The sequence below is a fragment of the Dendrobates tinctorius genome, unplaced genomic scaffold (genome assembly GCF_039654945.1).
Source record: "Dendrobates tinctorius isolate UK_male_01 unplaced genomic scaffold, ASM3965494v1 ptg000134l, whole genome shotgun sequence".
Classification (NCBI taxonomy): Eukaryota; Metazoa; Chordata; class Amphibia; order Anura; family Dendrobatidae; genus Dendrobates; species Dendrobates tinctorius.
In genome coordinates this window covers 16,444,325-16,516,413 of record NW_027361802.1, presented here as the reverse complement: position 1 = coordinate 16,516,413, position 72,089 = coordinate 16,444,325, and the positions used below count along the sequence as shown (strand labels likewise).

Genomic DNA, 72,089 nt, shown 5'->3' with positions numbered 1-72,089 from the left:
TGTGTGTGGTAAAATTGATAAGGCTGTTTTATTCTTTGGGTCATTACGATTACAGAGATACCTCATTTATATTGTTTTGCTAGGTTTTGGTGCTTTTATATAATAAAAACTATTTTATAGAAAAAATAATTATTTTTGCATCACTTTACTCTGAGAGCTATAACTTTTTTCCTTTTCTGCTGATGGAGCTTTGTCATGGCTCGTTTTTTGCTGGACAAGAAGACGTTTGTTTTTTTTATTTTTTTAATGGTATTCACTAAAGGGGTTAACTAGTGGGACAGTTTTATAGGTCGGGTTGTTGCGGATGTGGCGATTAGTGTTGAGCATTCCCATACTGCAAATATCGGGTATCGGCCGATATTCGCTGTATCGGAATTCCGATACCGAGTACCGATATTTTTTCAATATCGGATACCGGAATCAGAAGTCCCCATAATGCAATGAGCCACTGTTGTGGCTGTGATTAGCTGCTGAAATGATGTCATCATGATGCGCGGTCTGTGCGCATCATGATGCGCGGTCTGTGCCGACTGCGGATGGTCTGTACGGGCCTGCCTGGGGCCTGTGCCGGCTGCCGGGGGGTCTGTACGGGCCTGCCGGGGGCCAGTGCCGGCTGTCGTGGGTCTGTACGGGCCTGCCGGGGGCCTGTGCCGGCTGCCAGGGGTCTGTGCGGGCCTGCCGGGGGTCGTGTGTGTGCAGGCATCGTCCGATGGGACTACGAGTCCCATCGGGCGATGCCTGCTACAATGACAGTGATTGACACATTAGCCAATAATGGGACAGTATTAGTCCCATCTTTCGGCTAATGTGTTTAATTGTAAAAAAAAAACATACATACTACATACATACTACATATATACAACATTCATACAACATACATACATACTACATACATACTTCATACAGTTGTGGCCAAAAGTATTGACACCCCTGCAATTCTGTCAAATAATACTCGGTTTCTTCCTGAAAATGATTGCAATCACAAATTCTTTGGTATTATTATCATCATTTAATTAATACTTGGTTGCACAACCTTTAGCCAAAATAACTGCGACCAACCGCTTCCGGTAACCATCAATGAGTTTCTTACAATGCTCTGCTGGAATTTTAGACCATTCTTCTTTGGCAAACTGCTCCAGGTCCCTGATATTTGAAGGGTGCCTTCTCCAAACTGCCATTTTTAGATCTCTCCACAGATGTTCTACGGGATTCAGGTCTGGACTCATTGCTGGCCACCTTAGAAGTCTCTAGTGCTTTCTCTCAAACCATTTTCTAGTGCTTTTTGAAGTGTGTTTTGGGTCATTGTCCTGCTGGAAGACCCATGATCTCAGAGGGAGATCCAGCTTTCTTACCCTGGGCCCTACATTATGCTGCAAAATTTGTTGGTAGTCTTCAGACTTCATAATGCCATGCACACGGTCAAGCAGTCCAGTGCCAGAGGCAGAAAAGCAACCCCAAAACGTCAGGGAACCTCCGCCATGTTTGACTGTAGGGACCGTGTTTTTTTCTTTGAATGCCTCTTTTTTTCTCCTGTAAACTCTATGTTGATGCCTTTGCCCAAAAAGCTCTACTTTTGTCTCATCTGACCAGAGAACATTCTTCCAAAACGTTTTAGGCTTTTTCAGGTAAGTTTTGGCAAACTCCAGCCTGGCTTTTTTATGTCTCGGGGTAAGAAGTGGGGTCTTCCTGGGTCTCCTACCATACAGTCCCTTTTCATTCAGATGCCGACGGATAGTACAGGTTAAGACTGTTGTACTGTCATGTCGGACACTGTTCGCAGCAGGGTGTCCGGCAGACAGCGGTAATACCCCATCCTACCACTTGGTTCTCAGCTGATACCCGATTTGTTCAGCCAGGTGTCTGGTGCCAAATGGTTTTCCAAGCTTGACCTCAGGGGGGCGTACAATCTCATAAGAGTCCGTCAAGGGGATGAAAGGAAGACGGCATTTAATACCCCTGAGGGTCATTTTGAGAATTTGGTGATGCCATTTGGGTTGACGAGCGCGCCAGCAGTATTTCAACATTTCATAAATGATGTATTTTCTTATCTCTTGGGGAAATTTGTTATTATATACCTTGATGACATTCTTATTTACTCACGCGACTGTGATGCACACATAGAGCATGTTAGGCAGGTATTGCAGTTGCTCAGGGAGAACAAGCTCTATGCCAAGCTTGAGAAATGTGTATTTGTCATCCAAGAATTACCTTTTTTGGGTTATGCAATTTCCAACTCAGGGTTTAAAAGGGACACCGCTAAGGTGCAAGTGGTGCTGCAGTGGGATCGGCCTGATAATATCAAGGCGCTTCAGCGATTCCTGGGCTTTTCCAATTATTATAGGAAATTTATTAAGAATTTTTCTATGATTGCTAAACCGCTCACCGACATGACTAAAAAAGGTACCAATTTTTCTGACTGGTCTGAGGCTGCTGTGCGCGCGTTTGAATTCCTAAAAAACTTTTTCTTCAGCTCCCATCCTGGTTCAGCCTGATGTCTCCCTACCATTTACCGTGAAGGTGGATGCATCTGAGGTTGGAGTGGGGGCGGTACTGTCTCAGGGTCCATCCTTGGGCAAATTGCATCCGTGTGCCTACTTCTCCAAGAAGCTGTTGCCTGCTGAGCGTAATTACGATATTGGTAACAGGGAATTGTTGGCCATCAAGTTGACATTTGAGGAATGGCGACATTTCTTGGAGGGGGCTGTCCATCAGATTACTGTTATAACAGACCATAAGAATCTGCTTTATTTAGAGTCTGCTAAATGCCTGTCCCCCAGACAGGCTCGCTGGGCGTTATTCTTCACCCGGTTCAATTTTTTTGTAACATACCGACCAGGTTCTAAGAATACTAAGGCGGAACGCCTTGTCCAGATGTTTTCTGGGTGGAGAGCGACGGGAGGATCAGGTGCCTACCCTCCAAAAGGGAGTTGTGGTCTCGGCTCTCACAACAGAAGTTGAGGCAGAGATTGCTGAGGCTCAGGAGGAAGTACCGCTGGATCTGCCTCCTAATAAATCGTTTGTGCCACTACACCTACGCTTAAAGGTGTTAGGGGAACATCATGATACTGTCCTGGCGGGCCACCCAGGGGCTAAGGGAACTCTGGAACTTGTATCACGTTGTTTTTGGTGGCCCAAAATCCGGCAGGACGTGGCCTCATATGTGTCAGCCTGTACCACATGCGCACGGGCCAAGACACCACACTCCCGTCCTGCTGGCACGTTGCATCCTCTCTGTGTGCCCAGTAAGCCATGGACTGAGATTTCCATGGATTTCATTACTGATTTGCCCTCCTCGGCTGGGAACACGGTCATTCTGGTAATAGTTGATCGGTTCTCTAAAATGTCGCATTTCGTTGCTTTGCCGTCTTTGCCCAATGTGAAGACCCTTGCTCAGGTATTTATTCGCGAGGTGGTCAGACTTCATGGTGTCCCGTCTGACATTGTATCTGATAGAAGTACACAATTTGTGGCAAAATTTTGGAGAGCTTTTTGTTCACGCCTAGGGATTAAATTGTCTCATTCATCGGCTTTCCATCCGCAGTCGAATGGGCAGACTGAGCGTATGAACCAAAACCTGGAACAATACTTATGCTGTTTTGTGTCTGACAATCAGGAAGAGTGGTCGGCGTTTCTTTCTCTGGCTGAATTCACGATAAACAATCATTGTCAGGAATCGTCTGGGGAATCTCCTTTCTTTTGTGTTTATGGTCAACATCCCCAATTCTGTACCTTGCGCCAAGGGTGCTCTGTGGGCGTCCCTGAGGAGGACCAGTTGGGAGCACAATTGTTATCCGTTTGGAGGAGAGTAAAGCAGTGCTTGCTGAATGTAGGTTCTAGGTACAAGCGTGTGGCAGACGGTAGACGTGTGCCAGGTCCGGACCTGTGTGTGGGTGATTGGGTGTGGTTGTCTACAAGGAACATCAAACTCAAAATACCATTGCTTCAGTTGGGTCCCAGGTTTATTGGTCCATTTAGGATCTCCGCAATTATCAACCCTGTGGCATTTCGTTTGGAGTTACCTGCCACATACAAGATACATAATGTGTTGCACAAGGCGTTACATAAGAAAGTCGTGGGTGCTGTTGATGTCTCTCCCGTGCCACCACCTCCCATCTTGGTGGATGGCACGTTGGAGTTTGAGGTGTCCAAGGTGGTTGATTCTCGGGTAGTGCGTCGCACTCTACAGTACCTGGTCCACTGGCGTGGCTATGGTCCTGAGGAGAGGACTTGGGTGCCGGCTTCGGACATACATGCGGACCGACTGATTACAGGGTTTCATCGCCACCATCTGGACAAGCCGGGTCCTCGACATTGTGAGGTTTCTGGGGTCCCTCGTAGAAGGCGGGGTACTGTTATGTCGGACACTGTTCGCACCAGGGTGTCCGGCAGACAGCGGTAATACCCCATCCTACCACTTGGTTCTCAGCGGCGCTGGTTGGTCTTCTGAATCGGCTTGGATTGGGTTAACCAGGTTGTCATTCTGGCTGAGGGCTTAGCCACACCCTCTGTCTTTAAATTGTCCTGCGTGACTATGGGCGTCGCCGACTATAGCTCTTGCCTTGTGCTAGCGATACTGGTCTGGAGTGGTGGTCTATGGAGCATATGGTTTCTGTTGTAGTATATTCCGTTGTTGCCATTTTGCCTCCCTGTGTTGTATATTTTGGTTGCCCTTGCACATTATTGTATTCTCCTGTGTGTACACGGTGTGGTGCGTTTCCTTGATCCCTGTCCATACTTATTTGTGGGGTCTGGTGTTTGGTCTCCTCACTGGGTGGAGGGTGGTGGGTTCAGCTTAGGGCTGGACAGGAGACAAGGACAGGGTGGAGGCCCAGGCAGGCACACCTTCAGTGTAAACCCTGGGTTGAGGGACGGACAGGGTTTCCCCTAGTATGAGGGACACCGCAGGGACCCCAGGGTTTCAGCCTAAAGTTACCTAGGCTTCCCATGACATGTACCCTCGGACTGCAGGGCAGCTTGAACTTGATTGGATGTTAGTCAAGGTTCTTTATCCAACATTCGCACAATTTTGCGTTGAAATCTCTTGTCAATTTTTCTTTTCCGTCCACATGTAGGGAGGTTAGCCACAGTGCCATGGGCTTTAAACTTCTTGATGACACTGCGCACTGTAGACACAGGAACATTCAGGTCTTTGGAGATGGACTTGTAGCCTTGAGATTGCTCATGCTTCCTCACAATTTGGTTTCTCAAGTCCTCAGACAGTTCTTTGGTCTTCTTTCTTTTCTCCATGCTCAATGTAGTACACACAAGGACACAGGACAGAGGTTGAGTCAACTTTAATCCATGTCAACTGGCTGGAAGTGTGATTTAGTTATTGCCAACATCTGTTAGGTGCCACAGGTAAGTTACATGTGCTCTTAATTACACAAATAAGAGAAGCATCACATGACTTTTCGAACAGTGCCAATACTTTTGTCCACCCTCTTTTTTATGTTTGGTGTGGAATTATATCCAATTTGGCTTTAGGACAATTCTTTTTGTGTTTTTTCATTTAAGACAAATTAAATGAAGATAATAATAACAAAGAATTTGTGTTTGCAATCATTTTCAAGAAGAAACTGAGTATTATCTGACAGAATGGCAGGGGTGTCAATACTTTTGGCCACAACTGTATAAATTACATTCATACAACATACATACATACTACATACATACTACATATATATTACATTCATATAACATACATACATACTACATACAGTGGGGCAAAAAAGTATTTAGTCAGTCAGCAATAGTGCAAGTTCCACCACTTAAAAAGATGAGAGGCGTCTGTAATTTACATCATAGGTAGACCTCAACTATGGGAGACAAACTGAGAAGAAAAAATCCAGAAAATCACATTGTCTGGTTTTTTTTCATTTTATTTGCATATTATGGTGGAAAATAAGTATTTGGTCAGAAACAAAATTTCATCTCAATACTTTGTGATATATCCTTTGTTGGCAAAGACAGAGGTCAAACGTTTTCTGTAAGTCTTCACAAGGTTGCCACACACTGTTGTTGGTATGTTGGCCCATTCCTCCATGCAGATCTCCTCTAGAGCAGTGATGTTTTTGGCTTTTCGCTTGGCAACACGGACTTTCAACTCCCTCCAAAGGTTTTCTATAGGGTTGAGATCTGGAGACTGGCTAGGCCACTCCAGGACCTTGAAATGCTTCTTACGAAGCCACTCCTTCGTTGCCTTGGCGGTGTGCTTTGGATCATTGTCATGTTGAAAGACCCAGCCACGTTTCATCATCAATGCCCTTGCTGATGGAAGGAGGTTTGCACTCAAAATCTCACAATACATGGCCCCATTCATTCTTTCATGTACCCGGATCAGTCGTCCTGGCCCCTTTGCAGAGAAACAGCCCCAAAGCATGATGTTTCCACCACCATGCTTTACAGTAGGTATGGTGTTTGATGGATGCAACTCAGTATTCTTTTTCCTCCAAACACGACAAGTTGTGTTTCTACCAAACAGTTCCAGTTTGGTTTCATCAGACCATAGGACATTCTCCCAAAACTCCTCTGGATCATCCAAATGCTCAATAGCAAACTTCAGACGGGCCCGGACATGTACAGGCTTAAGCAGTGGGACACGTCTGGCACTGCAGGATCTGAGTCCATGGTGGCGTAGTGTGTTACTTATGGTAGGCCTTGTTACATTGGTCCCAGCTCTCTGCAGTTCATTCACTAGGTCCCCCCGCGTGGTTCTGGGCTTTTTGCTCACCGTTCTTGTGATCATTCTGACCCCACGGGGTGGGATTTTGCGTGGAGCACCAGATCGAGGGAGATTATCAGTGGTCTTGTATGTCTTCCATTTTCTAATTATTGCTCCCACAGTTGATTTCTTCACTCCAAGCTGGTTGGCTATTGCAGATTCAGTCTTCCCAGCCTGGTGCAGGGCTACAATTTTGTTTCTGGTGTCCTTTGACAGCTCTTTGGTCTTCACCATAGTGGAGTTTGGAGTCAGACTGTTTGAGGGTGTGCACAGGTGTCTTTTTATACTGATAACAAGTTTAAACAGGTGCCATTACTACAGGTAATGAGTGGAGGAAAGAGGAGACTCTTAAAGAAGAAGTTACAGGTCTGTGAGAGCCAGAAATCTTGATTGCTTGTTTCTGACCAAATACTTATTTTCCACCATAATATGCAAATAAAATGAAAAAAAAACAGACAATGTGATTTTCTGGATTTTTTTTTCTCAGTTTGTCTCCCATAGTTGAGGTCTACCTATGATGTAAATTACAGACGCCTCTCATCTTTTTAAGTGGTGGAACTTGCACTATTGCTGACTGACTAAATGATTTTTTGCCCCACTGTATATACTACATTCATACAACATACATACATACAACATACATACTACATATATACTACATTCATACAACATACATACATACTACATACATATTACATATATACTACATTCATACAACATGCATACATACTACATACAGTACATACTACATATATACTGCATTCATACAACATACATACATACTACATACATACTACATATATACTACATTCATACAACATACATACATACTATATACATACTACATACAGTATATACTACATTCATACAACATACATACATACATACTACATATATACTACATTCATACAACATACATACATACATACTACATACATACTACATATATACTACATTCATAAAACATACATACATACATACTACATACTCACTACATACATACAACATGCTACAGACATACAACATACATACTACATACAACATACATACTACATACAATACATTCATACATTCATACAATACATACATACTACATATATACCACATTCATACAACATACATACATACTACATACAAACAACATGCTACAGACATACAACATACATACTACAGACATACTACATACTATGTGCAATACATTCATACATTCATACAATACATACATACTACATATATACTACATTCATACAACATACTGTACATACATAGTACATACTACATACATACTACATACATACAACATGCTACAGACATACAACATACATACAACATACATACTACATACACACTACATACAATACATTCATACATTCATATAATACATACATATAGACATCCAGCACATACAACATAGAATACATACTCACCATTACTTGTCACTTTGTTCCCCGAAGCCAGTGTCTTCTGTGAAAAAATATGAAAATAACAAACAACCTATATACTTCCTGATCCGCAGAAATCCACTAGTGTCCCACAAGCCACGACGATCTCCTGCACTGCATCACTGAGAGGTTACTATCGTTCACTGGTCTCACTTTATGGCAAAAGCTGCGTGTGAACTTTCTCACACAGCAATGCCAAAAGTGAGACTAGGGACTATTTTTTTACAGTGGCGGAGGAATACAGTGCAGAAGGATACCTACCTCCCATCATTGTATTCCTGGAGCCCCCTAGAGAGCAGTCGCATCAGCTGATGCTGCTGTTCTCCACGGAAGATCAGCGTGGGACACTCGTGGATTTCTGCAGATCAAGGAGTATATCGGTTGTTTGCTATTTTCATATTTTTTCACAGATGACACTGGCTTCGGGGAGCAAAGTGACAAGTAATGGTGAGTATGTACTCTATGTTATATGTACTGTATGTCTATATGTATGTATTGTATGAATGTATTGTATGTAGTATGTATGTTGTATGTATGTAGTACGTATGTTGTATGTATGTTGTATGTCTGTAGCATGTTGTATGTATGTTGTATGTATGTAGTATGTACTATGTATGTATGTATGTTGTATGAATGTAGTATATATGAAGTTTGTATGTAGTATGTATGTATGTTGTATGAATGTAGTATGTATGTATATATGTTGTATGAATGCAGTATATATGAAGTAAGCATGTAGTATGTATGTATGTTGTATGAATGTAGTATGTATGTAGTATATAGTATGTATGTATGTATGCTGTATGAATGTAGTATATATGTAGTATGTATGTATGTATGTATGTATGATGTATGAATGTAGTATATATGAAGTATGTATGTTGTATGTATGTTGTATTAATGTTGTATATATGTTGTATGTATGCATGTTGTATGAATGTTGTATATATGTAGTATGTATGTATGTTGTATGAATGTATTATATATGAAGTATGTAGTATGTATGTATGTTGTATGAATGTTGTATATATGTAGTATGTATGCTTTTTTGTTTTTTTACATTCAACACATTAGCCGGATGATGGGACTACTACTGTCCCATCATTGGCTAATGTGTCAATCACTGTCATTGTAGCAGGCATAGCCCGATGGCACTTGTAGTCCCATCGGACGATGCCTGCACACACACAAGACCCCCAGTAGGCCCGCACAGACCCCCGGCAGCCGGCACAGGCCCCCGGCAGGCCCGTAAAGACCCCCGACAGCCGGCACAGGCCCCCGGCTGGCCCGTACAGACCCTCGACAGCCAGCACAGGCCCCCGGCAGGCCCATACAGACCCCCGCCAGCCGGCACAGGCCCTCGGCAGGCCTGTACAGACCCCCGACAGCAAGCAGAGGCCCCCGGGAGGCCCGTACAGACTCCCAGTAGCCGGCACAGGCCCCCGGCAGGCCCACACAGACCCCGCCCACACACATAGACACGCACACTGTCCGCCCATGCACCGCCCACACTCTTCCCCCCTCCCGAACTGGATGTGCAAGGAAAGAAAGGGTTTTTTTCATTCCGATATTTCTGTCCCATTGACTAGAATGGGACTTCCGTTATCGGAATTGGCGATACACGATACTTTTTGGGTATCGGGCCGATCCAATCCGATCCAATATTTCTCTATATCAGCAAGTATCGCTCAACACTAGTGGCGATACCAAATTTGTGTTCTTTTATTGTTTAGATTTTTTTTCATTCAAATATTTAGTGATAGAATATACACAGCACAAAAAATAAAGAGAACAACAGAATATAATTTCAAGTAAATCAAATGTCTGTGAAATCAAACTGTCCACTTAGGAAGCAACACTGATTGACAATCAATTTCACATGCTGTTGCGCAAATGGAATAGACAACAGATGGAAATTATTGGCAATTGTCAAGACACCCTTAAAAAAGGAGTGGTTCTGCAGGTGGGGTCCACAGACCACATCTCAGTACCAATGCTTTCTGGCTGATGTTTTGGTCATTTTTGAAAGTTGGTTGTGCTTTCACACTTGTGGTAGTATGAGATGGACTCTACAACCCACACAAGTGGCACAGGTAGTGCAGCTCATCCAAGATGGCACATCAATGTGAGCTGTGGCAAGAAGGTTTGCTGTGTCTGTCAGCGTAGTGCCCCCAAATATACAAAAAAATGGAAGACTTGGAACAACAAATTCCATATCAAATACACCTATTAAGAGGTATTACATTTTGAGGCAATGAGAAAAAACTTTGTCCAGCTCCACGATGTAGTGAAAAATATTCTTTATTCACTCAGTAGAAATGAGGTTTAAAAGCCAGCATGAGTTACAAGGCATGCGATCGATCCTCATTTCTACTGAGTGAATAAAGAATATTTTTCACTACATCGTGGAGCTGGACAAAGTTTTTTCTCATTGCCTTGGATTGTGCGCTTTGACACAGCGGTCTCGTGCTCCGATGTTGGAATGCTATGTCTGGTGAGCTGGATTTGTATCCTGATTATATTTTGAGGCCTAAACATGGCCGTTGTAGTACCGGGATGTCGTATCTCCTTCCAAGAATGTTACCCCATAATAAGGATTGTCGATTTTCTTTTCCTTTATTGTTGTTATTTGCTATATGCTATTTAATGCCTATTTGTGGGTTCTCTAGTTTTAAATTTTTTCAGTACCTGTACAAGGTTCTTTACTTCCCATTCCCTTTCCTCCCTTCCTTCCTACCTTCCTTCCCTTACCCGGTTTAATGACTGAAAACCAATAAAATTATTTGAAAACAAAACACACACACACATGTTCCTGCTTGGTGAGACACAGCCATTACACAGTAAACAACAGAGGGACATTTATAAGATTATCTCAGCACAAGAACATTTTTTAAATGCATCCAATTGTGGAAATTATAATATTATTATTCCAAGATACATTAACCCCTTAATGATCGCCGATACGCCTTTTAACAGCGGTAGTTAAGGGTACTTAAACCACAGCGTCGTTAATTAACGGCGCTGTGGAAAAAGTGTATAGCACCCACAGAGTCGGATTTGGGTCGGTTTTTACTGACCCCGCTTTTGCGATCACTGTTATTAACCGTATAACGGCAACTGCACAAAAAAAGCTGTGATTTTGCATTTACTTTTTCTCTCCTCTGATGTGATCGCACATCAGAGGAGAGAGAAATAGGTTCCTCGATCCCCCCCGGGACCTCCTGGTGGTTATTGGGCCCTACTGCATCCTCCAGTGGGTGCCGCCATCTTCTTCTGGGAAGAAAATGGCGGGCGCATGCGCAGTGTGCCTGCCAAATCTGCTGGCCGATTCCATTCATTCAACGTACATTTTGATCACTGTGATAAACCCTATCACAGTGATCAAAATTAAAAAATAGTAAATAGCCACCCCTTTATCATCTCCTTAGTTAGGGAAATATAATGGAATAAAGAAAATATATTTATTTACATTTTTCCATTAGGGTTAGAATTAGAGTTAGGGTTGGAATTAGGGTTAGGATTGGATTTAGGGCTAGGGTTAGAATTAGGGTTAGGGTTGGAATTAAGGTTAGGGTTAAGGTTAGGGTTGAGATTCGGGTTAGAATTGGGGTTAGGGATTAGGATTAGGGTTAGGGTTGGGATTAGGGTTAGGATTAGGGATTAGGGTTAGGGGTGTGTTGGAGTTAGGGTTGGAGCTAGAATTGAAAAGTTTCCACTATTTAGGCACTTCAGGGGGTCTCCAAATGTGACATGGCGTCACCATTGATTTCAGCCAATTTTGCGTTCAAAAAGTCAAATGGTGCTCCCTCACTTCCAAGCCCAGATGTGTGTCCAAACAGTGGTTTAACCCAACATATGGGGCATCAGCGTACTCAGGAAAAATTGCACACCAACTTTGGGGGTCTAATTTCTCCTGTTACCCTTGGTAAAATCAAAAAAATTGAGGGCTAAAAAATCATTTTTGAGGACAAATGATTTTTTTATTTTCAAAGCTCTGCATTATAAACTTATGTGAAGCACTTGGGGGTTCAAAGTGCTCATCACACATCTAGATAAGCTCCTTGGGGGGTCTGTTTTCCAAAATAGGGTCACTTGTGGGGGGTTCTACTGCTTAGGCGCATCAGGGGCTCTGCAAATGCAACATGATGTGCGCAAAACATTCCATCAAAGTCTGCATTCCAAAATGGTGCTCCTTCCCTTCCGAGCTCTCCCATGCGCCCAAACAGTGGTTCCTCCCGCATATAGAGTATCGGCGTATTCGGGACAAATTGCACAACAACTTTTGTGATCCAATTTCTCCTGTTACCCTTGTGAAAAAAAAATTGTGTGTTAGGGGATGGTGGAATGCACCAAATAATAAAGATGGTAAATGGTATATGGTGCGTTCGCAGCCCGGGGTCCACCGTGCAGAGATGTAAACTGCTGCTAGACAATGACGAATGGGATATAACAGGAGGTAGCCGGACACCGGTGGGTAACCCCTGACTCAGTGCATGCAAGGGCAGACTCTATTACTTCACAGAATCAGTACTAGCCTGAATTATAAGAATGACCTGTTAAGCGTCACAGGTCACAACTCAGTGTAAATTACCACTCAGAGTGGATACTATGTCTACCCTGGCGGTCGCCACTAACCAGCATAAGAACGGTGCTGGAAAGCGCACGTAACTGCGCACAGTGCTGCACTGGCAGACACTGCAGTATCGGCAGTATGTGATGCCTGTACTGACCGTGGCCCACAGGCAGCACCGGAAGGAGAGCTGACTACACTGTGGCACTAAGCAGTGCTAGGTACTAACTCTAACTCTAAGACCCTAACTCATGCATATCAAAGGGAGGGAGTCTTAATGAGTCAGTCACCAGTCTCTCATACATCCATCATCACACACACCACTAAACAATATAGTATCAATGTCTATCAGTGCATGGTGGGGCAGCCATATGAACCTTTTATAGCAGAGTCCTTCCGGGACCTTCCTGACGGTCCAATCCGAGCAGGAGAAGGACCTGAGCATGTGACCTCCGATCTCCAATGAAAGAACATCCCATGGGCATGCTCAGTGGACCGAAAGGAGGACTTAGTCCCTGGAGTCGTTCGCTGCTAACCAGCATGCACTGATATAGCTGGACCAGAGGTGGCAGCAGCAACCAAACCCACAATGATAGTCTGAGCAGAGCGCCGGGATCGACAAGTCTGCTGAGCAGGCTCCACTGCGGCCGAAGAGGAATGGGAAACTGCCGGAGGCAAGGCTTGGGGTTCCTTCTGTGCAGCGACAGGAACCCGATGCCTAAAATAGTGGGCTAAAAAATCATTTTTGAGGAAAAAAATGATTTTTTATTTTCACTGCTCTGCGTTATAAAGTTCTGTGAAGCACTTGGGGGTTCAAAGTGCTCATCACACATCTAGATAAGTTCCTTAAGGGGTCTAGATTCCAAAATGGTGTCACTTGTGGGTGGTTTCACTGTTTAGGTACATCAGGGGCCGTCCAAACACGACATGGCATCCAATCTCAATTCCAGCCAATTCTGCATTGAAAAAGTTAAACGATGCTCCTTCCCTTCTGAGCTCTGCCATGCGCCCAAACAGTGGTTTACCCCCACACATGGGGTATGGGCGCACTCAGAACCAATTTCATAACAACTTTCATGGTCTAATTTCTCCTGTTACCCTTGTAAAAATAAAAATTTGGGGGCGAAAATATCATTTCTGTGGAAAAAAATGATTTTTTATTTTCATGGCTATACGTTATAAACTTCTGTGAAGCACTTGGAGGTTCTATGTGCTCACTACACATCTAGATAAGTTCCTTAAGGGGTCTAGTTTCCAAAATGGGGTCACTTGTTGGGGGTTTCCATTGTTTAGGCACATCAGGGGCTCTCCAAAAGCATCTCAATTCCAGCCAATTCTGCATTGAAAAAGTTAAACGGCGCTCCTTACGTTCCAAGCCCTGTCGTGCTCCCAAACAGTGGTTTATCCCCACATATAGGGTATCGACGTATTCAGGAGAAGTTGCACAACAAACTTTGTGGTTCATTTTCTTTTTTTGCGAAAATAAAAATAATTGGTTTAAAGTAAAATGTTTGTAAAAAAAAAAGTTAAATGCTAATTTTTTCCTTCCACATTTCTTCAGTTCCTGTGAAGCATGCAAAGGGTTAATAAGCTTTTTGAATGTGGCTTTGAGCACCTTGAAGGGTGCAGTTTTTAGAATAGTATCACTTTTGGGTATTTTCTGTCATATTGACCTCTCAAAGTGACTTCAAATATGATGTGGTCCCTAAAAAAAATGGTTTTGCAAAATTTGTTGTAAAAATGAGAGATCACTGGTCAACTTTTAACCCTTGTAACTTCCTAACAAAAAAAAATTTGGTTCCAAAATTGTGCTGATGTAAAGCAGGCATGTGGGAAATGTTATTTATTAAGTATTTTTGTGACATATCTATCTGATTTAAGTGCATAAAAATTAAAAGTTTGAAAATTGCTAAATTTTAACAATTTTCGCTATTATTTCTGTTTTTTTTCACAAATAAATGCAAGTCATATCAAAGAAATTTTACTACTAACATGAAGTAAAATATGTCATGAAAAAACATTCTCAGAATCAGTGGGATCTGTTGAAGCGTTTCAGAGTTATAACCTCATAAATAGAGTTGAGCGATACCGTCCGATACTTCAAAGTATCGTATCGGATGGTATCGGCCGATCTTTAAAAAAAGTATCGGTATCGCCGATTCCGATACCGGAAGTCCCATTCAAGTCTATGGGACTTCCGGTATCGGAATAAGAAAAACCCTTTCCTGCCCTTGTACAGCCTCTCTGGGGTCTGTACGGGCCTTTCGGGGGGCTGTGCCGGCCTGCCAGGGGGTCTGTGCAGGCTCCGGTGGTCTGTGCCGGCCTGCCGGTGGTCTGTGCAGGCTCCTTGGGGCTGTGCCGGCCTGCCGGGGGGCTGTGCCGGCCTGCCGGGGGGCTGTGCCGGCCTGCCGGGGGGCTGTGCAGGCTCCGGGGGGCTGTGCCGGCCTGCCGGGGAGCTGTGCAGGCTCCGGGGGTCTGTGCAGGCATCGTCCGATGGGACTACAAGTCCCATCGGGCGATGCCTGCTACCATGACAGTGATTGACACATTAGCCAATGATGGGACAGTAGTAGTCCCATCATCCGGCTAATGTGTTAAATGTTAAAAAAAAAAAAAAAATACTACATACATACTACATGCTACATACATACTACATATATACTACATACATGCTACATACATACTGCATGCTACATACATACTACATACATACTACATACATACTACATGCATGCTACATACATACTACATATATACTACATGCATGCTACATACATACTACATGCTACATACATACTACATATATCCTACATACATACTACATACATGCTACATACATACTGCATGCTACATACATACTACATACATACTACATACATACTACATGCATGCTACATACATACTACATGCATGCTACATACATACTACATGCATGCTACATGCATGCTACATACATACTACATGCTACATACATACCACATACATACTACATACATACTACATGCTACATATATACTACATGCTACATACATACCACATACATACTACATACATACTACATACATAATACATGCTACATACATACTACATATATACTACATGCATGCTACATACATACTACATGCTACATACATACCACATACATACTACATACATACTACATACATACTACATACATGCTACATACATACTACATGCTACATACATACCACATACATACTACATACATGCTACATATATACTACATGCATGCTACATACATACTACATATATACTACATGCATGCTACATACATACTACATGCTACATGCATGCTACATACATACTACATACATACTACATGCTACATACATACCACATATATACTACATACATACAATACATTCATACAATACATACATAGACATACAGTACATATAACATAGAGTAACATACTTACCAATACTTGTCACATTGTTCCCCGAAGCCATTGTCTTTTCCGGAATAAATATTAACATAACAAACCACAAAAATACTCACCCACGATCCGAAGCAGTCCACGAGTGTGTCCCACGACGATCTTGGGTAGAGAACTGCAGCATCAGCTGTTGCTGCCGTTCTCTACGGGCTGCAGGAATCCAATGACGGAAGGTAGGTATCCTTCCGCACTGTATTCCTCCGCCACTTAAAAAAAAAAAAAGTCCCTAGTCTCACTTTATGCCATTGCTGTGTGGGAAATTCCCACGCAGCAATGGCATAAAGTGAGACTAGGGACTTTTTTTTTTTAAATGGCGGAGGAATACAGTGCGGAAGGATACCTACCTTCCGTCATTGGATTCCTGCAGCCCGTAGAGAACGGCAGCATCATCTGATGCTGCAGTTCTCTACCCAAGATCGTCGTGGGACAGACTCGTGGACTGCTTCGGATCGTGGGTGAGTATTTTTGTGGTTTGTTATGTTAATATTTATTCCGGAAAAGACAATGGCTTCGGGGAACAATGTGACAAGTATTGGTAAGTATGTTACTCTATGTTATATGTACTGTATGTCTATGTATGTATTGTATGAATGTATTGTATGTATGTAGTATATATGTGGTATGTATGTAGCATGTAGTATGTATGTAGTATGTATGTAGCATGCATGTAGCATGTAGTATGTATGTAGCATGCATGTAGTATATATGTAGTATGTATGTAGCATGCATGTAGTATATATGTAGCATGTATGTAGTATGTATGTGGTATGTATGTAGCATGTAGTATGTATGTAGCATGTATGTAGTATATATGTAGTATGTATGTAGCATGTAGTATGTATGTAGTATGTATGTAGTATGTATGCGGTATGTATGTAGCATGTAGTATGTATGTAGCATGCATGTAGTATATATGTAGTATGTAGTATGTATGTAGTATGTATGTAGTATGTATGTAGCATGTAGTATGTATGTAGCATGCATGTAGTATATATGTAGTATGTAGTATGTATGTAGTATGTATGTGGTATGTATGTAGCATGTAGTATGTATGTAGCATGCATGTAGCATGCATGTAGTATGTATGTAGCATGCATGTAGTATGTATGTAGCATGCATGTAGTATGTATGTAGTATGTATGTAGTATGTATGTAGCATGCAGTATGTATGTAGCATGTATGTAGTATGTATGTAGTATATATGTAGTATGTATGTAGCATGTAGTATGTATGTAGCATGCATGTAGTATATATGTAGTATGTATGTAGCATGCATGTAGTATGTATGTAGTATGTATGTAGCATGCAGTATGTATGTAGCATGTATGTAGTATATATGTAGTATGTATGTAGCATGTAGTATGTATGTAGCATGTAGTATGTATGTAGCATGTAGTATGTATGTAGCATGCATGTAGTATGTATGTAGCATGTATGTAGTATGTATGTAGTATATATGTAGTATGTATGTAGCATGTAGTATGTATGTAGCATGCATGTAGTATGTATGTAGTATTTTTTTTTTTTTTTTTTTTAACATTTAACACATTAGCCGGATGATGGGACTACTACTGTCCCATCATTGGCTAATGTGTCAATCACTGTCATGGTAGCAGGCATCGCCCGATGGGACTTGTAGTCCCATCGGACGATGCTTGCACAGACCCCCGGACATCAGCACAGCCCCCCGGCAGGCCGGCACAGCCCCCCGGCAGGCCGGTACAGACCCCCACAGGGTGCACAGACCACCGGCAGGCCGGCACAGCCCCCCGGCAGGCCGGTACAGACCCCGGGCAGTCCACACAGCCCCCCGGCAGGCCGGCACAGCCCCCCGGCAGGCCGGCAGAGACCCCCGGAAGGCCCGAAATGACGGCGCATCATGATGCGCACACACCGCGCATCATGATGACGTCAGGCCGTCAATCAACTGAACTTCCGATTCCGATGCCGAATTCCGATATTGAAAAAATATCGGAAGTCGGTATCGGAATTCCGATACAGCAAGTATCGGCCGATATCCGATACTTGCGGTATCGGAATGCTCAACACTACTCATAAAGTGACAGTGGTCAGAATTGTAAAAATTGGCCTGGTCATTAAGCTGCAAATTGGCTCTGTCACTAAGGGGTTAATGAAAATATACATTGTTCATGAGATAATCCCTTTAAAGAGGACCTTTCAACACATTTTTCAAGTTGAACTAGACACATGAGGTAATACTGTCTGTAGAGTGGAATAAAACATGTTTTTTTTTTTGTTTTTTTTATGTTGCCTCTTCCTTGCTGAGATATTTGCAATCAAAGTATTTGGTTTCCAATTAGTTAACTTTCTTTTAAGTCCAAGTGGGTGTTGTGAAATAGTTTTCTCTACGGGATTGTCCTTCTCCCTGTATGAGTTGTTATATCCTATCACCCACTTGGACATAACAAAAGTTAACTCGTTAGGCCTGTTTCACACTTCCGTTTTTTCAAATCCGTCAAAATCCGTTGTTTTCCGTAAAAAAAGGATCCGCCATTTTTTGCAGGATCCGTTTTTTTTGTCCCATAGACTTCCATTACGGTTACCGCGGATCCGTCAAAAAAACGGATCCGTTTTTAAAAAAACGGATCCGTTTTTAAAAAAACGGATCCGTTTGCATCAGTTTCCGTCAAAAAAACGGAAACGGATCCGTTTGGCGGACACAAAAACGGAAGTGTGAAACAGGCCTTAGGTGACAAATACTTTGATAAATGCTTATAACTTCAGAATGGAGAGGCAAAATAAAAAAAAATGTTTTATCACCCTCTGCAGCCTCTGCAGTCAATATTACATCAAGTGTTTAGTTCAACTTGAAAAAGTTGGTGAAAGGTCTTCTTTATTAGATTAATAAAGTTGTGGTGGCGATTTGAGGGACTGAGGAAGCTAATGAGTTCCCTTTAAGATAACTTCACATTGCTCAAGCCATGTTCTGACATTTTTAGATGTCAAATTACACTTGTTTATGACATAATAAACAACACAAGTTGTTTCTTCAGAAGTTCAGAGCTATGCAGTCTCCTTACTTCCTTGTTGCTTGGGTAAGCGGTCACTCCTCCTTGAATGACAATTCTGGTCTGGAGCTCCATCCTGCTTCAACACCTTAATGGCTTGCAAGTGTTTGTTCCGAGTCTGAAGCGTTACCACTATGAACAAGCACATGGCTTAGGAAAATGAGAGCCATGATTAGGAGGACTGCTCAGGAAACTGCTGATGCTGAGGGGGCCAGTGGATTGTGATTCTACAGGACTGATAAGAGCTAAGGAGCTGAAAGGAAGGGGGAAGGAGATGAGCAGCTGCATAGAAATCAATAGGCTGGAAACATCTGTCTGGGATGTTAGGTGGTAACTTCACTTCAGAAAACCAACTACTGTGCAGACTCACAGACTCTGTTGGTCAAGCTCTTTAGAAACTAGCTGTACACTATTTAAGATAAAAGCTCTAACTGCAGGAGAATGACAACAGATAGAAAAAGCAAGACAATTGCAAACTTGCTTTTTTTCATGCTGCTTAACTTATTAAAGCAATTTTATAACACAAGAATACCCACAGACAATTAGATTACAGTGACAGCCAAAGGACTTTCATTTCACAGTGTTAACTTAATGAATCCCTAAAACCAATACCAATATAATGTAGAGCTACAACACACTGAGAACAAGCACAATTCAAACATCCATAAAATAATATTACTAAATTAATAATGTTCTTGTTGCCAGCAGCTCACACACAAACATGCATTATATATAAAGCACCTACTGAACTCATTCTAAATACATAGGTGACCAGCCTGTAGTGGAAGAAAATATGGAGAGACTCTCAGATTATGCTAGAAATGTCTGTTTGGTCACAAAGCATATAAGAGCAGATGTATTTATGTATAATAAAGTTTATACTTTATTAAAGAAATCCAAGTATCCATTAAAGTTTCCATTCAATACTTTTGTTTGTTGAAAAGAGCTTGTAAAGATTAATAACATATTTATATGAATAACTTTCTTCACATTACTAGATTATATTGAAGATAATAAAGAAATTTCTTCCATTCATTTATGGCATATGATTACTCGTCATAGCCAGCGAGGGAAACAAGAACAGTCTGATAGTTCCCTTTTGTTTCATCCTAAAAGGAAAAGAAAAAAAGGATCAATTCCTAAAAATCATTCTTGCTAAAAACATAGATACAATTATCAGCTTGTCATCATAAATGCTTTCCTTTCTTTGATTAACATACGGTAATTAGCTATGACCATTTAGCTGAATGTGCATGTTATTTCAAAAGATCGGCTTTAGATTTTTCTTATCTCCAAGCAAGACAAAAAAAAATCATCCTGTGACATTAAAGTTTAATGGTCATTTTGATAAGCTGTTAACATGTCATAGGCTGGTTTCAGATTAGTGTTTCTTCCACGCAGCGCTCGGCGCCGCTAAGCCCCGCCTCCTGCCGGCTCCATGCCCGCCCCATCCGGTCATCGCCGACCTACTATCGCACACGGCTGCATGCGATCTGCGCACCCTATCTTTAGCATGGCCGTGCGCTAGTAGGATTTTAGCGTGCGCTACGCACTTTTGAAGGTGCACCGGTGTGCGCCGAACGCACCATGTTGCATTTTGGCAAGCTCGGCGCACCTTCAAAGGTGCGCAGCGCACGCTAGAATCCTACAAGCGCACGGCCATTGCACGGTCTGCGCACCTTATGCTAAAGATAGGGTGCGCAGATCGCATGCAGCCGTGTGCGATAGTAGGCGGCGATGACCGGATGGGGCAGGCAGGGAGCCGGCAGGGGGCGGGGCTTAGCGGCGCCGTGCGCTGCATGGAATAAACGCTAGTCTGAAACTAGCCTTAGGCTATGTGCACATGTCTGGAATTCCCACGGAAATTTCCATGGGCATTCCGCAATTCCATACTGTGGGAAATACGCGAGAAATACGCATTTGCAATTCCCGTGTATTTCTGGCAAAAAAATAGCATTTTGCAAGTGTAATTAGCTTGCAGAATGCTAGCGTTTTCCAAGTGATCTATAGCATCACTTGGAGAACTGATTGACAGGTTGGTCACACTCGTCAAACATAGTGTTTGACGAGTGTGACCAACCTTTTACTATTGAGGCTGCCTATGCAGCATCAGTAGTAAAAAGATCTACTGTTAAAAATAATAAAAAAATAAAAAATCGTGTTATATTCACCTTCCGGCGTCCCACACAGCATCTCCAGGCCTCAGCGATGCTCTAGGCAAGTCCCGTTCCCAGCGATGCCTTGCGACAATTACCTTTGACCGGTCTCGCAATACAGTAGCATCATCAAAGATCATGGTTGCAAAACATCCCTGGGAACAGGACTTGCCGGGAGCATCGCGGAGGCCTGGTGACGCTGTGAGGGACGCCGGAAGGTGAGAATAACATGATTTTTTTTATTTTAATTCTATTTTTTACAGGGATATGGTATCCAGGGCCTGGAGGACAGTCTCCTCTCCTCCAGACCGTGGGTACCATCCGCACATTTTCCGCTTACTTTGCGCATGGTGGGCATAGTCACATGCGGGAAGTAAGCAGAACAATGCATTCCTATGTGTGTGGAATTCCCGCAATTCCGCAAAAAGAATAAGCATGCTGCATATTTTTCCACGATGCAACTTTGCTGCTGAAAAACACGCATCAATAGCCCAGCATGTGCGGCATTCTATTGAATACAATGGGTTGCTTATTTCATGCATTTTTGCAGCATTTTCGCGGCAAAAAAAGTGGTAAAAATGCATAAAATCTGCGGGAATTCCAGACGTGTGCACATAGCCTTAAGGTTTGACTTGTGGGAATTAAGGTGCTGAGACTCCCACCAATTGCAAAAAGAAAGGAGCAGAAATATTCATCAGAGTACAGCTCTCCTCCAGCACTCAATATGGTATCAAAAGAAAGTACATGGAATCTATCAGGAAAGTTGCACTTATGCGAGCACATCTGCTCATTTGTTTCTGCAATTGGTGAGGGTCTAACCCCTTGGAACATTTTTTTCAAAACAGCAGGTACACTTTAAGGAAATATATGAATGCCCCCAAAGACATTACATTGTTGGCCAGATAAAAATAAAATTGGTGAGATCTGCTGACAAATGTAACGTCTATGGGCAGCTTTAGTTTTAATGAGCAAGTATATTGGCAACTTTATATTCAGTGAATACACACTATGAAGAAGAAAAGATAGAATGCATACCATAATAGCATCACGTAGGGGTTTGCCAGTGATCTGCTTGAACTGGGTTTTAATGGCTTTCATATCAATCTCATGCCGTGAGACCATTATCCTGTTGAGTACTTTCTCTCGAGTTCCCAAGCCCTATGCGGATAGGATATTGATAAGGTTAAGAAGACATATCTCTAAGTTATTGTTCATTTCCGATATTGATTACCTCCTCTGAGGATATGGCATCAATATTACAGAAAATAATTATACTAAAGGATATATACAATCCATACATTATAACATATAATTTTTTTTATCCAGAAGTAATACATTTATTTTACTCATTTCTATAGCATCATGAATTCCACAGCGCCTTACAGACATTATAATCACTGTCCCTGATGGAGCTCACAATCTAAATTCCCTATCAGTATGTCTTTGGAATGTGGGAGGAAATGGGAGAACCTAGAGGAAACCCACGTAAACATGGCGAGAACATAAAACTCCTTGCAGATGTTGTACCTGGTGGGATTTGAACCACTGCACTACAAGTTGAGATGACTCTATACCATCCAATCAAATCCAATTTTGTAATGAAGTTCAGAAAATAAGATTTCAGGATTAAAAACACTAGAGCAATGTGAGAGAAGTTTACTTTAATCAAGTGCTTCATCAATCATCCAGTATGTAGAGCATGTCAAAGGACCCAGCACTTGCCTGCATAACATGGACAACCTATTGATTGCAAAGGGCAATAGGTATTTCTTTATTTCTCTTTTGATGGAGCTCAAGAATATTATACATTTTCTTTGAGGCTCCCCCATGGACGACACCTGTCTCCGCAGTAGTATTACTTGTGATCAGCTTATTATTAAAGGATTATTTGCATAGGACAAGTGAACACTTACTGATTGCTGGGGAAACCAACCTCTGAGACCACCCACAATCCTGAGATGGAACCAGACAAGTGGGTGCTTTAGAGCCTCTTCTTGAATTGAACATAGGCAAATGTGCTTGACTTCATGTTGTTTTATTATCTATGAGACTGCTCTTGACAGCTGAAGAGGTCCAATAGACATTAAATAGAAACCATTTTGAAACGCTTTGCTTCTTTTCTTTATTGAATTGTATATATTAGGTAAAACAAAATGCTGATGGTTTTGATTAAAAATTGTTATATATTGCTTATACAGCTTGCATACATTACAATACATTGCAAGCTGCGTGATGCTATTCAGTGTAAGGCTGGATAGCAAGGCAGTTTAATAGCTCAGTCTTCATCCAATTCTGCCTTCTAAATAAGTTTAAGATCAATTTTTATTTGCTATGAACAGAATTGAGCATAGATCTTTCTGAAGAAAGCAGAAGGTGCTTAGAAGATGCTAGAACCTGTGACTGACTTGGAGCCCAGATGTTGTGATTGACACTTAATGACACTTAACAGATTACAAAGTTTTGTAATATATCAAACTTGTAAAAGTAAAACAGATATACATTTTTAATGAAAACCAATTTATTATTTTTTACATTACAAATTTATTAGAGTAAACAAATGGAAATGATCACTTAAAAGGGTTGTCTCACAATGAACATGTATTACTTATATCTATAGAATGTGTAATAAATGTTCATTTGATTGAGCTTCCATCTCTGAGAACCCAATGATTGCTATATAAGGGAACTAAGCCTTCACTTTGCATTGAGGAGGAGTTTAAATATAGGGATGATCTTTTATGAACCCTGTGGATCCAGTTGTTGCTGCTCATAGATACTGAATCAAGCAAGTGGCAAGGAACATTTGTGAGCATTCTATTTATACTTGTTATTGTGGTAGCAAGGATGAAATATAGTTTGAGGACCTTGTTCTATTTAAATATAGGCGCTTCTCCACTCAAATATTTATCAACTAGCCTGTGGATAGGTGATAAATGTAAATTTTGGGAAAACCTTTGTAATTTCTAAGTTCAAGTGTTCCTTCACTGCATTGTTTAGTCATTTCATCAAAAATATAGTGCAGCTAGGTGAGATGTTCACGTTTCTTAGTGGCATACTTTTGCATAGCTTGCAACTGTCCTGGATTCAGCTGGACAATTCTGGATTTCGGTCTCTGTCCTACCATCTCGGACAGTGAGCCATATGTCCCACCCTGCCATCATCAATGTAGCACTGTGCAGCATGATTACTGACCAGCTGAGCTCACACTGTGTAGCTCTGAGTGCCCCCCTCAGAAGACAGAAGTGAGCTCTGTGGGCAAAATAGAAGCTTCAGCACAACCAAATATTCCATCAGACCCGACGGTCACATGATCATTGGGTCTCTGCCTGATGAAAATCAGCTGAGTTCTAGTTCCCTCAGATCAGCTCTGCCAGTGAGGAGTCACTGGATATTTTCCATGTATCTGGAAAATATGCACAGCAAAGAGGAAATAAACATACATCCCTTAGAGACTTGCTGAGCTGTTGGGAAACAAATTTTGAGGAGATGGCCCGAGGGTAGAGAGAAACACTGAGGAGATGGACAAAGGGCACAAAGAAGTGCAAAAGGAGGTGGCCTAAGGACAGAGAGCAACATTGACAAAATGATTTATGGCAGAAGAGCATCGAGTAGATGACCTGAGAGCAGAGAGGAGCACTGAGGAGAAAGCTTGCGGCAGAGACGAGAACTGAGGAGAAAGGTTGTGGCAGAGATGAGAACTGAGGAGAAAGGTTGTGGCAGAGATGAGAACTGAGGAGAAAGGTTGCGGCAGAGAGGAGAACTGAGGAAACAGCCTGAGTATGGACTGATAGGAACAAGAAAATAGCTTTGAAATCTGATGGACACCTGGACACAAAGTTGACAAAGCTCAGTATAGTTAGTGGAGAAGACCAGGCTCTGCTGTGCATTCAATGACATATTCATCCCCTGCTGCTTTCTGATGTTCTGCTCTTATAATGTACTGGATAACAAAAAGGTTTAGAAGTAGTATGAACACAGCCTTCAAAGGGTTGTCCATCACTTTCTAAACTTTTCTTAATGTGGCCAGGTGAAAATGAAATGGTAACAGCCTAACAGGTGTTGCTGTGGTTAAGAACAAGGCCTAAAATATGTCCCCTTTTCTCTTCTGCGAAAGTTGGGACGTATGATGATACGTGTTGAGTAGATTTCAAGTTTAATTTAATGAAATTTGCAGTTTCACACTCTGTTCCTCTTTCTTTTCTTCAAATGTTAGGAGGTACAGTATGTACTTTTGTATCTATACACTACTAGCTGAAGAGCCCGGCGTTGCCTGGGCATAGTAACCAACTGTGGTTAATTATAACAAATTATAATGATTATATTGCACATAAATACATTTCACATCATATATTCAACATTACAGATTTGCAACACAAATGAACTAAACGATTATCCAAGTAGTAATGATAGTAATTTATTTTCAACTCATTCAAGATTTTTGGTTTTTTCTTTCGGTGCAAAGATGAACAGATTTTTGGCAGTTCCAACTCTTGAACAGACCACGTAAAGTTGACCATGAGAAAAGCATGGAGATTGCAAATCGATCCCAACTACTTTCAAGGACTGTCCCTGAGCATTGTTAATGGATATTGCAAATAGCAGTTGAACTGTAAACTGGGGGCGTTTAAAATCAAAAAACAAATCAGATGGAATGAGTGGAATTCTTGGAATGAAAATGTCCTCACCTTTGGCGCATCCTGTTTCTGAGCTGTGTATCTAACCCTATCCTGTGTGATAATGTCTGCTGAGCTGTGTACCTAATCCTCTCCTGTGTGATACTTTCTGCTGAGCTGTGTATCTAATCCTATCATGTGTTACTGACTGCTCAACAGTGCATCTAATCATATCCTGTGTGATACTGACTGCTGAGCAGAGTATCTAATCCTATCCTGTGTGATACTGACTGCTGAGCCATGTACTTAATCCTATCATGTGTGTTACTGACTATTCAGCCGTGTATCTAACCCTATCCTGTGTGATACTGACTGCTGGGCCATGTATCTAATCCTATCCTGTGGGATACTGACTGCAGAGCTGTGTATCTAATCCTATTCTGTGTGATACTGTCTGCTGAGCCATGTATCTAATACTATTCTGTGTGATACTGTGTGCTGAGTTTTGTATCTAATCCTATCCTGTGTGATACTGTCTGCTGAGCCGTGTATCTAATACTATCCTGTGTGATACTGTCTGCTGAGCCGTGTATCTAATCCTATCCTGTGTATTACTGTATGCTGAGCCGTGTATCTAATCCTATCCTGTGTGATACTGACTGCTGAGCTGTGTATCTAATCCTATCCTGTGTGATACTGACTGCTGAGCTGTGTATCTAATCCTATCCTGTGTGATACTGACTGCTGAGCCGAGTATCTAATCCTATCTTGTGTGTTACTGTCTGCTGAGTCGTGTATCTAATCCTATCCTGTGTGATACTGACTGCAGAGCTGTGTATCTAATCCTATTCTGTGTGATACTGTCTGCTGAGCCGTGTATCTAATACTATTCTGTGTGATACTATGTGCTGAGTTTTGTATCTAATCCTATCCTGTGTGATACTGTCTGCTGAGCTGTGTATCTAATACTATTCTGTGTGATACTGACTGCTGAGCCGTGTATCTAATCCTCTTCTGTGTGACACTGACTGCTGAGCCATGTATCTAATCCTATCCTGTGTATTACTGTATGCTGAGCCGTGTATCTAATCCTATCCTGTGTGATACTGACTGCTGAGCTGTGTATCTAATCCTATCCTGTGTGATACTGTCTGCTTAGCTGTGTATCTAACCCTATCCTGTGTGATACTGACTGCTGAGCTGTGTATCTAATCCTATCCTGTGTGATACTGTCTGCTGAGCCGTGTATCTAATACTATTCTGTGTGATACTGTGTGCTGAGCTGTGTATCTAATCCTATCCTGTGTGATACTGTCTGCTGAGCCGTGTATCTATTCCTATCTTGTATGATACTGTCTGCTGAGCTGTGTATCTAATCCTATCCTGTGTGATACTGACTGCTGAGCTGTGTATCTAATCCTATCCTGTGTGACACTGACAGCTGAGCCATGTATCTAATCCTCTCCTGTGTGATACTGACTGCTGAGCTGTGTATCTAATCCTATCCTGTGTGATACTGACTGCTGAGCTGTGTATCTAATCCTATGTGTTGGCACGGTAATAAATTGTGTTATTTCCAGCTATACAGAAGGACAATAACACCATAGAAATGATAAGAATAATAGGTCAGATTGTTTGGTGAGTTGGAACCTGTGGGGTTAAAATTTCACCTCACAACATAGCCTATGACGCTCTTGGAGTCCAGACGTGTGACTGTGCAAAATTTTGTGGCTGTAGCTGCGACGGTGCAGATGCCAATCCGGGACATACATACATACATACATACATACTCACACACACATTCAGCTTTATATATTAGATTAAATATAGCTGTTGATTATGTTTTACAGTAAAATGTTAATACATATTTTCAAATAATGTTTATTTTACTTACCTTCATTGCAAGGTGCAACTTTTCTGCAAAGTATCCTGCTTTGCTTATAGCAACTTTTGCTACATATAACAAAGATGAATTATTGTCTTATCCTCCATTAAAAACAAAAGTATACACAAAAATTCATAAATGAGTCAATATTAGTTGGAAAACAGGTGATGCAGTATAGCATTTTTTCTCAGCTTGACACAAAATTCAAGAGAAAAAAATTCCATTTGCCTCCAAAGTTGAAAGCATATAGAGATGTAGTAAAAACTATGGAAATCAATGGATCGAAAATTATGACTCTAGAACTTAGAAGTTATAAGAACCAGCCATGAGTTCTTCTGAGCAGCTGCCATGCATGCTATAAATTCCCTATAAAAATCCCATCATTATTGTTCTAATGACTGCCTTTATTCTCCAGAAACTGATGATTAATAAGATATGCTAATTACGGTGCTCTGTTCACCCTTGGAGTGGCAAAAAGGCTCAGTGCACCATTCTGCCCACTGATTTTGCATGCATTCATCTTAAGCCCCCTTCACACATAGCGAGATCGCTAGCGATATCGCTAAAGCGTTAACGATTTTGTGACGCAACAGCGATATCGCTAGTGATCTCGCAACATGTGACACTTACCTTCGACTGGCTCCCCCGCTTGATATCGCGCGAGATCGGCCTGGTCCATTTGTCGTCGTCGGCTTCCTGCTGGCGCCGACGAGCGACTCCATAGACGCGGGCGGAAGACGTCACCCTCGCTGTGTGTGACAGGTTAGTATCGACCGCTGACCGCTGCTGCATCGGTATTGAGATCTGCCTGTTTGGCAGCTCACTAGCGACCATTTAGTGATGCACCAGTGATCCTGACCGGGTCGTATCATGGTCGGGATCGCTGGTGCATCGCTAAATGTAACGGGATCTTCACTCACTGGTGACTGAAATCATTGGTTTGCCTGGAGCAAATAATGTTTCTAAAGAAATCTCAGGCAAGCTAGAACTGTCAATCACTATTGCGGGAGTATACAAAACCAGTGGTTGGAATGGTGCACTGAGCCTCTTGGCAAAACTAAGGCTGCGCTGAGCACACTAATTATCATATCTGGTTACACTTCAGTTTCTGAACAATAGAAGCTGCTCTAAAGAAGTGATTTTTATGGGGGCTTTACCCCTACAAGGCTTTGTGTTTAAAGGCATGACAGACTCCCTTTAAGGTTCAGGCTATATAGAAAAAAAGTTTTTTTTGTTTTTCTGTAATTTTACTACACAACAGTCAAGAAGTACATACCAATAGCCACCAAACTGCTCTCAATATCTCCCTTTAGCTTCAAATCCAGTGCCTTATTTAAGTCATGCTTGCTGTACTTCGCATAGTCTTTAAATACTGAAGAAAATAAATGAAAAAATGAAGTGCAAGTGAATGAATAAAATATGCCAAATAAAAACTCCATAAGCAAGTAGAGGTCATCACATGTTGGCTTGTTGAATTATCTGCAATAAAAACATGGCTTTTTTGCACGCTGCCCTCTTATGACTAGGGCTACATGGTGAGACATTGAAATTGTGTTGTCACATTGTGTCATTAATGATTTTGTAAAAGAAAACCACACTTGCACTTATCACTATCTGCAATATGTAATGTTTGACCTAGTTACTGATTGCTCAGTGCACAGAAATTTTCTGGCTAACAACAATGTATGATTCAAAAAGTGGATGATCCTGCACATTCCATTATTTAGACATAGTTCAAGACCAAACAACCCCTTTAAACATAAGCCTGCAGTCTCTCTATGTGACCGCAGACTTATGAATCCTCACATCGTGCACACTGCGTGTAGTGAAGATTCTCCAATGTCGGCAACCGGCGCGTAACCGTAAGTATGTGATCTGCATACATGAGATCATGTGCTGATGAAATGAGAGCAGCCTCAATCAATGCAAGTGTACTGAGCGAGGCCGGATACAGTCTAGTAGGAATGTGGCCAGAAGAATACAAATCACATACTTGCAATTTCCACTAAGTGTGCATGCAAACACTTTCTCAATTCCAATAAAAACCTTCAAAATATTAGTTCTATTATCATGCTCATTTCAAAGTCTTGGCTGACTGTTGCGGTAACATGCTCAGGGAAACTAATTATTAATTTTCTAGAAGTACTGTACTTTTATGTGCCACTACTACATTGCGGTGTAATGCAGCTGAATGGGGGTCACCTTGTGACGCATACGGTAATGTAACCATGAAAAGCAACTAAAAAAAATCAGACACTGTCTACCTTTATTCGCCTCTATTTCACGCTGCAATGTAGCAGTAGCAATTAAAGGGGTTGTCTACTACTAGTACAACCCCATCTTAGTCTGAGTGTTTGCCTCTGTTAAAATAAAAACACCTATATTCTACTCCTGTGCCGGCGTTTCTGCAGCAGCGTGGTCACTCGCAATCCCACGGGGCTCACATGACGTTGTTATGTTATGTGAGCCCTGCACCCTATCAGTGCTGGCGTCACTGTCCTCGCTTTCAGACATTTAAGCAATCAAGAGGAAGTGAGCGGTCAGCCACAGCTCTGACTACTTTTTGATTACTTATTCCTCTGAAGGCGGGGACAATGAAGACCGTGTTGAATGGGTGAAGGGCTCACATGACATATCAATCTCAAGTGAGGCCCAGACCTTTTTCACTGTAATTTACTGACATGCAAATTAATTGAATAACTTGTCTGAGAATTGCTATTGCGCAACACATGTCGTTCTTAAAGTTTATAAAAATTCATAGAAAGGTCCCACAAAGCAACTTAACCCATAAAAGCCCACATAGTGCTCACAGAGCAGCTAAATATGCTTCAAATAAAAGAATCCTTTTAAAAATCTTGAAATGCATGTATATTAAATGTTTATCTGAATTAATCTAATATTACTACCTTGATGCAAGTGTGGATAGCTTCTCTGGGTAAGTATGTCTATGAACACAGACACATTAGTCTTTTTGCTATTTTCCCCAGCATCATAAAGTGCCTAGTAAAATATAGAACAACATTATGTATAATAGGACTGATAATCATACAAATGTAATTAGAATACCGTAAATATATTAGATAGAAATTATATTCACTATATAATTTACCTTGGCATCCTTGTCTGCAAGATCTTCATTAATGTAGCAGTCTTCACTACGACCCCCCTGAAAACAAAGTAATGAAGTTGAAGTCGTTGTCCCACAAACTACAGGGTGGGCCATTTATATGGATACATCTAAATAAAATGGGAATGGTTGGTGATATCAACTTCCTGTTTGTGGAACATTAGAATATGGGAGGGGGGAAACTTTTTAAGATGGGTGGTGACCATGGTGGCCATTTTGAAGTCAGCCATATTGGATCCAACTTTATTGTTTCCAATGGGAAGAGGGTCATGTGACACATCAAACTTATTGAGAATTTCACAAGAAAAACATTGGTATGCTTGGTTGTAACGTAACTTTATTCTTTCTTGAGTTATTTACAAGTTTATGACCACTTATAAAATGTGTTCAAAGTGCTGCCCATTGTGTTGGATTGTCAATACAACCCTCTTCTCCCACTCTTGACACACTGATAGCAACACCGCAGAAGAAATGCTAGCACAGGCTTCCAGTATCTGTTGTTTCAGATGCTGCACATCTCGTATCTTCACAGCATAGACAACTGCCTTCAGATGACCCCAAAGATAAAAGTCTAAGGAGGTCAGATCAGGAGACCTTGGTAGCCATTCAACTGGCCCACGTCAACCAATACACTTTCCAGGTAACTTCATGTAGAAATGCTCGGACCTGACACCCATAATTGATGGTATGGTGTGGTATATGGGGTCCAAAGATAGTGGGGCCTTTCTTCATCAATGGAAACCTCAATGCCACTGAATATGTGAAATTGCTACATGATGATGTGTTGCCCTCTTTATGCACTGAAGATGGCACATTCCCTGAGTTTTCCAGCAAGATGGTGCACCACCACATTATGGGTGTCAGGTCCGAGCATTCCTACAAGGAATCTGACTTTGAAACACCATATCCACCACCAATGCATGGCAGAAAAAGAGGCATTGATAGAATAAAATTTCAACAAAATTTATTACACATCAAAATTTCACATCAAAAGTTCAAAATTAACAAGGAATGTACACATAAATTATGCCATGGGTATACATAAAGAAATACTTTGAGGATAAAGATTATTGGACCAGCACCAATGCCCCCTCAATAGAATTAATAGAAATATTTACCAAAAAATGCTCAGTATTCGTATATTTATTGACTATACATGCATGCTGTAAAAAGATGTGAAAATCAGCTAACTGCGAATAAACGCTAGTCCCCCAAAAATTGTCAAAGCTAATCCAATATCTGCATAATAGAATTAAATGTATCGCCAGCAATACAAAATAAAGTGCTAAATGCAATATCCTAGTCCATGTCTACTTAATTGCTGAAAGAGCACATAGTGCTAGATACAAAAAGGTGAAGAAAAAAAAATCCAATTGCTGCAATGTAATTGCTAGCCACCTAGTTGCAAAGAAAAATCCTTCACTTACATGTGTATTGTTTCTTTAAATGAATACCCACAGCCACAGCCATAAGACACAGCGGAGTGCTATGCGATAAAACATTGCAAGCATCCTGCCCAGTGTTATACTATGGGGCAGATCATACCTGAGATTATTATCTCATGCCTATTCGGCATTAGAGAACAATTGTATCATGCTGCAATTGGTAGCAAGACTCGTCTCACTCTCACCAAAACAAGTCTATGGGTGCATGTGAACCATTGGATTGCGCTCGGATATAAACCCAGTGCAGTCCGATATATGCCAAGTCAGGCCATGGAGGAGATTGAGAAATGATTTTCTCAGTCTCCTCCACACCTGTGCTACCATTCTCTCATGCAAGAGGATCAGAGCACAGTAGCACTGATGCTCACAGCCTCAGCAGAGTGTCATTAGCAAGTCACATCCGATGTTCTTACTTCAGATGCCATAATCTAGTCTATTTCAAGCCAATAGCTGATTTTAGGAAAAAAAGGGGTTAAAATATTGAACAGTTACCCTAGACAGTAATGTGTTGTACACCTACTGTTAGGCATCGGGCTCCTGTCACTGCACAGCAGGAATCCCGAGCCTTGCGTTCAGCAGTCTCCCATTCCTCTCCGGCCACAGAGGAGGCTGCTCAGCAGACTCATCGTTCCTGGCCCTCTGCTCAGACCAGCTCTGTGGGTTTGCTTGCTGCTGCCACCTCTGGTCCAGCTATAGCAACGCATGCTGGGCAGCAGCGAGCTACTCCAGGGACTAAGACCTCCTTTCAGTCAACTGAGCAGGCCCGTGGGACGATCTCTCATTGGAGATCGGAGGTCACATGCTCAGGTCCTTCTCCAGCTCGGAAAGGTCAGGAAGGTCCCGGAAAGACGCTGCTATAAAAGGATCGCATGGCCGCTTGGCCTTGCGCTAGTATACACTGCATTACCAGACTATGAGGAGTGAGTGTTGTATGCATGTATGAATGTCTCTGGTGAATGACTCATTAAGAAACCCCTACCCTTGGTACGCATGTGTTGTGCAGCCTAGCCTGTTAAGCGCCCAGGCTTAGGTGTGGGTAGAGTCTGACACTGGTATCAGTGTCCACCGCTGGCTCTGCACGCCACGGTGCACATGCTCGACACTCCACCATAGTCAGCATCTATATTGGCGTCCGCAGGTGCGACGCCAGGCGCCCAGAGGGTCTAGAGGGACTCTGACCCCATGTCCTTTTGTCAGAGTTCTGTGACCGCATTCTGTGCGCTCCCTTGCCGAGCTCTGTGAGCTTTAAACAGGCTCCGGCATTTATGTTCTGCGTTAGTGTGGCTCTGTAAAGCAACAGAGTCCGCCCCTGTACACAACGGGTGATGCTAACCCGCATGTGTTTTTCTATTATACCGCTATATAGCATCCGCCATTACTGAGCAGCAGTTTACCACCCCTGCACGGTTGACCCCGGGCTGCGAACGCACCTTATTACCATCTTTTAATATTTGGTGCAGTCCGCCAGCCCTAACATTATACTAGCTCCAGGGTCTGGCTAGTAATGGCGGATGAACAACGACTGCAGCGGTTCATGCAGCTGGAGGGTAGGCTGGCGGCTCTTGAGTGCTCAGCCTCAGCTGTGGATGTTACCGCAGTCGCTGTTCAGGCAGCCACAGAGGCTGTCTTCCGTGTGTCCCCTGCCATCCCTGCCCTGACTTTGTCCCGCCTGTCCATTATCTGAGAAGTTCTCGGGCGATAGTGCTTCTTGTAGAGGTTTCGTGAGCCAGTGTACCGTACAGCTGGAGCTGCTGGCTGCACGATTCCCCTCCGAGTGGGCTAAAGTGGGATTTGTTATTTCCCTCTTGTTGGGCAGGGCCCCGGAGTGGGCCACACCGTTGTGGGAGCGTGGTGGTCATGTGGTTCAGAGTGCCTCATGGTTCTTGGGCACTCTAAGCAGGTCTTTTTGGGACCGCGAGTCACCCATGATACCACGTTCCAGCTGCTGGCGCTATCGCAGGGCTCGGCTCTGGTCAGCCATTATGCTATCCAGTTCCAGACGCTGGCTTCAGAACTGGAGTGGTCAGATAATAACCTCACTCTGGTGTTCTGGAGAGGTCTGGCTGGCCATGTAAAGGACGCCCTGGCCACCAGGGAGATTCCCACCACAATGGAGGAGCTTATCACCATCTCCACCCGCATAGACCTTCATTTTTTGGAGCGAAGGTGGGAGCGGTCCCAGTGTAGGCAGAGGTATAGGTTGGCACATAGTTTTACTAAACCTCCGAAGCCTCCCGATCGGGTGTCCGAGCCCCAAAAGGCCATGGGGAATTCTTGCGCGGGATCCAGGTCCCGGTCCGCGCGAGCACCTGTGGTCTGTCACATTTTCCGGCAGTCTGGTCACCCTGCCAACAGGTGCCCACAGAGGCCAAGAAAACGCTTGCATCTAGTGGCTGCTGGAGGAGGCCTACTACATACTGCAATGTTTTCCTCCAAGCTGTCCTTTGAGGGCACGCTTGAGTTTGGCTCTTCCACTCTGACGGTGGAGGTTTGAGTGGATTCCGGGGCAGAGGGCAATTTCATGTTGTCTGCCTTTGCCCAACGGCACGCAATTCCTCTGGTTTTACTATCTCAGCCAGTCACCATCAGAGTGGTGAATGGAGCGACACTACCCTCTCAGATCACCAACCAGACCACCCCGCTGATACTCTCGCAGTCTCCTTCCCATCAAGAGACGCTATCTCTCCTTGTTATGCCCGAGGGTATCAACCAGGTCCTCTCAGGGGTCCCCTGGTTGCGTCATCACTCTCCCCATATAGAGTGGTCCTCAGGGAGAATTCTCGGGTGGAGTAAATCCTGTGAGGGTAGATGTCAGAGGGAGTGTGTTCAAGTTGCCTCCATTGAAGTCCCCGTAGATCTTTCCTCTCTCCCCAAATGCTATCGACAGTATGCAGACGTATTTTCCAAGAAGGCAGCGGAGACCCTTCCGCCTCACCGCCCCTACGACTGTCCTATTGACCTCTTGCCTGGTGCTGAGCCTTCCCTGGGGTCGAGTCTATCCCTATCTCTCCCAGATACAGAGGCCATGTCTCAGTATATCAGGGAGAATCTGGCAAGAGGATTCATTAGAAAGTCAGTGTCACCAGCGGGGGCGGGATTCTTCTGCGTCCAGAAGAAGAATGGAGAATTACGTCCCTGCATCGATTACAGGGGTCTTAACGCCATCACCGTTAAGAATAAGTATCCTCTGCCCCTGATATTGGAACTGTTCGATAGGCTACGGGGAGCAAGAGTGTTTACTAAGCTTGATCTGCGGGGAGCTAACAACCTGATTTGCATCCGTGAGGGGGACGAATGGAAGACAGCTTTTAACACCAGGAATGGGCACTATGAATACCTGGTGATGCCCTTCGGGCTCTATAACGCTCCAGCTGTCTTACAAGACTTTGTAAATGACATCTTCCGGGGTATGCTCACCACCTCAGTTGTAGTCTATCTGGATGATATCCTCATCTAATCTCCATATATTGACTCTCACCGGAGAGATGTTTGCGAAGTTTTTGACCTCCTACGGGCAAACTCCCTCTACGCCAAGTTGGAGAAGTGTGTTTGAGTAGGAGTCCTTGCCTTTCCTGGGCTATATCATCTCCACCCAGGGATTGGCCATGGATCCTGCCAAGCTACAGGCAGTGATGGATTGATAGGAGCCCCATTCTCTCAAAGCTTTTCAGCGCTTTATGGGGTTCATAAATTATTGCCTCCAATTCATCCCCCACTTCTTGACATTGGTAGCCCCCTTGGTGGCCCTCACCAAGAAGGGTGCAAATCCCAAGTTGTGGTCGGAACCTGTCTCCAAGGCCTTCTCCTCCATTAAGTCCCATTTCGCTAGCGCTCCCATTCTACATCACCCAGATGTAGATAAACCATTCGTTCTGGAAGTGGATGCCCCTTCCGTTTGTGATGGAGCAGTCCTGTTTCAGAAGGACACGCAAGGTCGAAAGCACCCTGTCACAACTGCAGCCGCAGACGCAGCCCAGCAGGCGCCTCCACGCCGATGACGAGGGGCGGGCATCCCCGGGGACGCAATATGGACCCTCTATACCACAGCTGTGGCAGCTGAGCATGTGGACAAAGAAGAAACGTAATACTAGATAACACCGCACAGCTTCAGGTATCAAAAACGTAAAGTTTACTAAAGTAAAGTCATAGTACATAGACGAAACAGGGCTATGTCAGGCTCCTGATTCCACACCTCACAGAAGGGTACCACCCAGTGGACCCCAAGGCACCAATGGATCACCGAGGCACACATAGGCGGGACATCGGGACACAGGCAGGACATAAGGGTACATAAGGACATCAAGACACAGGCCGGACATCAGGCTAGACATCAGGGTACACAAGGTCATCAGGACATCAGGACACATGAGGTCATCAGGACACACAAGGTCATCAGGACATCAAGGTACATGAGGACATCAGGACAATCAGGGTACATGAGGTCATCAGGACATCAGGACACACGAGGTCATCAGGACATCAGGACACACGAGGTCATCAGGACATCAGGATCACCCACAGGACAACCGAGTCACCGGCAGACATCAGACAGGAGTCGTTTGGTTCCGGACATCCAACACGAAATACAGGCACCGCTGCAGTCATCAAGCTCCAGGCTCCAGGCAGCAGTCATCAGGCTCCAGACTGCGGTCGTCAGGCTCTGGGCATTGGACCTAGGAAGGAACTCAAGTGTGATGGTGCTAGAACCGCAGGATTGCTGGGCCTGCATGGAGCTAGCACTGCATGGTAGTCAGAGCACAGGGTAGTAGATGCTCAGCAGGAACACCGGTTACAAGAGACTCAGAGTCACTGGGTGCGAGGCTCCAAACACAGAAGGATTCCAGAAACATAACAGCAGACACAGCTCAGACATAGTCAGGTACGGGATAGGTACAGGATCAAGGATTCAAGCCTGGATACACCACCGCCAGGGCGAATTTAGACTGGGTCAGGTACAGGACAGGTACAGGATCATGGATTCAGGCCCGGATATACCGCCTCCGGGGCAGGGCAAGGGAACAGGACAAAGTAAGAATCAAGGCAGGGACTTTGGTACCAAAACAGAGACAGACGAGGTCCAGGAACACAGAAACGAGACACACGTGGCAAGGTCCAGGAGCTTTGTGAGCTGTGAGTAGCTCTGGCCCCACCCATAGGGCAGGGTACATTTATAAAGGAGCTGCCCCTCAGCGATTGGCTAGGGACAGCATTTCAAGTACACACACTAACCCTGATAAAAGCAGGGGACGTGTGGCTGCGCACGCCCTAAGCACACACAGAAACCATTGCAGCACAGTCAGTGCAGGAACTGCAGCCTAGAGCACCTGGCATTGTCTGCAAGCCTAGACACACGTGGAAAGTCATATACCAGCTGCAAATGACCTTGCAACCCGCGGAAAGCTTCCACAGTGGCAACCAGAGACTGCACATGCGGATGATCAAGCAGCAGAGCAAAGACCTAACAACACATGTGCAGCTACGCAGCAGAGCAAGGAACTGAGCAGGCTCCATACAGGTAACAGCCAGCAGTATCCCAGCTCAATTAGGGGGAAAGGAGTAAGGGGTTAAAGCAAACACATGCATTGTCACGCCGACAAGCAGATACAGACAGAACGGCGTGACATTATCCCGTCCTAAAGCCCCCTCTTCTGAAGTCCCAAAAAAAAATACACAGAAACTTTTCTTGGGAAAGGCAGCAGGTCCCCGTTCACAAGCACCAGAGTTCATTGCTCCACAAATCCAAACCGCTTACCAAGCGCAGGGTTGAGCAACCTAGTCCACTACCAGCTGAGATCTGAGCCATCTCATCTGCTGGCCAAGCGGAGCTCGGAAAAAGTCCTACCGTCCATACATGCTCAGCTGAGTCCACGGCCAGAGCTTCTGTCACGACTGCAGCCACAGACGCGGCCCAGCAGGTGCCTCCTCACCAGTGGTGAGGGGCGGGCATCCCCCGGGGACGCAATATGGACCCTCTATACCACAGAGGGGGACCCGGGCCTACCCGAACTAGGGAAGGGCAGCGACCAAGATTCTGTGGCAGCTGAGCATGCGGACAAAGAAGACACGTAGGACTAGATAACACCGCACAGTTTCAGGTATCAAAAACGTAAAGTTTACTAAAGTAAAATCACAGTACATAGACGAAACAGGGCTATGCCAGGCTCCCAATTCCACACCTCGCAGAAGGGTACCACCCAAAGGAACCCAAGGCACCAATGGATCACTGAGGAACACATAGGTGGGACATCGGGACACAGGCAGGACATAAGGGTACATAAGGACATCAGGACACAGGCTGGACATCAAGCTAGACATCAGGGTACACAAGGTCATCAAGACATCAGGACCCAGGCCGGACATCAGGCTAGACCTCAGGCTAGACATTAGGGTACACGTCATCAGGACATCAAGGTACATGAGGACATCAGGACAATCAGGGTACACGAGGTCATCAGGACATCAGGACACACGAGGTCATGAGGACATTAGGACACACAAGGTCATCAGGACATCAGGATCACCCACAGGACAACCGAGTCACCGGCAGACATCAGACAGGAGTCGTTTGGTTCCGGACATCCAACACGAAATACAGGCACCGCTGCAGTCATCAAGCTCCAGTCTCCAGGCAGCGGTCATCAGGTTCCAGACTGCGGTAATCAGGCTTCGCGTATCGGACCTTGGAAGGAACTCAAGCGTGATGGTGCTAGAACCGCAGGATTGCTGGGCCTGCATGGAGCTAGCACCACATGGTAGTCAGAGCACAGGGTAGTAGATGCTCAGCAGGAACACCGGTTACAAGAGACTCAGAGTCACTGGGTGCGAGGCTCCAAACACAGGAGGGATTCCAGAAACATAATAGCAGACACAGTTCAGACGTAGTCAGGTATGGGAAAGGTACATGATCAAGGATTCAAGCCTGGATACACACACTAACCCTGATAAAAGCAGGGAAGGTGTGGCTGCGCACGCCCTAAGCACACACAGAAACCATTGCAGCACAGTCAGTGCAGGAAATGCAGCCTAGAGCACCTGGAACCGTCTGAAAGCCTAGACATGCGTGGAAAGTCATGCACCAGCTGCAAATGACCTCGCAACCCGTGAACAGCTTCTACGGCAGCAACCGGGGACCGCACATGCGGATGGTCAAACAGCAGAGCAAAGACCTAACAATACATGTGCAGCTACGCAGCAGAGCAGGGAACTGAGCAGGCTCCATACAGGTAACAGCCAGCAGTATCCCAGCTCAATTAGGGGGAAAGGAGTAAGGGGTTAAAGCAAACACATGCATTGTCATGCCGACAAGCAGATACAGACAGAACGGCGTGACACACCCATGCTTCTTTTTCTCCAAGACCTTCACACCGGCGGAGAGGAATTATTCCATCGGGGACAGGGAGTTGCTAGCGATGAAGTTGGCCTTCTCAGATTGGAGACACCTCCTGGAGGGGGCTCGCCACCCTTTCCAGGTGTTCACCGACCACAAGAACTTGGTGTATTTGCAAACAGCCCAGAGGTTAAATTCTCGCCAGGCCAGATGGTCTTTGTTCTTCTCCCGGTTCCACTTCACCCTCCATTTTCACTCCGGGGAGAAGAACATCCGGGCCGATGCTCTCTCCCGCTCCGTGGTGTCATCGGAGGAAGAAGAGGAGGAGCCTCAGCTGATCATCCCATCCGAGAGCCTGAGGACTGTGGCTCCGGTCGCCCTTGAGTCAGTACCTCCGGGCAAGACATTTGTCCCTGCCTGTCTGCAACCGGAGGTCATCTCTTGGGCTCATTCGTCCAGGGTGGGTGGACATTTCAGGACAAAACGGACATCTGAGCTCCTTGCAAGGACTACTGGTGGCCGCATATGGCCCGTGACATCAGGGACTATATTCAGGTGTGCTCTCTTCGCCCAGAATAGGTCCTCTCGGTAGCAGCCCGCTGGGCTACTTTACCCCCTGCCGGTAGCAGACAGGCCCTGGGAGATGGTCGGTATGGACTTTGCGGTGGGTCTACCCAAGTCCAGTGGCAGCACGGTCATTTGGGTTGTCACCAATCATTTCTCCAAGATGGTGCACCTGGTACCTCTCTTCCAGTTACCTTCTGCATGGGGCCTGGCAGCATTGTTCATTAAGCACCTTTTCCGCCTGCACGGCATGCTGGACAAGATTGTCATTGACCGGGTCCCCAGTTTGCGTCTCGATTCTGGAGAGAGAGCTGTAGCCTGCTCAGCATTGAGCTATATCTCTCCTTGGCCTATCATCCCGAGACGAACGGGTTTATTAGAGAGAGCCAACCAGACCCTGGACACATATCTACGACATTTTGTCTCGGCCAGGAAGGATGACTGGGCATCCTTGCTGCCATGGGCAAAGTTTGCTTTGAACAACGCTGTGCCGACTCCACCGGCCAGACCCCATTCCTCCTAAATTACGACCAGCATCCGCGCATCCCTGTGCCCATTCCTGTGTCATCCACCGATTCCAGGGTGGCAGACTGGGCGGTGGAGGCACGTGACATTTGGGATCACACTCAGGATGCTATCTGGGCCTCCAAGGAGAGAATGAGGGCCTCTGTCGACACGCACTGGCGCCCGCTCTGACCTTTGCTCCTGGCGACTTGGTGTGGCTCTCCACCCATAACATGAGGCTGCGGGTCGAGTCCACAAAATTCGTACCTCGCTACATTGGCCCCTTCAAGGTCCTTGAGCAGATCAAACCTGTGGTCTACCGTCTGGCCCTTACACAACATTTGGCTATCTCTGACACCTTCCACATGTCCCTCCTTAAGCCTGTCCTCATGTCCCGGTTCTCCGAGTCATCTGCCGGGACATCTGACCTGTCCTCGGACGAGTTTGAGGTTAATGCCATCGTGGCATGCATGGTGGTGCGTGGTAAAAAATTTTATTTGGTAGACTGGAAGGGTCATGGTCCAGAGGCTCAGACCTGGGAGCCAGTGGAGAACATCCACGCTCCACTTCTCATTGCGGCATTTGAGCGCAGTGAGGCGGGGGCCCTAGGGGGGTAATGTTAGGCATCGGGTTCCTGTCGCTGCACAGTAGTCTCCCATTCCTCTCTGGCCGCAGAGGAGGCTGCTCAACAGACTCGTCATTCCCGGCGCTCTGCTCAGACCAGCTCTGTTGGTTTGTTTGCTGCTGTCACCTCTGGTCCAGCTATAGCAACGCATGCTGGGCAGCAGCGAGCTACTTCAGGGACTAAGTCCTCCTTTCGGTCCACTGAGCATGCCCGTGGGACGATCTCTGATTGGAGATCGGAGGTCACATGCTCAGGTCCTTCTCCAGCTCGGATTGCACCATCAGAAAGGTCAGGAAGGTCACGGAAGGATGCTGCTATAATGGGTTTGCATGGCCGCTCGGCCATGCGCTAGTATAGACTGCATTACCAGACTATGAGGAGTGAGTGTTGCATGCATGTATGAATGTCTCTGGTGAATGACTCATTAAGAAACCCCTAACCTTGGTTCACATGTGTTGTGCAGCCTAACCTGTTAAGCACCCAGGCTTAGGTGTAGGTGTAGGCAGAGCGGAGACTGGCATCAGTGTCCACCGCTGGCTCTGCACGCCACGGTGCACGTGCTCGACTGTCAGCGTCTATAGTGGCGTCCGCAAGTGCGACGCCACACGCCCAGAGGGTCTAGTGGGACTCTGACCCCATGTCCTTGGGGCAGAGTTCTGTGACCGCATTCTGTGCGCTCCCTTGCCGAGCTCTGTGAGCTTTAAACAGGCTCCGACATTTATGATCTGCAGTAGTACGGCTCTGTGAAGCAACAGAGTCCGCCCCTGTACACACTGGGTGATGCCAACCCGCGTGTGTTTTTCTATTATACCGCCATATAGCGTCCGCCATTACTGAGCAGCAGTTTACCACCCCCTGCACGGTGGACCCCGGGCTGTGAACGCACCTTATTACCATCTTTTAATATTTGGTGCATTCCACCAGCCCTAACACCTACAGCACTGAAGATGAGAGAGATAGAAGAGGAGCTACTGGCTGTCCCAGCCACACTGTGATTGATCAGTGATATGCAGTACCTGGCTTCTGTCCTGCTGCATTTGATTTACAATTATATTTTTTCTCTATTCTTTCATTATTAATGCATGAAATAGCAGAAGCAAAATTGCATAATTGGTTCTACAGTAAAGAAAAATCTTAGATCACAAGCAACCCTACTGAATTTTTGCATTTTCTGTGCAACCGTTATTGAGAAGGGAAAATAATAGATCTTTAAAAATACAACAGAAAATATCCAAAAATGTCTCAAACTACAGTCATATGTTAAAGTTTGGGCACCCCTATTAATGTTAACCTTTATTCTTTATAACAATTTTGATTTTTGCAACAGCTATTTCAGTTTCATATATCTAATAACTGATGGACTCAGTTATATTTCTGGATTCAAATGAGGTTTATTGTACTACCAGAAAATGTGCAATCTGCATTTAAACAAAATTTGACCGGTGCAAAAGTATGGGCACCCTTATCATTTTCTTGATTTGATCACTCCTAACTACTTTTTACTGACTTCCTGAAGCACTGAATTGGTTTTGTAACCTCATTGAGCTTTGAACTTCATAGCCAGGTGTATCAAATCATGAGAAAAGGTATTTAAGGTGGCCACTTGCAAGTAGTTCTCCTATTTGATTCTCCTATGAAGAGTGGCATCATGGGCTCCTCAAAACAACTCTCAAATGATCTGAAAGCAAAGATTATTCAACATAGCTTTTCAGGGGAAGGATACAAAAAGCTGTCTCAGAGATTTAACCTGTCAGTTTCCACTGTGAGGAACATAGTAAGAAAATGGAAGAACACAGGTACAGTTCTTGTTAAGCCCAGAAGTGGCAGGCCAATAAAAATATCAGAAAGGCAGAGAAGAAGAATGGTGAGAGCAGTCAAGGACAATCCACAGACCACCTCCAAAGACCTGCAGCAGCATCTTACTGCAGATGGTGCTGCAGAGTGCTATAGACATATTTTTTTAGGGACATTGGATCATCTGCAATTTGCAGTGAAATTAATCGCAACAAATTTTTTTTTTTTTTTAAACTTTGCCAAACCTCGAAAATTTAAATAAAAAAATGTGATCACTTCTATTTTGTACTCTTATTTAGATTTAGATACAGGAAAGATGTATATCTTTGTACCGTGTTAGCCAGTGGATAGAAAAATATTCAGGATTGAGAGTCCTCAGTAGTTGATACCTTTTAATGGCTAACTGAAAAGATGGTAACACATTGCAAGCTTTCGAGACTACTCAGGTCTCTTCATCAGGCTAGACTAATACAAAATCTGAAGTCACATATTTATGCACAATACAGCCTAGAAAAAATGCAATAGATAAGACAAGTGACGTGAAGCAGAACTATCAATATGGGAGAGGAAGAAACATAAATATAAACATTGGACCAGTTCATAGATAAGGAGTCTGGATGTTTTATGGTCCTCTGATTGGGGTCTAGTTCTGTGTTGCCCCGCAAGGTTTTAAAAGGAAATTCCTTAATTGATGTAAAAAGACATAAATCCATGCGACACATTCATTCCAGCACTGAGAGTGTCAAAGTTCGTCATAAATTTGTACTCCCAAACTCGTCTCTCTCTCTGAGATGTGAAGTTACCTTTCAATACCAGTAATTTCATATCCATGCTGCTGTGATCAGGGATACAGAAATGTTTTGCCACAGGTAGATCCATTCTTTTTTCTCTTATTGTGTGACGATGAGCATTCATCCTTGTTCTAAGCTTTTGCCCTGTCTCCCCCACATACAGACCCCCAGTTGGACATTTAGTACAAATAATTAAGTACACCACATTAGATGTAATGCAGGTGAAAGTACCTGGGATCTTGTAGTCCTGATGTGAATTGGGGATCTTTATCTTGTCCGTGGTCATTATAAATGGACAGGTTTTACATTTTTTCTGTAAAAATGTAAAACCTGTCCATTTATAATGACCACGGACAAGATAAAGATCCCCAATTCACATCAGGACTACAAGATCCCAGGTACTTTCACCTGCATTACATCTAATGTGGTGTACTTAATTATTTGTACTAAATGTCCAACTGGGGGTCTGTATGTGGGGGAGACAGGGCAAAAGCTTAGAACAAGGATGAATGCTCATCGTCACACAATAAGAGAAAAAAGAATGGATCTACCTGTGGCAAAACATTTCTGTATCCCTGATCACAGCAGCATGGATATGAAATTACTGGTATTGAAAGGTAACTTCACATCTCAGAGAGAGAGACGAGTTTGGGAGTACAAATTTATGACGAACTTTGACACTCTCAGTGCTGGAATGAATGTGTCGCATGGATTTATGTCTTTTTACATCAATTAAGGAATTTCCTTTTAAAACCTTGCGGGGCAACACAGAACTAGACCCCAATCAGAGGACCATAAAACATCCAGACTCCTTATCTATGAACTGGTCCAATGTTTATATTTATGTTTCTCCCTCTCCCATATTGATAGTTCTGCTTCACGTCACTTGTCTTATCTATTGCATTTTTTCTAGGCTGTATTGTGCATAAATATGTGACTTCAGATTTTGTATTAGTCTAGCCTGATGAAGAGACCTGAGTAGTCTCGAAAGCTTGCAATGTGTTACCATCTTTTCAGTTAGCCATTAAAAGGTATCAACTACTGAGGACTCTCAATCCTGAATATTTTTCTATTTAGATTTAGTAATTTTTCAGTATTGGACTATACCTTCAAAAGGGCCTGCAAAGCCTTCTGAAAATCTCCAGATGTATCATCAATGATATCCTTTTCAAGTTCAGTTTTATATTCTAGAAAATAAAAAAATCACATCAGTAATATTATTTTTAATTTAAATACAATCAATGCATATGAAAAAGTTTATTTTTAGACTTTCAGAGTGTTCCCAAACATTTGTAAATGCACCATGTTTACACATATCTGATAGGCTGGAGCGTTGTTGGATACATTTTTATAGATTTCCATAAACTTGTATTGTTTAAACACACACACATTTTACTTATTAGCTTTCAATTTAATTTGGCATTTCCTTCCAATATGAAATTATCCAACAAATCACAGTATCAGCAAAACCTGATACAAATATTACATTGTAGATCTCAAGTACAGTTAACACTATTTTACAATGTAAAACTTTTTTCTAAGGAACCCATGAATATCACATGAATGCCAATACTGCGCAAGTCACATTTAATAAGACTAATGTTTTATATGCCAGTCTTCAAGTTTCAGTGATTTGAGTAAATTGCACCAAATTAATTATAAGATATAAACCTCTTAATACATTTGTTGCATTTTGGATTATCCTCCAGGCTGAAAATGTAATCTACATCTGCGATGAGCTGGTATAAATTTGGACTAAAATTAACACTGCTTTCTTTCTCAACAAATGATACATTATCAATAAGTTGCTTTTTACCTTTTTCTAGAAAAAACAGCTGTAATATGACAATGTACATAAGCCCTTAGGTTCAATGTATAATATATTAACACGAGGCATAGTGCAGTTTGTGATGCAAATTACCCACAACATGATATAACTATACTGTACTGTAATAAGCGAAAAAAATGGCAGTTTTCTGTGCTGTAGATTTAGCAGTAACAGAATGCTGAGCTCTGTATAACCCCGCTCACACTACTGATTGACAGTTTTCTCTGTATACTGTACATTGTCAGACAGCATCTAATCAGTGGTGGAGGCAGGTTAGACAATACTGTTGTCTTGTAGAGTTAAGCTGGAGTCACACATAGCAATCTCGCTAGCGAGATCGCTGCTGAGTCACAACTTTTCTGACACAACAGCGATCTCACCAGCGAGATTGCTGTGTGTGACAGCGATCAGCGACTGGCCCCCCTGCCGGTATCGCTGATCGCTGCAAGAAACCTCTGGATATTTTTTTCATCACTGGTCTCCCGCTGGCCAGCACACATCGCTGCGTGTGACAGGCGGGAGACCAGCGATCAGCTGTAAAAAATAATAAAAAAATAAAAAATATTGCTATTCTCACCTTCCGACGTCCCGCGCAGCCATCCCGCCTTTCTCCACGCTCCCGGTCCCAGTGATCCTTTCCACGAATGACCGCGAGACGTCGCGCTCCCTCGAGAACGTGACATTCTCGCAGTCAGTCTCGCAAAGGATTACTGGGACCGGAGCGTGGAGAGAGGCGGGATGGCTGCGCGGGACGTCGGAAGGTGAGAATAACAATATTTTTTATTTTAATTCTATTTTTTTACAGGGATGGCATCAGCGCTAACAAACACAGCGATGCCGCATACTCGGCATCGCTGTGCTGATCACTGGTGAAGCTGTTTGTTTGACAGCTCACCAGCGATCACATAGCGACTTACCAGCGATCCTGACACGTTGATATCATTGTCGGGATCGCTGGTAAGTCGCTATGTGTGACTCCAGCTTTAATCTCCGACTGATAAAAAACAGATTTTATTGAAATAGCAACACACAGCCCAATAAAGTGACACATTGCTGGAATAAGGGTCTCAGCACCTTCATCATGCTGCTCTCAAATTACATAGAAAAAACAGCTGATAGATTCCCTAATTAAAAAAAAGATTAGTTACATTTCAGAATTAAAATATAACTAGCATCTTATCTTAATTAACCAGACATCTATTTTCAGTTAGCCAAGAGAAATAGACTGTTATCTATATGTTGACTTTTGAATTTATGTGGTTTTTTTTCTTGTTGGTCAAGAGTCTGAATTGTTGAAATTTCATGTAGGTTAAATTTATATTTCTAAATGGATGAATGGCTAATGTTTTTCAGCTTATATCAGCTCCTACCTTATTGTCTGCTATCTTTGCAAAACAGTGACACAGGGTTATTGAACAATGATATTTCCTGATATGTTGATTACACATTTTCCAGGCCAGCTAGTTTGTTGAGTTGCAAAACAAAGGAGTAAAAACTATGCAAATAGATTATATAATCAAACAATGTGAGGTGATCTTGTCATCATTATTCCCTTTTACCTGTAAACCTTGGCTGCCTCTGTAACGAGAGACAGGTATTCAGCCAACACATCCAATAAAACAGAGACTTTCGACATGACTGCAGCCAAGACATCATGCCTCCATCATGAGGACACAGATTTTTCATTCTGCAGAATGCCAGCTTAGGGGACAATAGCCCAGTGTTGTGAGTTCATTTTCCCCTTCATCACTGAGGCCCGGGGAACTCCCTCTTCTGGTAAGGAAAGGTAGTGAGCCTGATTATCAGACACCTGAGACTAATGATGATGACTGGCTGAGTGGAGTCACAGACTGGATATAAGGCTGCCTCACCCATTCTGCCCTGCAGGTGATTTCTCTGTGGACTCCTAGGACACCAGTCTGATTCCTGCTCTCTTAAAGCTAAGTTTTTTGCTTTGCCTGTTGCATTTGTGTTTAGTTTTTGTTTTCCTTTCTTTTCTGGATTCTGCCATTCCCTGCTGGGGTGAGCTGAATCTCCTTTTGCCTGTAGCTCTGTCTTCAGTATATGCCTGAGTACTGACATAGCTTTTTGAAGCCTAGCGTCTTCAGGGCATTTTTCACTGTCAGTCTGTTGGCTCTTATTTTCATAGGGTTTTTCACGGATTGCAGACAGCAGCCTTTCTGTCCTTTTCTATATAGTTAGTTTGGGCCCCGTCTTTGCTCAGCCTATCTTTCTGTCTGTGTTTGTGTTTTCATCTTGCTTCACCGTCATTATTTGTGGGGGGCTGCCTATTGCTTTGGGGTCTGCTCTGGGGCAGTTTAGATTTCCCCTTTCTTTCTTTAGGCCTATTTATATCTTCGGCTGTGATCGAGGGGTCTAGGGCATCGTAGGAACCCCCCACGGCTACTGCTAGTTGTGTTGATAAGTTCAGGGGTCTGCAATCCGATAGCTGCCAACTTCTCTGGTTTTCTGGACTTAGCTAGCTTTTCTGTTTTTGCCTCCTATGGTGACTCAATCATAACAGAATCACCCGCCGAACCGCAGATCCTAGGGTACTCAATAGCAGGAAAGAATTGTAAAAAAAAAAAAAAAAAGTGTGTATATTTTTTCCTCTATATCTCTGAGGCCGTAGGGGGAATTTTTTTTCTCTCAATGGAGATAAAGCAATTGTCTGATCGTGTGGAGCAGCTCGCTGCGGAAGTGCGGGGAATTTCCGCCTACCTTGCTCATTCACATGCTGCTGAACCAAAGATTCCTACACCTGATGTATTTTTTGGGGATCGATCTAAATTTTTGAATTTCAAAAATAATTGTAAACTATTTTTTGCCTTGAAGCCTAACTCGTCAGGGAGCTCCGCGCAGCAGGTTAAAATTGTCATCTCTTTGCTGCGTGGCGATCCCCAGGATTGGGCGTTTTCTTTGAAATCAGATGATCCTATTCTGACTAATGTGAACGCATTCTTTCAAGCCTTGGGGTTGTTGTATGACGAACCTAATGCCATTGATCAGGCTGAAAAGACCCTGCTGGCATTGAACCAGGGTCGAGATTCTGCAGAATTGTACTGTCAAAAATTCCGAAAGTGGGCGGTACTTACTACCTGGAATGATAATGCCTTGGCTGCTCTCTTTCGGAAGGGTTTGTCAGAAGCCGTAAAAGATACTATGGTGGGATTTCCTGTTCCCTCTGGTCTGGACGATTCTATGTCATTAGCCATTCAGGTTGATCGGCGTTTGCGCGAACGCAAAACTGCACGAGAGGTGTTGCCAACTGTTGAACAAATGTCTGAACCTATGCAATGTGATAGAGTTTTGTCCAGAGAGCAGCGTCAGGAGTTCAGAAGGCGTAATAAGTTGTGTTTTTTCTGTGGAGATGCCTCGCATATTATTTCTGTCTGTCCTAAACGGGAGAAACGCTTTGCACACACGTTTTCTGTTGGTGGTGTTCAACCTAAGTTTCTTCTTGCTATTACTCTGATCTGCTCCCTGTCCACATTTTCCGCCAAGGCTTTTGTGGATTCGGGGGCAGCCCTAAATCTAATGGACTTGGATTTTGCTAAACATTGTGGATTTCCTATGACACCTCTGCAGATGCCCATCCCTTTGAGGGGGATTGATGCTACTCCTTTGGTTAAAAATAAACCTCAGTTTTGGACCCAGGTGGTAATGCAGGTCGCCCCAAACCATCAAGAAAATTGCAAGTTTTTGGTGTTGCATAATCTGCATGATACCATTGTTCTGGGGTTTCCCTGGTTACAAATTCATAATCCAGTTTTGGATTTGAAATCTGTGTCTGTGGTGAGTTGGGGTTGTCGGTGTGCCTTTAATGAGGCTCCGGTGTTTTCCACCTCTCCCCAGTCGCATGATGTTCCTGATTATTTGGCGGACTTTTATGATGTATTCAGTGAGAATGAGTCTGCGTCTCTGCCTCCTCATAGGAGTTATGACTGTGCAATTGAGCTGAGCCCGGGGTGTAAATTTCCCAAGGGTCCGCTCTTCAATTTATCTGTACCCGAGCACGAGGCTATGCGATCCTATATTAAGGAGGCGTTGGAGAAGGGTCACATTAGACCATCCTCGTCACCCTTAGGTGCTGGTTTTTTTTTTGTAGCCAAATAGGATGGATCATTAAGACCTTGTATTGATTATCGTGCCCTCAACAAAATTACTGTTAAATATCAGTATCCGTTACCCCTGATTTCGGATCTATTCTCCAGAGGTAAAGGTGCTTGCTGGTTTACCAAGCTTGACCTCAGGGGGGTGTATAATCTTATTCGCATTAAGCATGGGGATGAATGGAAGACGGCGTTTAATACTCCGGAGGGACATTTTGAGTACCTGGTGATGCCTTTTGGGCTCACTAATGCCCCTTCTGTCTTCCAGTGTTTCATGAACGATATTTTCCGAGATTTTGTCGATAAATTTTTGATTATCTATCTGGATGATATTTTGATTTTCTCCAAGGATTGGGATTCTCATGTGGAACATATTTGGACTGTGTTCCGGATCTTGAGGGGGAATTCCCTGTATGTCAAAGGATCTTAATGCCTTTTTGGAGTACAGAGGATTTCTTTTTTGGGATTTATTTTGTCTCCGTTAACTATTGAAATGGACCCGGCCAAGGTACAGGCCATTTACGATTGGGTTCAGCCCACTTTTTGAAGGCCCTCCAGAAGTTTTTGGGTTTTGCTAATTTTTATCAGAAATTTATAGCAAAATTTACTAGTATTGCCAAGCCATTAACTGATTTGACTAAGAAGGGTGCTGATGTGTTGAATTGGTCTCCGGAGGCTGTTTCTTCCTTTCAGGAGCTGAAGCGAAGATTCACATCCGCCCCGGTGTTGCGGCAACCTGATGTCTCACTTCCGTTCCAGGTAGAGGTGGATGCTTCTGAGATTGGTGCAGGAGCTGTTTTGTCCCAAAAGGATCCTGTAACATCTAAAATGAATCCCTGTGCTTTCTTTTCCTGAAAGTTCTCTCCATCTGAACGTAACTATGATGTGGGGAATCGTGAACTGTTGGCCATGAAATGGGCATTTGAGGAGTGGAGACATTGGTTGGAGGGAGCTAAGCATCAAGTCGTGGTCCTCACCGACCACAAGAATTTGATTTATCTAGAGTCGGCTAAGCGCTTGAATCCTATACAGGCTAGGTGGGCCTTGTTTTTTACACGTTTTGATTTTGTGGTTTCTTTTCTTCCTGGAACTAAGAATGTCAAGGCAGACGCCCTCTCTAGGAGCTTCTTTGCTGATTCTCCTGTAGTGACCAAGCCTGCTACCATCTTAGGCGAAGGGGTAGTTCTTTCTGCCATCTCGCCCGATTTGAGACATGCTCTGGAAGAGTTCCAGGAGGACAAACCTGAGCGTTGTCCCAGTGGAAAGTTGTATGTTCCTGACCAGTGGAAGAAGAGAGTGATGTCTGAAGTGCATTGCTCTGCTTTGGCTGGTCATCCAGGTATTTTTGGTACTAGAGATCTGGTGAGTCGGTCTTTTTGGTGGCCCTCCTTGTCTCGTGATGTCAGGAATTTTGTGCAGTCCTGTGGGACGTGCTCCCGGTCTAAATCGTGTTCTCGCTCTAGTGGGTTGTTGATGCCTTTGCCTGTCCCCAGGAGGCCATGGACCCATATTTCAATGGATTTCATCTCTGATATGCCTGTCTCTCAAAGGATGACTGTTATTTGGGTGATTTGTGATAGGTTCTCTAAGATGGTTCATCTTGTACCACTCCCTAAGTTGCCATCTTCCTCTGAGTTGGTACCCCTGTTTTTGCAACAGGTGGTTCGCTTGCACGGGATTCCTGAGAACATTGTATCTGACAGAGGAGTTCAGTTTGTGTCTAGATTTTGGAGAACTTTCTGTTCCAAGCTGGGAATTCAGTTGTCCTTCTCCTCTGCTTTTCACCCTCAGACCAATGGGCAGACAGAGAGAACAAACCAGACCTTGGAGTCATATTTGAGATGTTTTATTTCCGCTGATCAGGATGATTGGGTTTCATTTTTGCCCTTGGCCGAATTTGCTTTAAATAATAGAGCTAGTTCTGCCACTTTGATGTCACCTTTTTTTTGTAACTTTGGGTTTCATCCTCGATTTTCTTCAGGGCAGGTGGAGCCGTCTGCCTGCCCAAGTGTTGACACTGTGGTGGAGAGAATGCACCAGATCTGGGACCAAGTGGTGGATAAGTTATCTCTCTCCCAGGAAAATGCCCAGCGGTTTTCCAACCGACATAGGACTATTGGTCCCCAGTTTAAGGTTGGTGATATGGTGTGGTTATCATCAAAAAATATTGCTATGAAGGTGGCTTCTCCTAAGTTTAAGCCTAGATTTATTGGACCTTACAAGATTTTGGAGATTATTAATCCGGTCTCTTTTCGTTTGGCTCTTCCTGTCACATTTAAAATTCATAATGTGTTCCATAAGTCTTTGTTGAAGAGGTTTGTTGAACCTGTTGTTCCGGGGGTGGCGCCTCCAGACCCTGTATTGGTTGAAGGTAACGTGGAATATGTGGTAGAGAAAGTACTGGATTCTCGTCTGGCTAGACGGAGACTCCAGTATTTGGTTAAGTGGAAGAGTTATGGTCAGGAGGATAATTCCTGGGTCTCTGCCTCTGATGTTCATGCCAAAAGATTGGTGCGTGCCTTTCATCGGGCACACCCTGATCGCCCTGGTGGCATGGTTGAGGGTTCGGTGACCCCTCCTCAAGGGGGAGGTACTGTTGTAAGTTCATTTTCCCCTTCATCACTGAGGCCCGGGGAACTCCCTCTTCTGGTAAGGAAAGGTAGTGAGCCTGATTATCAGACACCTGAGACTAATGATGATGACTGGCTGAGTGGAGTCACAGACTGGATATAAGGCTGCCTCACCCATTCTGCCCTGCGGGTGATTTCTCTGTGGACTCCTAGGACACCAGTCTGATTCCTGCTCTCTTAAAGCTAAGTTTTTTGCTTTGCCTGTTGCATTTGTGTTTAGTTTTTGTTTTCCTTTCTTTTCTGGATTCTGCCATTCCCTGCTGGGGTGAGCTGAATCTCCTTTTGCCTGTAGCTCTGTCTTCAGTATATGCCTGAGTACTGACATAGCTTTTTGAAGCCTAGCGTCTTCAGGGCATTTTTCACTGTCAGTCTGTTGGCTCTTATTTTCATAGGGTTTTTCACGGATTGCAGACAGCAGCCTTTCTGTCCTTTTCTATATAGTTAGTTTGGGCCCCGTCTTTGCTCAGCCTATCTTTCTGTCTGTGTTTGTGTTTTCATCTTGCTTCACCGTCATTATTTGTGGGGGGCTGCCTATTGCTTTGGGGTCTGCTCTGGGGCAGTTTAGATTTCCCCTTTCTTTCTTTAGGCCTATTTATATGTGATCGAGGGGTCTAGGGCATCGTAGGAACCCCCCACGGCTACTGCTAGTTGTGTTGATAAGTTCAGGGGTCTGCAATCCGATAGCTGCCAACTTCTCTGGTTTTCTGGACTTAGCTAGCTTTTCTGTTTTTGCCTCCTACGGTGACTCAATCATAACAGCCCAGGCTGAAATAATGCAGATCTGCTCCATTGACCATTATAAATCCATGGATACATTTGGGGTAGTCAAGATTTAGATCCCCCTGTTTCCTGAGCCACATGGATAAGTCTGTGGGGGCCAAGAATGGGACCAGCTCCATGGAGATTTTCGGAGAAGCCAGGTTGTGACCCTCTGATCAACTGACCTTGTACCTGAATGGACTGTCCTCTTCCTAAGATTGTCATTACCTCCTATTTTTGCATGCCGCAGGTGGGGTAGTTGGCCCTGGGAAATCTGAAGTAACAGCTGCTCTTATCTCAGCGAGTCAGTGGAAGGGTGAGACTAATTTTGCAACATCTTGGGTATTTTCCTGGAACAATTCTATGTGTTATTTGCCTGTTTTGTGGTTCAATAAAGTATAGCCACACTTTTTTAGCCTCACCCTGTGTTGTCTAAGTAGTATTATGAACACGGTAAAAGGAGAGCGGGCGTTCAGTGGGATGATCCTTAGTCCATCTGGTTTTGGCGAGTGGACCAAAGCACCAGCTGACCCCTCATGTCTCCACAGCTTGGTTATCTGACTGAATACCTGCTTTAAAACGGAATAAAAACATATGTGACATGCACAAGTGTGAACAAGTCGGTCAGACAATGCTCACACCACCCAATGGCTGAAACACAACAAGAAAGCACAAAATGACAAATTTGCAAAAAATACTCTGCAGTAAAAAACATGACAGTAATTAGCAAGTGCTGTATAACAAATACATGGTAAATACCTGCTTTGTAGACTTCCTTAATCTGCTTGATTTGTTGATTAGTCCGTGTCACCAAAATTTCAATGATTGTGTCTTCATTTGTTCCAAGACCCTTTAAAAGAGGTACATCATACAGTATAAGTAGTATAATTCCAGGTAAGATATTATATTAGAATTTCTCAAACTACTGTACTTTTCCGCATCTTCTTGTATTTTAGTGTATGACAACATTGCAATTACTAAATGCTCTTTTTTGCACATTTTTTTCCAATAGTGAAAACTTATAAAAATGGAAATGTGGAATGAAAAGAGCTGGTGGAAGTGATTTTGGAACATTTAGAATAAAATATATAAAAGTGTATTTATCTAAATATGAATGCTTAACTTTTTATACCTCAATGAACAAAACAACAATGTGCAATACCTTTGTTGCGGCTTTTAGCTCTGAGGCATCAAGTTGAGCTGGCGTTTTCAACATATCCAGTATCACATCTTCAAGTTTACCACTTAAAGCTTTCTTTAGTGCTTCTTCTAGGGACTAGAAAACACAAGAAAAATTGGATGAAAGACAGCATAGTGTATATTGAAAATAACCCTAGCTTATATGCTATATCAGAATGTATGGCTGTCCTAAATCGTCTGCGATTTTTGTTCTTCCATTGCTCATCAAACATGGAAATGGCATTTCTTTACTTCAACAATTACTGTCTCCTTCCTCCTGGCTTCTCCTCGCAGGCCTGGCTCTTATTTGGCTCGAGACATCAGTGCACATGATATCGAAAGTTGGAGTATGGAGCATTGTGACAGTAGCATGCATAATATAATGATCCTGATGACCAACCTTGTCTCCAAACTAGATGCTTGGAAATAAAAGATGTAAATATTTAAATTAACCCCTTCCTTACCGATGACAGAATAGTACGTTATCGGTAAGGTCCCCTTTTGAGGTGGGCTCCGGTGGTGAGCCCACCTCAAAGCCGCGACATGTCAGCTGTTATGAACAGCTGACATGTGCCCGCAATAGGTGCGAGCAGAATTGCCGTCCGCCCTCTCCTATTAACTAGATAAATCCCGTTGTCAAACCTGACAGAGGGCATTTAAATAGCACTTCCGGCCACCGGGCCGGAAATGAGCTCATCGCCGACCCCCGTCACGTGATCGGGGGTTGGCGTCACATTGTCTGGACAACCACAGGTCTCAAATAGACCTCTATGGTTGTTCCAGGCAGATGGCTTTGAGCGCCGCCCAGTGGTCGGCGCTCAAAGCACAGCACTAAATCTGCTTCATATGGACAATCTGCTCATCGCCCATATGTAGCAGAGCCGATTGGGTTGCGCATGCTTCTAGCCTCCTATGGAGGCTATTGAAGCATTCCAAAAGTAAAAAAAAAGTTTAAAAATAAATAAAAAATTAAAAAACCTAAAAGTTCAAATCACCCCTCTTTCGCCCCAATCAAAATAAAATAAAAAAAAACCAACATACACATATTAGGTATCGTCGCATTCAGAATTGCCCGATCTATCAAGAAAAAAAGCTTTAACACGATTGCTAAACGGCGTAGCGAGAAAAAAATTAAAAACGCCAGAATTACGTTTTTGTGGTCACCGCGATATTGCATTAAAATGCAATAACGGACGATCAAAAGAATGTATCTACACAAAAATGGTATAATTAAAAACGTCTGCCCGGCACGCAAAAAATAAGCCCTCACCCGACCCCAGATCACAAAAAATGTAGACGCTACGGGTCTCAGAAAATTGCGCAATGTTTTTATTTTTTTTTTTTTTTTTTAAGCAAACTTTGGAATTTTTTTCACCATTTAGATAAAAGAGAAGATAGACATGTTTGGTGTCTCTGAACTCGAAATGACCTGGAGAATCATATTCGCAGGTTAGATTTAGCATCTAGTGAACCTAGCAAAAAAGTCAAGCAAAAAACAAGTGTGGGATTGCACTGATTTTGCAATTTCACCGCACATGGAATTTTTTTCCCGTTTTCGAGTACACGACATGGTAAAACCAATGGTGTCAACTCGTCCCACAAAAAAATAAGCCCTCATATGGCCATATTGACGGAAAAATAAAAAAGTTATGGCTCTGGAAAGAAGGGGAGCGAAAAACGAAAACAAAAAATCGAAAAAAGCTCCGGGAGTGAAAGAGTTAATCTGATCTGGGATCTGAATTCTTGAGATCTGGAGTGTAACTTATAAAGTATATAGTCAGTATTTTAGGGTGTATAATCAAAGATCTGAATATTGGCATTTGGTCGGAAGACTGTATTCTAGGTTAAGAGGTTTGACTATTGGGGTGTAACCAGGGGAATGACCTGAAGGTCTGAATTATGGAGTCTGAACTGGGGTTTGAATTTTTTGGGTTATTTTCCTTAGGAAATTTTCAGAAAAAACCTATATGCAGTTAAACCCCTCTTCATGGTAAGTCATGGTCAAACAAGCCTCACACATAACGAGTACAACCATCATAAACCACTCCTTGACAAAGCGAAAGTGTCTATAAAAAAAATTAAAGGATAATATCTTCATGTATATGTTTTTAAATCCCAATTAAATTATATTCCACTATTTTTTCCATACAGTCTCCATGGACACAGCACAAACAATATGGTAGCACAGCAGGAACCGCTATAGCATAACACAGCATTTATAAAGAACCACAATAAGGTAATATGCATGAAGCTCAATACTTCATATAACTGCTCTCCTTATAGGAAAATCTGCAATTCTACTATTCTAGTTCTACATTAAAATGTATCTTTTTGTGCTCTTACGTTTCCTGTTTGTTTTTGATAAGCCGCTTTAATCTCCTGGCGCTGTTCATTTGTTCTTTTAGTTAGGATATCGATAATAGTTCCTTCATCAATTACTAAGGAAAAAAATTATTACAAGTAACATAAGTATTTTACTATTGCAGTAGCACATATAATAAATAGTGACGAGCGAGTGTGCACGTTACTCGAGTTATCCGAGCATGCTCGAGCCTCAACCGGGTATTGCCGATGCTCGGATGCAATGCTCAGATCCCTGCCCCGCATTTTGAGTGGATTTAATACAGCCAATAAACATGGCTACAGCTTAACAGTGTGTGGCAGGCAATCCCTGCATCTTTCTTTAAGCCACTCAACATGCGGGGCAGGGATCTGAGCATCGCATACGAGCAACGCCAATACTTGGTTGAAACTCGAGCATGCTCGGATAACTCGAGTAACGAGCACACTCGCTCATCACTAATAATGAACTGTAAGCTTATTACAAAGACAAAATCATGGGAATTAACTATGGTAAATATGTGTTCAAGGGAAATATCATACAGTTTATGCAAAGAATATTTACTCTACATATCATAAATTCAATGCTAATATGCTACAACAGACCTTTAGAAGTTAATAATTACATTATCATGAATGCTATCCTCTTACCTTTTGCAGTTATAGCCTTTTCCAAAGCATTTACATCTTCTGCAGGGTTAAACCGAGGACGAGGTTTCAAATCTGAGCCTCCTTGTACTCCTGTGACTTCCTAAGGATATACATATACATATAAGCATCATTTTTTCTAAATCAAACAATGGAAAAAAAATCTTACAACAATGCTTATTTTTAAATAGACTTTACCTGAAAAAGGAATAAAATAAACCTGCATCTGTTTATGTGGCATAGGATATATCCATGAACGACACTTGATTTTTACTTTCATTGTTATTTTTCTCTATTTCATATATACTTCAAAATTATTTTACATTTATGATATTTTACATTTATGACTTTTTTTTTACATTGATTTCAGTGGATTTCGCTTTTTTTAAACTTTTTTGACATGATACTGCATGACACTGAATTACTTCTGAAACACTTTAAAACAACCCTCTGGTTAAAAATTAAAATTGTACTTTAAATGCATAATGCATAGTTGAAGTACATAAATTAATTAAATCATCTATTTAGTTATATAGAGGGCTTACCCCCTATAATATTCATTCTAGCACTGTAGCTATTAGTTTTACGGGGCCTTCGAAAAATACTTTTAATTTGCATGCAAATGAAGGGACTTTGAGGCACCATTACATCCCCTCATCTTGTATGTAAGGGGCCTACCCCATTTTCTGAATGACAGTGCTTGCTTTCCAGAGTGAGCACAGTCTTAACTCAGCCTGTGTGTATGTGCATGCACATTAGTCTGCAAGCAAGTATAAGTATTCTGGCTCCGTGCTCTGAACAGCAAAGGAACTATTAATGGTGAGCAGGAGTGTATTTTGCTATGCACACTAGTGTGCCTGAGCCTGGCTATGTATAGTTTCATTGCCAGTACGCACACAGTGTGGGTGGGTATGTTCTCCTCCTGGGCTCTTCTTTGGAGATGATGTGAGCAGGTTGTGGGATGCAGTGACAAACAGGAGGCGGAGCAAGAGTTAATAATTTTAACAGTGTTAATTAAACATGGAATTTACTCCTCTTAGGGAGATAAATGGTTAAACGCGGGAATAAAACAGTTCAGGTGTAAATAATATGCAGAGATACTGAACAAGGTAACAGCAGTTCTATGGTATACTTATCATGTCAGAATTTTCTCTGACTGTAGATGCTCCTTGAAAGTCAATAGCGCCAACAACAGCTGGTACGGTGCTTGTCCATGAAGGTCCTGCTGGTAACAGTGCTATGTCTTCTGGCGATAGTGGTCCGAGTCCAGTACCTTCCACTGGGCCCCTAGTCCATATACTGATGTGGCCGGAGGAGCATAGGCCAAGACACTGTCTGAGCCTGACGTGGCTCGGCAGATATAGCCTGGTGAATCAGGGCGCAGATGGCAGTCCTGCACCCGATCTCTCTCTGGCAGCATGCACGTAATACTCACTAGCCCGGAACATTCAACACCTCGCTCTGTGGTGACCAACGGGCACACTGCATGTCTCTCCTCACAGTCTCTGTCAGTAGTGGCGGTGCTTGGGCGAGGGCCTGCACTGTACAGATTCTTTGGGGCCAGAGCATTCACTGGTCCCTGCTGTGCGCTGTCTGTTCCTGCCAATTCTCTCTCTAGGCCACTGGGTCTGTCTGCTGCAGTCCATTGCAATGCCGGCGGGTCGGGTACGGATCGTGCTGCCTGCCCGGCTGCTCACACGCTGATGTCGGGGGCCTCTCTGCAGCTTTGCGCGCTTTCTCCCTCAGCTTTTGGCCGGGTTCCCCCTCTAAACACTCCACCTCTTCCTGCGTCATAGGGCCTGTCCAGTCCCCTATTACTTCCCCCAGGAAACAGGGGATACAGCCTCAGTAGTTCCGGACCCAGCTCACTATATGTACTTGCAGACTGGTCTTCCTCCTTACACTGTCAATCGCTACAGTTTGGCGAAGAGGAGCCAAGGAGGGAAAAAGCACCCTGCCAGCACTGTGTGCTCATCCAGGCTCATAAAGGTGATGGTGCACATGCGCACACATATGGGCTGAGTTCAGATAGTGATCACTCTCACAAGCGATTACTATTAATTATAAGTGGCGTGGAAGGCTCTCAACATGTAAAATAAATGGGTGGTATAGTGCACCGAACTCTTGGCCATGCCAAGGAAGTCCCAAGACTCCTCATGTGTATGGGAATTACAAGTATTTTTCCCAGGCACTAACAAGCACAATGCTAGTATGATTTTTGTAAAGATTATGTCCACTACCAGGGTTAAGTACATACCTGCATAAATTGCTTAATATTGATTTTATGGTGACCGATTCACTTTAATCTTTCTGGTGTGGTTCTTCCCATTTTTATTCCTTTAGAAACAGTCTTTGCTAGTTTGAGCCACGTTCCCCTGCTCTCAGCTGATCCATCCAAGAACAGGGGGAAATGTAAAGCACAGCATGCATAGAGTGGCCTAAGAAGTTGCTATTTTATAGAAATTAAAAAAAGAGGCAGGGACAACAACTGGGCATTGTTCGTTTATTTTAAAATTGTTGTGGTGAATGGAAAGATAGCTTTAAAGGGGATCGCTCACCAGATTTTACAGTACAAACTGCATTTATTACAAAATCATATCTCTTAGGGTATGTTTCCATGGTCAGGAAACGCTGTGGATTGGACACTGCGTACAGCCACAGCATCCAATCCGCAGTGTCCAGATGTTACAGCATAGTGGAGGGGATTTTATGAAATCCCATCTCCACTATGCATTTAAAGATGCAGGTGCAGGCAGACTTGCGTATACGCACATGCGACACGTCTTTATAGATCGCAGCATGTCTATTTATCTTGCAGAGACGCTCAGTCTCCGCAAGATAAATTACACAGTTGATGTATAGGATGTGGTGATTCCGCACATGTTCAATGAATCACCGCATGTACAAAAGCCAGCTGCGTCCAAAGTGCTGCCAATACGCCACATGGAAACATACCCTTACCCCTTATGGAGCTGATATATATACTTTTAAAAATTAAAAAGGCATAATCCTTGGTGATAGTTTAAACTCAGTCTCTCTCTACTTAGCCTGATTGACAGCTCCTCAATGTCCCTCCTCCCTTTTTGGCTAAATTCTCAGGCTGCTCAATACCAGCTACTATTCTATATAGTTGGAGACTGAAAACACTTGAGATGAGAAGATTGTGACACTAGACTGGGATCGTAAGGTAAAAAATAGTTTGCTGCTCTCCCTGAATACCTTAAACTGGTCTTTATCCACTGAAAATTTATCAGGAGGTGCTGGAGAGACCATCTGCACACTGGGAGGTACACAAGTAATAACTACAGTTGGTAGTGGAGAGCTTTGAGAAGCACTCATAGTACTAGAAAACTGACCATGTAGCTGGGAATTGGGATGTTTTTAGCTTCTCGTGCTCCCTGACCAGATTGTGGAACATTTGGATCATATTCACCAACTTATGACAGAATGTACCAACTGGATCCATTGGTGGGGAGAAAAAGTATATGGCCAGTAGTAATGTGACACTAGTCACTACTCAAGGACAAGCGATGAGGCTGGGTCATCAAACGTTCCAGGTTAATGTAAGCAAGAGAGCACATCATAAACTAAAGGGGAAAGCCAAAGGCATAATAAGGTCACTTTCCAATGTCAGAATACAAGGAAAATAGCAAATTAGAAGTGGCTAGTCAAACAGATGGTCAGAACGAGGTCCAAGGTCAAGCAGCTATAGATTAACAAACAGAGCACAGGAATACAAGGCAAACATTCACCACCGAGCAAATCCTACAGCTGGCAGAAATCTGGGACTGACAGCTTAGCTAAGTAGCTGGTTAATCACTTAGAAGAGGGAACACCTGAAGCAAGGTCAGCATCTACCAGTCCCAGATTGGATGGATGAGTTGCCTGTGAAAATACCAACAGCTCAGCACACCCCTGCAGCACTAGATTGGATGACTAAGCTGTCACTCACTGACAAGACACACTAATCGATGGAACGTGACACAGATCTTTTGAAATATGAATTCACCGACTTAGCCAAATTTTCCCTAAAGAAATTGATTCACTGAGAATAAATTTGATCAAATCTCAGTACTGGAATGCTTGTAATTATTTGTAAAATACACATGGGGGTGGGTAGAGAGATAGAGAACCCTGCTGACCATAATAGCATATATTCTATAGGAAAGGACAATGCTGACCAAAGTAAAATGCATCCAGTCTAACAGATGTATATAGTAATGTGATCAAGTAATAATCTGGAGTCACTTTCATTTTAAAGCAAATTAAGTAGTAGTTTTTATTATTACTTTTATAAATCATTATAGTAAAAGTACAGAGTGTAAAAGTACTTACAGTACAGCTCTCCTGTGATGTCTGCTGGGCCGATTGAAGCATTTGTTGGACTATAGAATACTGTTGTTCCTCCATTTTTCTAAAGAAGCAAAACAAATTTAGCATTTATTATTGTTTGTATTAGGATATCTTATAATTACAAAAATTATAACATGGAGACGTGTCAAAACATAGCACCCCAACAAGGAGAAGCAAGCCAAACATTCAGGCCAACCTAGTTTAACAGTTTAATTATCTTCAATTGATCTTTTAGAAGAAGGGAGGCATAACTACAATACAAAGCCACACTCTCAGGGATTAATAAAAGGTGTACGACCCTTAATACATTTGGTGCATTTAGAATTGTCCATTTAGTATAATGCTTCAGGCGAGCAGACATACTTTTGCAATTAATTTTAGATGCCCCATTTTAACCCCTTAACAACATATGACATAAACATACATATACTGGTTCCCTACTTTTGATGCAGGCTACCAAGTCGAGCCCATACATTTGCCGGCAGATGATGGCTGTGATAATTCATAATCTACTTGTAAGAGCCACAGATGGAGCGTAGCTATGCTGATGAAAAATAAAAAAGTGATGGCTCTTGAAATAAGGGGGAGGGAGGGGGACGAAAGCGGAAATGCAAAATTGCCTGGTCTTTAAAGGGTTAAAGTGAACCTCCACTGCTTATATTAAATGTGACTGTATGATTGCCCATGTAGTAGTCTGTTTTCTTTGCATCCAAAATAGCTGTCATAGAGGCATGAGGAGTATTGTCCACTTTAATTTTATTTTAGTGAATATGTTGGGAAAATGATTTTCTCACATTACTAATATATATTTATTACAGGTTCTCATCCTGCACTTTTTAGTGCACTTTTCCCGCACAGACCCACAGCTCTACTCTCCAGATAATGGGTGGTGGAAGAGCATGTGATCAAACCTGTCTGTCAGCCTCATCCATTTGAAAAGCAGCTTTCTCATGTGAGATGTTTTTCAATTGGAGGAGAAAGATCTGATCACATGTTCCTCCACCAACACTCATATTGTGGACAGGAGAGAGGAAGCGGCACTAACAATTACAGGAGGAGAATCTGTAGGAATTATATATTAGCAAGTGGCACAAAAGCATGTCCACAACATATTTATTATCCCCTTCACAACACTTGCCTTACATGTATGGCTCAAGTCGGAAGTGGGTGTATGGAGCGTGTATTAAGCCCCCGTTACACATAGCGATATCGCTAGCAATATCGCTGTAATGTCACCGATTTTGTGACGTAGCAGCGATATTGCTAGCGATATCGCTATGTCTGATACTTACCTCCGACCGGCTCCCCCGCTGCTCATCGCTGATCGCACGAGAAGGTCCTGGATCAATTCTCGTCGGGCGCTTCCTGCTGGGCTTCCTGCTGTGACGACGAGTGACGCGTGGAGGTGGGCGGGAGGACGTCAGGATCGCCGCGTCTGACAGGTAAGTAGCGACCCCCGACCCCTGCGATGTTGCTGGTGAGATCTGCCTGTGTGGCAGCTCACTAGCGACCACTTAGCGATGCACCAGCGATCCATATCGTTGTCGGGATCGCTGGTGCATCACTATGTGTAACGGTACCCTAACAGCCAAGACCTGCCAATAACAATCGTGGGTGGAGAAGTGCTCCACCCACAATTAATAACTTGTTAAATGTTGCTGTCATTCTCTGACAGCAGCATTTAACACACTTCAGCATGCATGCATGTCATTTTCTCCATTTATTGGTGCATTCGGTGATGTGATCGCGGGTCGCTGATGGGTTGTTTTGACACCCAGGGTTCAGCTGATGACCCCTGTGCCTGTCATTATGGAGCGCCTCTGAAACTCTGCCCATGGCCATGCTTTAAAAGAGGCAATTATTTTTGCAATATGCAGCAATTTTATGGCATCGCTATATATAGCATACAGTAAGCAATCGTACGATTGCATCTTCAGGTCCCCTAAGGGGGGTAATAATAACAGTGAAAAGTAAAAAAAAAAAAAAAAAAGTGTTAAAAACGATAAAAAAAATAAGAAAACTAAAAGTTCAAATCATCCACCTTTTCCCCCATTGAAAATATATATATATATACATATATATATATATATATATACTGTATATTTATATATAGCATTGCTGTGTTCGGAAAAGTCTGATCTATTAAAATATGAAAATAATTAATCCAATTGGTAAACACAGTGAACAAAATTAAATAAGAATGTCAAACTTACATTTTCTTTGGACGCAGCAATTCAACAAAAAAGGTTGTAACAAGCAATCAAAAGGTCACATCTAGGCCAAAACGTTAGTAATAAAATGTTGTCTTGCGCTGCAAAAGGTTAGCCATCACACAGCTCCATTGGCCGAAAAATAAAAATGTTTCCGGTCTTTGAATACACAACCCAAAACATTTTTTCTTTGCAAACTTTAGATTTTTTACCACAAAGAGTATGTTAGGGTTGGCAGAACGCACCAAATAAAAAATTATAATAAGGTGCATTCGCAACCCAGGGTCCACTGTGTGGTGATGGAGAAACTGCAGCTAGCACAAGAGGAAGGCTGCGAGAAAACACTTAAAGCACACTGAGTTAAATGTTTTGTTACTTTGCGCTCTGTTAAACCACAGAGCGGCACTATGAAGCAAAGCAAAAAAGACTATACCCTGTTAGATGGCACAGGCATAGAGAAAACTACTAACTGGGGTCCCTATAACTTAACCCCTCAGGGAAGACTAAGCTGGTGGTTGACCTTGCTCTGAAATATGGTGTGCTTTAGCACATGCACCTGAGGACGCCCGGTGCAGATACTAAGTTCAAGCGGGAGTTCCCACCCTACACTACCTTTCCAGACCAACACTTGCAGTGCTATTAACGGCACATGTGGTGGTAAAGTAGCCACCAACACACCAAACACACATGATACTAGGCGCACAGGCGTGCGCTCCAGAGGACCTTTTATACATACAGCTCAAGTCCAGACAGACAGGACCTTGCCTGTGGACCAATCAGAAGCTGCTACATAACCAAAGCAGGTGATGTCCAATAAGAATGCGCCACATCCAGGACTTGCTTAGTAGGATGAAATCTGGACTTTGGCTCCAGACTTCAACGCTGTATGTGTAAAGCAATAGCCACGTAGGCTTAGCTGGATAGCCAGCAGCAACTACATGTGCAGCATGAGCCTTGGTAAGGCACTGGGACTGAAGTCTGTGCTGAGCAGTCATCCCAGCGGCCGAGCCTGAATGGGAGACCCCAGCACCAGACAAGGATTGAGATCCATCCCATGCAGTGGGAGAATTCCGGCACCTAACATTACCCCCTCTAACGCTCAGAAGCCACCATACACTGAGAGGCATGGAAGTGTTTTTGGAGATCGGCTGAAGTTCTAGATGGTACGAAGAACTTGCCCGGGGATACAAGGGTTTTTAGACACAGGCTTTCACAGAAGCTACCCCCTTTTTGTATGCTCCCCATTGCCCAATCAGTCTGGGGTGAATGGAGGCATATCTACAGCTACTGTCTGATTGGAAATTGGAGTTGACAAAACTGCCCCGTTAGCTACCCGAAAAGACATTGGCTGAGGTAGCATTACCAATGGGATAGCATGCCGTTGGACAAAGGCAGAGGACATGAAATTGCCCTCTGCAGCGGAATCTACGCAAGCCTGCATGGTGAGAGCTGCCTACCCACATGTTAGAGTAACCCCAAAAGCCAACTTGGGTGACACCTCAACAGGAACTAGTGAACCTCTCCCCAAGGCCACCTGAGGCTGTGACTCTTTCTGATGCATAGTGCACTTATTGGCAAAGTGTCTGACTTGCCCGCAGGCAAAACAAGTTGGCTGCAGACATGCAGAGCGAGAGATTGGCTCCTCTTGAGAGACATCCATGGGCTCTGCAAGGCCATCAACCTGAGTTGGAGGACACATGGTATTGCTAAAATTCTGAGTCAATTGAACCTGGGGTTTAGTATGGGCTCGCTCCAAACCACACTCAAAATGCTGCAGATTGATGCGGGTGGCCACTGATATTTATTCCTCCAGGGTAGTTGGTATCTCTCCAGTGGCCAAGGCATCCCGGACATGATCTGCTAATCCCCTCCAGAATATCAGTATTAGGACCTAATCAGTCAATTCCAACTAGGTAGCCAGGGTGCAAAACTGAATGGCAAACTGGCTAACCAGGACGAACCCTGAGCTAAAGCCACAAAAAAACTCTTTCAGGGCACCCAGAAAATGAGAGGCGCTAAGGACCAGGTGATCATCTCATTCCCATAATGGCATAGCCCACTCCAACGCCCTGCCTGACAAAAGGGAAATAATGAATCCCACCTTGGTATACTCTGTTGGAAATCGTGAAGACAGGCTTGAGATCCATCCCTTGCAGCAGGAGAATCCTGGCGCCTATCAGAGTACACCGTGAAAATGAATCCCAAAAAACAATGTCAGAATTGATTTTTTTTCACAATTTCACAACAGTTGGATTTTTTTTCCCATTTTCCAGTACACTATGTGGTAAAATAAATGGTGTCATTCAAAAGTACAACTCGTCCAGCAAAAAAGCAAGCCGTCAAATGTCTATGTGGACAGAAAAACAAGAGTTATGACTCTGGAAAGAAGGCAAAGAAACAAATGTAAACGCAAAAACAGAAATCAGCCCCGTCGTGAACAGGTTATAACAGAAATAGTTTTTTTTCCCCATATCAAACACATACAAACCTACTGGTTAGGTGTTAGCATCTTATCCTGCTCTGAAATAACACCATGTTAGATTCCTGAGGCGTCTCTAGTAGCTTTTATTGCCACCCTAATGCGCACATTAATCTAACAAGATATTCCCATAATCTGTCTTCTGTATAATACAAGCTTTCTTTGAAGCGTTGTATGCTCTACTATATGTAAAGGATGATGTCAAATATATTGCACAAGTAATTATGCAAGTTCATTGTATCCACTACAATCCCAGCATGAGTCACTTTAGTTTTGCAATTTTTAAGAATTAATTGAATGAATTGTTCAACTTTTCCCATGGTTTAATATTCTTTATTTTATTTTAAATCAAATATATTAGTATATATATTTCCTAATTTCATATGTTTCATATACCAATGAAATTAAAAAATTACTTTGCTGCATAACTAGATTTGACAATATCTTTGTGTTAACATCAATTGAAATAAAACAAAATTAAAAAAGGGAAAGAAGGGGATGTGGTGAAGACTCAGAACTTCTTTCCTTTAGATTTCTCAATAAGTAAAAATGAAAGAGTCGCAGATGAACTTCTCAAGTCACAATTTGGTCCTTAATTATTTACATACAAAATTGCTAAACATAATATTAGGTAGACTGTAAAATATTCACAAGTTAGTAAAGTTTAGATATGCCCATATTCCATTAGCCCTTAACCTTTTAACTTTGTGAAGATCACTGAAAAAATGTCAACCAACCCTGTGTAATCCAAGCAACCTCCTAATGAAAAAGTAACAATGCTTACTCCTGTAGTCTTTTGGCGAATCTCAACAGAAGGTTCCTGGAAAACACAGGATACTTGTCTGCTGATAGTAAGTAAGGTCCTATAAGTAATGTATTTCTTATACAATGTTTAATACTAATGAATCCATTGTTAATAGACTAATAAACAATTACCAAGAAAATAGTTGTAAATACCTAACCTATTTAAAAACAAAAAAATGAACTGATCTTGTCGAAATCCATGCCTTAGACATACCTTTCTATAATAGTAGGCTTCTTTCTTCTGTGTTATATGTCAGCCCGACAAATGTTATGGCATTCTCTGAAGAGCTGAGTTTTTATAACTTTTATGAACCACACCTACAATGCCTTAGTAATAACATAAGGTCGAAAACATGTTCTAGCAGAAAAGTGCCTAATCCTGTTGTTTGCTGCAACATTGGAAGAGTAGATCAAGTGGTTTATACCTGTAGGTACTTTTTGATTATAGATATTTTCTAAAATTAAATAGACTTAATGTTCTATGTGCATATACAGGTGCTTCTCACAAAATTACAATATCATCAAAAAGTTAATTTATTTCAGTTTTTTAATGCAAAAAGTGAAACTGATATATTATATAGAGTCATTACAAACAGAGTGATGTTCTTCAAGTGTTTATTTCTGTTAATGTTAATGGCTTACAGCCAATGAAAACCCAAAAGTCATTATCTCAGTAAATTAGAATAATTAACAAAAAAACACCTGCAAAGGCTTACTAAGTGTTTACAAAGGTCCCTTAAGGGGGTTTTACACTAAGCAATATCGCTAGCAATATCGCTAAAACGTCACTGGTTTTGTGACGTTATAGCGATATTGCTAGCGATATCGCTATGTGTGATACTTACCAACGACCGGCTCCCCCGCTGTCCATCGCTGATCGCGCGAGAATGTCGGCTCCATTTCTCGTCGTCTGCTTCCTGCTGGGCTTCCTGCTGTGACGTCCAGCGACGCGTGGAGGCGGGCGGGAGGACGCAGGATCGCCGGTGTGTGAATGGTAAGTATCGTGCGCTGCGTCGCTGCTGCATCGCTGTGAGATCTTTCTGTGTGAAAGCTCACTAGCGATCATTTAGCGATGCACCAGCGATCCTGACCGGGTCGGATCGCTGGTTGGATCGCTGGTGCATCGCTAAATGTAAAAGGGCCTTTTGTCTGTTTCATTAGGCTCCACAATCTCCACGACTCCATGATTCTGTCATGGCCCCTGTCTATCTTCTTCCTTATTTAAATTGTGTGTCTGCGCTGTCCTAGCTGTGGGAAGCACATGCACAGATTTTTATCAAAAATTTGGACAACCTAATCAATGCTCTTAGCAAAAATGCAAATATAGTAAACCTTAGTTTGTCAGAAAACACAATAATTTATTAACCCTAGAACGCATGACCATAAAAATCTACACTTTCACATACCTGGGGCCTTTTGGCCCGTGTGCAAATAACATGGAATAACTCAAACAAAAATAATTTTCAAAGTTTATTTGAAAATTGCAAAGTAAGGATGCATTCCCACTAGCGCTGGTGTCTGCCAGGAGGAGATCTGTAATGGATCTGACCTCCTGGTGACCCCAGCTAAGGCTGGCGGAATCCTGGCATTCCAGCAGCCTTAACTGGAGTTACCAAGAGATCAGATCCATTACGGATCACCTCGTGGCAGACCCCAGCACCAGTGGGAACACAGCCTAAGATGTGAATAATTCAAAACATTACTATGTGCAAAAAAAACAAAAGAGTAACTGAACGGGCTTAAAACGCCCAATATACGCATTCGATATAACTCTTTGTAATAATTTTTTTTGTCTAAAAGTTTTTTATATAAAAGTTGCAGTAAACATGCTGCAGGAATATCTCTTTTCAAACGTTCCTTTTCTACTTTACTAATGACCGCAACAACTTTCACATGTTATCTGTTTGGAAGAATGCTCCTTGCAGACATTTTGTCCACAAGTAGTACAGACACGCTTGGATTTCCTGTCCTTCTTTGCTGGACAAATATAACATCACTTTCTTTTTTTATTTCTTGGCTCTGGATGTTCCTGAAAACGTATACCACATCGGATCATAGCTTCTGTTGTTTGCCTTTGTAAGCATTTTGTTTTGCTTCTCTCCATCATGTTAGGCATTAAAAGTTCATAGCAAAGTTCTGTCAAGTATAGACGTCTCTTGTCCTTTCTGTTGGCATGGAATTCTGGATGAGTCTCACTATAAACAATATAGGTATTGAGGGCTGACACATCTAGCATATTATAAAAAAGAACTACAGGCCAACGTTTTGTCTGCCTCTTGCACATATACTCTCCAATCATCTCGTCCATCTTGTCCACTCCTCCTTTGGTTTTATTATAATGCAAGATGATTTCGGGTTTCTGTTTCCTGTTAATGGTGTCTATACTTCCATCATGGTGCATTGTACTCAGTAATATCACAGATTTTTCTTTCTTAGCTTTATAAGACACCATTGTCGCTTGATTGCAGAAACCAAATACACTATCATAAAGTTGTCGATGTTGATTGTGCTTCATGATTGGAGGAATTTCTCTGCGGTTCTGCTTCATTGTACCAACAAATGTAAGTTGTTTCTGAAGCAAAAAATTGCCCAGTTCAAGATTGGTGAAGTAGTTGTCCATTGTTATATTTTTTCCAGAATAGAAATAGAAAATTGGTTTTGCAAGTGTTTTTACTATGTCAGAACATAGGTCTTTTTGGACCATTCATTCCAAAATAGCTTGTAGAATCAGACATCCAGAAAATTTTAATACCATATTTAGCAGGTTTGCTGAGCATATACTGAATGAAATTGCAACGTCCCCTAAATCCAAAAAGTTGCTCATCCACTGTCACATTGTCACTAGAATGGTAATGCTTAGTACAGATCTTGATAAAAAGATTCCAGATGTAGCTAATGGGGACTAATTTATCTGTTTCCAACCTGACAGGACGAGTTCTCTTGTCATCAAAACGAAGGCTTCTCCGAATATCCTCAAATCTATTGACTGACATTGTAGCTTTGTAATGTGGATCTGAAAAAGGGTTCATATAGAGTTCTCTGATAGGAACATCGTAAGATTTTGTACTCCCTGCCAGAAGAGTAAGGCCAATATAAGCATACAGTTCCTCTTTTGTTATATTTTTCCATGTTTTTTTTCTTCCTGAAGCGATATGTTTTCCTTCTAAGTTAGTACACAAAACTACCTCATCTACAATATCATCTGAAAAAAATTTACAGAACATATCTCTTTTGGACAAGAATTGTGGAATTCCTACAGTTCCTTGAGCAACTCTTACAATATTATGTGATGGGGTTCGTCCAAGAAATTTCAGCAGTACTGTTCCAAAAAACATTAGTTTTGGATGTTCTATTTGTACGTTCTGCTGGATCCTTTACTTCTTCATCATCTGAAGAATCACTGGACGATGAAGTAGAGACATTAGCTGGTGGCATGTACTCTTCATCAGACAAAGAAAGTTCACTGTCTTCATCACTATCAAAAATGATTGCTTCGATTTCTTGGTCAGTCAAACCCCTGGATGTAGACTGTGCCATTGTAACCTTAGAAGTCAGTAAACTAAAATGAAAAAAAAAAAGATTACAATCAGGATTGTACACTCTTTGTTAGTGTGTGTGCTAAGGGTAAAGTGCAGACCCCTCCTCTCACCTTCAGCAGGTCACCACTTTCTTTTAGGTGCAGTAGAAGCTTTTGGATTTTTGGAACTCAGAAAGTTTATTTTTCAAGAAACAAGAAAGCTGACTCCTTCCTCCAAAGTCTCTTCAGCAAGTAGCACACAATGAACAGTGTTCAGGACCTATGATGATGTCAGAGACGCATGACGTTGTGAGGGAGCATCCTTCCCAAGATCACATGACCATGTAGTCAGGCAGAATTCACACTCTTCATAGCAACAGCAGAGTCATAAAGACTGAGTCAAAGTCTTCCCCAGCAACAGTGAAGACAAAAAGACTTAGGATCACATGTAAACCTAGTACGGGCCTAAAAGGCCCCTGGTATGTGAATATGGGGTATTCACAAAAAAGAGTTGTTATACCGAAATGCCTGTAACATAAAAATAAATGAACAACTGGAAATGACAAACAACTATATACCTGAGGAATACCTAGAGTTTCAAAATTCTAACTAAAGTAATCTTGCAGAAAATAGAAAATAATTAACAGGGCGGGCCTGCGAGGCCCCAGATATGCGTTCATGGCCATGTATGATATAATCTTACAAGTTATTGTTTGCTACATGCATACAGGATCAGAGCCTATAACCACACAAGAAAACAGCACTAGAACTAATATTAGTAAAGAAATACGTCATCAGATCCACCAATAGTACAGAAATATAGTGCCAAAACAACCAATACTACATGAATACCTCATCAGAACCACCATCAGTACTAAAATACATCACCAGAACTACTATCAGTACAGAAATGCATCAGTAGAACCACTATAACTGCATAAATGCATCACCATAACTACCATCAGTACAGAAGCATATAATCAAAATTACCATCAATACAAAAATACATCACAAGAATCACAATCAATACATGAGTACTGTGCAGAACCACTGTCAGTACAGAAATACATCAGCAAAACCATTATTAGTATAGAAATTTATCACCAGAGCCACCATTAGTACATAAATATATCACCAGAACTATCATTATTACAGGAGTACATCACCAGAAACACAACAA

At 42.9% G+C, this 72,089-nt stretch overlaps 1 protein-coding gene across 2 annotated transcripts; it reads right to left on the bottom strand.

Moving 5' to 3' along the window:
• Positions 1 to 20,078: 20,078 nt before the first annotated feature.
• LOC141048296 (annexin A1-like) lies at positions 20,079 to 67,724 on the bottom strand. Of its 2 annotated transcripts, none has more exons than XM_073543749.1 (13): positions 67,607 to 67,724; positions 61,882 to 61,960; positions 57,550 to 57,649; positions 56,902 to 56,996; positions 54,542 to 54,655; positions 54,139 to 54,229; positions 45,158 to 45,237; positions 30,983 to 31,039; positions 30,780 to 30,873; positions 29,150 to 29,245; positions 27,883 to 27,941; positions 22,411 to 22,533; positions 20,079 to 20,328 (listed from the first exon to the last, which is right to left on the bottom strand). In XM_073543749.1, exons 2-13 carry the CDS (start codon positions 61,954 to 61,956, stop codon positions 20,269 to 20,271), a joined length of 1,044 nt encoding a protein of 347 aa, XP_073399850.1. In that variant the 5' UTR covers positions 61,957 to 61,960; positions 67,607 to 67,724; the 3' UTR covers positions 20,079 to 20,268. The 2 variants fall into 2 exon arrangements, with proteins under 2 accessions (XP_073399850.1, XP_073399851.1); XM_073543750.1 differs by lacking the exon at positions 67,607 to 67,724 and adding an exon at positions 66,211 to 66,273.
• Between the last annotated feature and the right edge of the window lie 4,365 nt (positions 67,725 to 72,089).

Excerpts from the sequence above, each read along its gene's own strand:
- LOC141048296 (XM_073543749.1), bottom strand. The coding sequence starts at position 61,956 with ATGGAGGAACAACAGTATTCTATAGTCCAACAAATGCTTCAATCGGCC. Across the intron at positions 54,230-54,541 it reads AGCTAAAAGCCGCAACAAAG|GGTCTTGGAACAAATGAAGA; the intron begins GTATTGCACATT and ends CCTCTTTTAAAG. Across the intron at positions 29,246-30,779 it reads CTATCCACACTTGCATCAAG|TATTTAAAGACTATGCGAAG; the intron begins GTAGTAATATTA and ends TATTTTCTTCAG.